The sequence below is a fragment of the Gymnoscopelus braueri genome, assembly GCF_963280865.1.
Source record: "Gymnoscopelus braueri genome assembly, chromosome: 2".
NCBI classification, from domain to species: Eukaryota; Metazoa; Chordata; class Actinopteri; order Myctophiformes; family Myctophidae; genus Gymnoscopelus; species Gymnoscopelus braueri.
Window position 1 is genome coordinate 62,941,195 of NC_137604.1, and position 63,844 is coordinate 63,005,038.

The window sequence follows — 63,844 nt, forward strand, 5'->3', positions numbered from 1 at the left end:
GAAATCTGCAGGCTTGGTCCACTGGCTTTGATGCGGTTCACCTGGGACCCAGGAGGCTTTCCACCGTGACCACCTCCAGGGGCTGGACTATGGGACCTAGAACAGTCTCTCTGGAAATGTCCTTCCTCTCCACACCGGAAACACGGGCCTGTCGTGCCGCGTGTGGGACTCGGGGACTGAGACCGCATGCGGCCTTGCTGCCCTGAGCGGGGACCTTGGTTTGACTGTCTGTCACGTCGATACTCAATCGTGTTGGCCTGAGAATCTCTGTGCTGCAGCTGGAGGTTCTCCAATGCCTGCATTATAGTCTTGAATTGGTCGGTACGAGTCTTGAATTGGTCAGTTAATGCCGTAACTTGACCTGTAATTACAGCAAACTGGTCTGTGGTAACGTACTGTGGGGTTTGCACTCTGCGTGACACCGCTGGCCGGTCCTCTGCGATGTCCTCTTCGTCAGCCCAGGATATTCGTCGCATTCTGCTCCTCCCTTCAGTCTCTTGCCCCATAGTGGCTCTGTAGTTGTGGTCCTGAGCCTCTGCAAGTTTCTGCGCCTCAACCAGGGAGCGTGGGTCACGGTTCATGACTTCATATGCCACTTTTTGGTTTCCGAGTCCTTTGAGGAAGGTATCTGTTGCTAGCTGGTCTTGTAGCTCCAGATCCACGCCTGGGTAAGCGAGGGTAACGAGACGGCGCACCTCCTCCGCGAACTCAGCCGTGGACTCCTTGCCTTGTCGAAGCTCACCCAGCTTTCTCCTGACTGTAGTAGGGGGGTCCCGCTGACCAAAACGTTGGCTAAGCTGGCCTCTCAAGAGGATATAGTCTTCTCTGATGTGTTCAGGCAGTGAGCAAACGTACCGTATGGCCACTCCTCTTAAGCATTCATGCAGTCGATCCACACTTTCCACCGAGCCCCACCCATACTTCCTGGCTTGACGCTCGAACGGTAGTAAGAAGGACTCCCAATCATCTGTACCATCAAATAGGGCTACGTTTGCGTTTGTAACGTGACGGCCGTCGGAACGTGCATACAGTTGGTTTGCAAAACAAACTTTTCTCTCTGGACTTTTTAACTTGTATTTCCGGATTCTACACACCTTGATGTCTTTGTCCCACTTCTGGCACCATTTGTCGTGCTGCTGGGTGTAGAGGAGTGGGTAAGGAGGTGCACGACAATGTTTATCCAGGTTAGTAGACTTTACTGGGAAAATACAGGTTACTTTAACTTCTTTACAATATGCTGGTCAGGTCAGGATGATGATAACATGAACACACACTGCTCGCTGGTTATAGGTGAGTATTAGATCACTTGGGCCCTCTAGTTCTAGCACAGAACGGGAGACGCTCCGTCCGTGCTGTTGAACCTTGAGAAACCCTGTTAACACTGAACATGGAAACGCTGACGTCTCTTATCAAACTAGCACAGAACAAACGACAGCCAATGACAGTGTGACAATAACATCCACGTCCAATCAGTATCAGTATCCCAAATCTATACTGTAGGTAACTGGTTCCCATGTTACACACCTTCACAGATACTGGTGCCACAGGACTGTACTGCTCATGTGCCCATCACAACAGTATTAAAATAGTCTACTGTAAACAGTCTACTAGCATTTCATCTGTATCATTATTACACACATAAATATATTAAGCTACAAAAACATAACCAGATGGTGATTATTTAATGGAGAGAGATAGCACACACCTTGTCCACTGTCTGTCACCAGAAAAGACTTGGATCAAGACACAACTTATTTAGGGTGGTTTATAGCTAGCGGGTACTTTTTGACAACACAAGGCTTAAACACAATACTCACTAGGGTATTGCCATGGCTGTTGTCAGGATCATTGTCAGGATGTATGTTTAACAAGAAGTCCTTCAAACCTGGTATCTCTCCACGACGGATGGCAAAACCCAGGGTGCCTCTCAGGTATGGCATGAAGTGAGGAGACTGGAGAATAGGATCTGTTATCCAATCCGCACTGGCTATCCATTGCATACCTGTGACCTTCTGCTTTACCACCTGGACAAAACATAGTGGCCCTCATTTATCAATGGAGTGTACAAACCAGCTTATTAAGTCCAAGTGACATTTATCAAGCAATCCTATACAGCCAATCCTAGCGTACATTTGGTCTGTCCCTTGATAAATGTGACGGCTGATACCGACCGTCATTTAAATAACACGCCCTTAAATGTTCTCGAAACGGCCTTAAATGTTCTCGAAGCGCCCCGATTGTACGACATTAAGAACCAGAATACGACCAAACAAAGTATGTACTACGAAGAAGGGCATTCATTTATGAAAAAACACAAAAAGTTAAATATGAAGATAAGAGGTTTCTGCCTGACAGCAACGATATATGATAGGGTGTTTTCATTTTGATATAACACAAGTCAGATTCCTTATAATTATGAATCGCAAGTATAATAACCTCCTCCATGAGTTTAACCGCACGACTCCCATACACGAATGCGATGACCACACGAGCTGTGGATCTCTTCATCAGGGTGACAACTCTCTGAAGTTCAGCCGGGTCGTTGTCCCAGGGCAGGACCTCTACGAACGCCAGACAAACCGTATCGGACTCGTCCAGCTCAGACTGGAAGATTTGAGCGGCGTTGTGACCGTAGGCATCATCATCTATCAGCAGTCCTGCCCAGGTCCACTCAAACCGCCTCATCATATGGAGCATAGCTCGCACCTTGATTGCATAAGTAATGGAGGGATAAGTGTGCTTAGATTAGTTAATTAGTTAATCTCCTACACAGAATTCAACTAATTATTCTCTTTTGATGCTGCCAACAAACACCTTCAGCTCCAGCAGTAACGCTCACAAGCAAATGAGGTGTCTCTGCCACCTTATGTCCAAAACGGTTACTTTTCAGGATTAAAATTCCAAAGTAGCAAAAGTAGCTGATCGACAAGCTCAAAACACGTTGCTTCGCACCGCGTTTCGAGCTTGCAGATCTGCTACTTTTGATGCTTTTGTGTAACACTACTGTAGTATGATTAAGTAGGGCATTCATTTACCAAACCAGAAAAAGTTTGAATATGGAGATGAGAGGCTTCTGCCTGAGAGGTGATATGCAGAAGATGTTTTCATTAAGTGTATACGGAAAAAGTACTAGATCTATTTTGTTTGTAGAAATGTACCTGGAAGGTATTACTTGGGATTGTCCTAAAAAAAGGCTGGAAACTGCCTCCGGTCACTCAGACAAGAGCAAACAGCATAGTAACTTATCTGAAAAGGGCAAAAAACATAAATTCTGCAACATTATACTAGTTTTCTTTTCTTTTCTTTTCTTTTCTTTTCTTTTCTTTTCTTTTCTTTTCTTTTCTTTTACAGTCATTAGCCGCTTTGCATATAAACTCTCACCTCAACTCCTTTATCAGACTAGATACCTACAGTTGCCTACAGTAGGACTATTTGTTGTAAAAAAATACATGTGTAAAAAAAATTACACATGTATAAAATTGGTGATGGTAAAATGGGGGGTTCAAGTAAAGAACTTACCAGGGGCACTCTGTACAAACCTAATATTCTAGAGATGGCAATAGAATGTCTTGAGGAAGAATCGCCCACAATTCCGAGCACTGGAGGAGAGCCAACACAGCTCTCCTCCAATTGAAAGTGCTCCTCTCTCCCACTGACCAATGACAAAGCTGCACGGAATCCAACTCCAAGCGAGTAACAGGTATCATAGAGACTGTATCCCAGAGTCACACTGGGCAGTAGGCTGGGGTTTCTGTTGATCTCAGTAATGGCAAAAGCCATGGTCTGGGCCCATCTGAACGCTTCAATGTTAAAACTAAAACTAAAAAATGCCACTGTTAACCTTGAATATTTATCTTTGTAGAAATATACTACGTAAACTAATCCAGGGATCTTCAACAGGGGGTCCCGGACCTCACAACGCTCACAACGCCTTGTGCTGCGAGGCGTTGTGAGCTTGTAGATCGGCTATTTTCGGGCAAAGAGGTTTGGCGTAGAGGAGGAAAGAAGCATAGAGTACAGTGAAAGGTAAAGGTTACTATAAGTATTGACAGTTTAAGTGGTTAAATGTCTGAAAATACATACAGGTATGACCATGAATCCAACAAAACACTAACTGATGATTGTGCTGTCAAACAAGTCTATGAAGCTATCTATGAAATCGATGAAAAAGTGTAATCCGCAACATAATTTTATACAATATGTGGGGGCCCCTGCTTCATCTCTTTCTCAGCTAAGGGGTCCTTGGGCTGAAAAACACTGAAGACCCCTGAACTAATCCTATGATATATATCTCTGTAGTGATTGATTGATTGAATATTTTATTAGACAGAAATGTAAAAACAGCACGAGTACAGTCAAACACTTTGTGTAAAAGGATAACACCAAAAAAGTCCTTGCGGTCTTGTTTCCATTGGGGTCCTATGGAAATATACTCACCCATAGCAAGTGAGCTCCAGTCGCTTGGAGATGAAAGACAGCTCAGGGAAGACAGAGGAGAGGTGGATCTCAAACACGCCACCGAGCACAAAGTCCCCAGCCTTGTGCATTCTGTTGAGATTAAACTGTGCCTGTAACTCACAAGGAGAGGAAGGTGAGGAAGACAAAGCAGAGAACGAGGAGAACAACACCAAGGTCAAGTACAGGTATGGAAGCAAGTGTGTAACTAGAGAAGCCCTCATGACTGTCCTCCCCTGTCTAACACCCCTCCCCTCTCCCAAATCCTTTCTCCACATTTTATACACAGTGCTATATGCCATCCCCTGTGCCACCTTATGCCACTACGTAATCTTTCTCAACACCCATCAATACTATGCCATCCCCTGTGCCAAATTATGCAACTATCCGTAATCTTTCACAACACCCATCTGGGCAGAGACAGGTGGTAGAGACAGGGCTTAACATTAGCAATCCTGTCTTATCAAAATAATGTTGTGTGTTTCCTGCAATGTGTCAATATCACTATCTCACCTTGCAACTATTAACCCACGGTATATCATGAAATACATGCTTACAATAAATGCACAAAATCTCTGTCCGTCCTGTCCGTCCGTATCCCGAGAACCGACTTAGCTCGGCGTCAGGTCAGTCAGATAGGCGCTGTCCAGAACCGCCAATCTGACTCTTTCATTTGTATGGAGTTGCTCGCCCAGCGAATAGGTACTCCATTTTTCCCCTTTCTTCCGTCTTTGGGCCCATCCACGTTGTTTCGCGTCATAGAGTTATGTCTCGCATTCGCAGTAGTGTCACCTCCGTGCGCAACCCTGTGCGCAAGCTTGGTGCAAGCTTGTGTGTCCAGTCGTTCGGATAGGCGGTTTGTTGTCCATGCAACCGATATATTGGCATGCCCATATATCGTACATGGGACTGGTGGTGAATATCTGTTCGTCAGTCTGCTCAGGCTTGCCACATTTGCATGCTGCGTTGTCTGCCAAGCCCCACTTCTTCATTCAGTTGATTTGAAGCAGCCGACCCCGGCACATACATAGTTCAGGGTCCGTTGCCAATGTGGTAGATCTTCTCCTTCGACGCTATCTCCCTGGCCCCGGATGTAGCGGTGGATACGCAAGGGACTCCCACTCCTTCTTCCAGGATGCCGCCAGCCATCCGCTTGTAGACAAGTCCTCCGGAATGGAACGGCGCATCTCTTGTGCTGCCTCATTGTAAGGGTGGCGGTAATTGAGTCTGTTTGGAGACGCTGTTGTCATTGTATTGTCAGGCAGGATATATGCCTGTCATATATCTGGGCTTACCTTGCTAGGTTGAGGGTAGCAGCTTCTCGTCGGAGGCCGGTTGGGGCATTTCATGCAAGGAAATTCGTGTCTTGAAAAAAAATAGTGTCTTGGCGGAGGCTCCCCAACTTGAACCAGCGAAACAGGTGAGACCCTCACGTCTTTTAGGTGTTGTTTACAGATTAGTATCCTATCCAGGCGTACGCCGAGGTACTTTGGGGCTTGTTGGAACTCCAGGCGCTTGTTGTCAACGTATACGAGCAGTTCCTTTTTGCTTTCCCGGTGGTATGCCGCCGAGTCGCCGACATATCTTACCAGTACTGATCTGCAAGTGGCACCTGCGGAGGTAGGTAGCCAAGTTGATACTCTTCCATCGCCTTACATGTTCGTTGTCGCAGCACAATGGCCAGGTCATCACCAGGTCAAAACCATATTTTTTGGGGTGTTGTATCCTGTAGGTTATAGATGTCGAATAGCATCAGTGAGAGTACAGACCCCTGCCTGCGTGACCCTGTTTCTCAGTCTTCAAAGGCTACTTCGCTGGCCATCGCAGGTCTGTAGGATGAAGCTGCGGTTTGACAGTATCTCCATGCCAATCTTGAATTGTCCTCAGCAACTTCTTAAATGGCACACAGAGCAGCAAGATTGGTCTATAGGCCTTAGGGTCTTTTGCAGGTTTGTTTGACTTCTGCAGGGCTATGAGAGCAGCATATGGCACCAGGTCTTGGGGAGCTTTGACCTCCGGAAGCAAGACAAGAGTGAAGTGTCAGCTCGCCATGACCAACGTGAGTGAGGAGGGCACTGAAGGTGTGCGCTGAGCAGCTAGATGTCCCGCCCCAGGACCTCTTCAACCGTTTCCCTGAGGCTGGGGAGGGTGCCTCAACTCTGTACGGGTGCATCCCGGGGCGCAGTGCTGCAACCCACTGTTTCCCAAACAGGGGGTCAGGACCCATGTTTGGGTCACGGACTGAAATTAAAATATATTATTTCACAAGATTTAAAAAAGTGAAACAAAAAAATCACAACTTTTCATCAATTAAATGAATTCCATTTCATAAAAAAAAAAAAAAAAGTAGTGATAGTAGTAAGAAGAGAGTAGTAAGAAGTAGTGAAAATAGCAGATCTACAAGCTCAATGCTTGTAGATTCGTTATTTTTACTAGTTTAGGTACCGGCAAATGTTATTTCTCGTTTGGGTCTTGAGCTAAAAAGGTTTGGGAACCACTGACGTAAGCCTTCCTATTCCCTACACCTCCGTCTTTTCCTTCAACTCGAAGACTTGTCACCTCCAGAAGTTACCCGATAACATTGTCAGCTGGACCACGGGTGACAACACGAACAAGCATGATGCCCTCGTGGAGAGCTTGTAGAGGATAGGCCTGTCAGCTGATTCAGTCAGTGAACAACCTGCCACCACTGACCGCATCATCGGTTGAGATGCATTCAGCCTGTTAGGAAATACATCATGATGTTTGAGAAGAATTCAGATAGTCTTTAACAGCTCTATAGTCCCTATATCATATAATTATTTGCAAAAGTTGTCTCTGGTTGGAGGGGTGCAGTACTACTTTAGTCCTAATAAACCATATTAATAGGAAATCTATTTGTTAAAGTGAATAGTACAGTATCTGCCTATTTGCTGTCTAGACTTGCCTTTTGTGTGATACCTGCCTTGTATTGTACCTCTTTTTATCAAAAAGGTTATGCTTTTACACCAGATTTTGAAATATTTCTTCATGTTAATCTAATTTACATTTTGTTTGTGTTAGCACATATATTTTTTAAATAAACTGTCAATGTTGATCCCTTGTGTCCCTAGAGCTGTGGTTCTCAAACTTTTCAGGTCACGACTCCCCAAAATAATCATATTTGAACCGGGGACCCCCCACCCTGACAAGCACTTGAAATTGTGTTGAGGTATTAGATTTAGTTTGATTCGGTTCCAGATAAATATTGCGAAAATAGCCCATCTACATGCTCACAACGCCTCGAGTATAGTTTGTTGAATACTTTTCACACAGTAGAATAATGGTCATATTATTAGTAGCCTCGGAAACCCAGGCTTTTTTTTTTGTTACAAAAGAAAAAAAGCCTGGGGGAGCGATGCATGAACGATGGTCTTGGACCTTGTTATCTCCTAACCAATCAGAGTGCAGAGGGGCGTCGCTCTAAATTTGGTGACGTCAGCGTGCTCCGTGCACAGGTCGAGGGGGGGAGGGGAGGGGAGGCGGGGACATAGATTGGTGAAGCAATCGGAAGCCACGCACAAATCCATGCGGCTGTGTTTGGGTCCGCCCTTCAAGACCATGGATTGAGCTCGTAGCCTCAGGCTATATTATTAGTATTTACATTTTTCCTTTTAGAGGTATTAAAAAGGTCTTAAAAGTCGTTAAATTGTCACATTAGAAATGTGCAGATACCCTATATAACTGTTACCACAGACTGTAACATGTACTGTTTGTTGGTTTGTTTACTGTTGAGTGAGAAAACAACAATGTTGCACATTAAGAAAATCATCTGGTGGTTCTCAAACTTACAGTTTAATCCAGCCTGATTGCTACGTTCTGCGTTTTTTTTCTCACTTCGCTTGAGTGAGAAAAAGATGAACGTAGCGAACCAGGCTGGATTCCAGGCAACCACCCCCCTAGGGGAACAGGTTGTTTGTGAGTGCCAGCACCTGGACAATTACCAGTCAGTCTCTAAACACTACGCTCAACTAGAGAATGATGCAATGATGCTTTTGTTGCTAAAACTGGGTGGAACCAATTAGAAGAAAAAAAGAAAAAGACAGCTGTATTGCAGAACCAATCCAAAGGTTTTAGGGAGGTCCTTCATACTGGGCTGGTGATATGATTGGTTTGTAAAGCAGTGGGCGTAGCTTTGTGTTCTCGCCTGTGTTCTTGCAACTACCTTGCATTCAGAAGTGTCCAGACTTATCGGTAGGCAGACATCTCTGGTCGTCTGGCAACACCAGACTATATACCCAGGTGGGTACAAATTAAACACCACCCGACCTGGGCAAGGCAGGTGTGTGTTTCCCACTGATGATGACATCTGGCCCAGGGGTGATGAAATAGTGGCTCAACAGGTGCAATTAATTTGCAGGTACAATGAGACGAGTCACTGGAGATTGTTTCAAAACACACTAACATTAATTAACAAGAACAGCGGTGCTACTGTAGCTGGTTTATTGTACAGTGTCATAATACAGAGAGGGATGAGCAACAAATAATACATCAAAATGGTTATCGATAAAAAAAAAAAACCTATAAACGTAATCCCTTGCACATATAAATTATAAAGAAAATAAACATAACAGACTGGAAGTCCTGTTCAGCCACTAACGGCCCGAGACGCATTCAACACAAAGTACACCTGAGATGTCCTACTGTCCCCAGTAATCCACTCATCCAAACACAAAGTCCACCTGAGATGTCCTACTGTCCCCAGTAATCCACTCATCCAACACAAAGTCCACCAGAGATGTTCTACTATCCCCAGTAACCCACTCATCCAACACAAAGTCCAGCTGAAATGTTACCCAAATAGCATGGATGGCTGGCTGGTGTGGTGTATCAGATATCGTCCCCCTCTTTAGGTGTGATCGCCACCTATGATACAGCAGGCCATCGATAACACAGAGGGCTATCCAACTGAGAATAATACACGTTACTCTATTTTGGTAAAGGTATTGTAGCTCTCCACTGCACCAACGTCGGCGGTGGCAAGTGTTGGAAAGCGTCTGTTGCTGAAAATCTGCTGTTGAATGGGCGGTGGGTACACTGTCGTGTCGGGTCGCAAGTTGTAGGGAAGTGTCGGATAGCAGTGGGCTTGTTGTTGACAAATACACCATAGTAGCCGTCTGTCAGTGTCAGCTCTCAGGTGCATTGAGCTACTTTTTTTCACACCTAACCGACTGATCTCCCGACTTCATTCGGCTGTCAGTCTGTGGTAGTAGTAGTCTTTATATATGCTGAAATGAACCATGCTGTGCCATGTAACGTATTGGGTTCTGGATATGTTTCCATAATATAACTTGAAATATATCAAACACGATACCGGCACTAATTCAATTGTTTACGGCACACATTGAGGCTCTGTTATTAAACCATTCAAACATGAAATGTGAATTGAATATCCATGACAATTCACTCAAAGGCTCAGGCTTAAGGGGCCCCCCTGAGCTCTGGGATAAAGGACTTTTAAAATAAGGTTTTTAAACTCTTCAGGGGAGAGAAGGACATACTCTACAAGTCCTGGTCCAGATCATATTGGTGGTTGACTTCTTAAAGGAGTAGTTGACCCAAATAATTACTTATTTCCTATCAATTACACACCCCATGAAGCATTGAATTCATAATAATAAGAAGAAGAACCCTTATGTATCTGGTAGGAGACACAAAAAGTCTTTGTGTCACCTACCGGATACAGGGTCTTTATTATTATCATCAAATTATTGGCTTAGGAATGCGCCAAAAACAAACAAAAAATCCATGAACTCAATGCTTCATGGGGTGTGTAATTGATAGGAAATAAGTAATTGTTTTGGGTGAACTACTCCTTTAAAGCAGAGAAAAAGTCTGGTAAAAAAAGATTTCTAGTTTTGAGGACACTTGTCCTTGTACAGTGGTGGAGATCACAGTATTTGGTGGTCTATGACTGCCCTCTGCTGGTGTGAAACTGACATCACATTTGGTCACACTAAAACAAGAACTCTTTCTGGAATGATAAACTTAATAATAATAATAAATATACGATAACACGGGGCCAGTGAATGGAGAGAGAGAGAGAGAGAGAGAGAGAGAGAGAGAGAGAGAGAGAGAGAGAGAGAGAGAGACGGAATAGATTAGAGAGAGAGAATCAAGGGCTGATAACGCCACTCCACAAAAGTGGAGACAAATATGACCCAAATAACTACCGCGGGATCTGTGTAAACAGCAACCTCGGAAAGATCCTCTGCATGATCCTCAACCACAGAATTCTAAACTTCCTCACGGAAAGCAATGTCCTGAGCAAATCACAAATTGGCTTTCTACCAAAATATCGCACAACAGACCACATTTACACTCTAAACACCCTAATTGACAACCAATTAAACAAAAACAAAAGCAAATTATTCTCCTGCTTTGTCGACTTCAAAAAAGCATTCGATTCAATTTGGCATGAGGGTCTGATGTACAAACTGTTGGAGAGTGGCATTGGGGGGAAAACCTATGACATCATAAAATCAATGTACACTAACAACAAATGTGCAGTTAAAATAGGCGAAAAGCACACAGACTTTTTCCCAAAAAGCCGAGGAGTTAGACAGGGCAAAACACAGAAATCAAATGCTTACTTTTTGCAGATGACCTGCTGCTGCTGTCTCCAACCAAGGAAGGACTACAGCAGCAACTTGATCTCCTACACAAATTCTCCCAGACATGGGCCCTGACAGTGAACCTAACTAAGACTAAAATCATGATATTTCAAAAAAGATCCAGCCGCCAAAACCATCAATTTTTCCTAAATACAATCCCACTAGAACAAACAAAAAACTATACCTACCTTGGCCTAAACATCAGCAGCACAGGGAACTACAACCAAGCTGTAAAGGACCTGAGAGACAAGGCAAGAAGGGCATTCTATGCTATCAAAAGAAACATCAAAATAGACATCCCAATTAAAACCTGGCTTAAAATACTGGACTCTGTGATAGAACCAATTTCCCTCTATGGTTGTGAGATCTGGGGACCACTAGCAAACCATGACCTTGAAAAATGGGATAAACACCAAACCGAGACCCTACACACAGAATTCTGCAAATCCATTCTCCGTACCCAGCGAAAAACACCAAATAATGCATGCAGGGCAGAATTAGGACGATACCCACTAATTATCAAAATAAAAAAGAGAGCACTTAAGTTCTACAACCACCTAAAAGAAAGTGACCTAGATGCACTCCATAACAAGGCACTCACACACAGCGAAACCCTAGAGAGATGCCCCCTCAGCCAGCTGGCCCTGGAACTCCGGGCACAAACACAAACAGAGCCACGAGATAGAAAACCCATTGGACTAAACCAAATTATAAAACAGCAAAAGGAAAACTACCTGACACACTGGAAAGAAGCAACACAAAAGCAGAGTAAACTAGAATGCTATCTGGCCCTAAACAGAGAATACGCAGTGGCAGAATACCTGAGCACCGTGACTGACCCAAAACAAAGAAAAATCTTAACTAGGTACAGACTCAGTGAGCACAGTCTTGCGATCGAGAAAGGTCGTCACAGGCAGACCTGTATCCCGAGAGAAGACAGACTAGAGAGAGAGAGAGAGAGACGGAATAGATTAGAGAGAGAGAGAGACGGAATAGATTAGAGAGAGAGAGAGAGAGGGACATGGAAATGGAATAGATTGAAGAGAAAGAGAGAGAGAGACATGGAAACGGAATAGATTGAAGAGAAAGAGAGAGAGAGAGAGACATGGAAACGGAATAGATTGAAGAGAAAGAGAGAGAGACATGGAAACGGAATAGATTGAAGAGAAAGAGAGAGAGACATGGAAACGGAATAGATTTAAGAGAAAGAGAGAGAGAGACATGGAAACGGAATAGATTGAAGAGAGAGAGAGAGAGAGAGCGAGAGAGCCATGGAAACGGAATAGATTGAAGAGAGAGAGAGAGAGAGAGAGAGAGAGAGAGAGAGAGAGAGAGACAGACATGCAAACGGAATAGATTGAAGAGAGAGAGACATGGAAACATAATAGATTCAAGAGAGAGAGAGATGGAAGCAGAATGGATTGATTGGACATCTCAACCTATTGCCATTAACAGGAAACGAACCCTACACATTCGGATTGACAGGCTGCAACACTACCTATAGTCCTATAGCTTTGTCTAGGCTGAGGTTGTCTGTTGAAGATAAAAGTGAACCAGTGAAAGCAGCCGATCTACAAACTCAGAAACACGTTGCTATCTGAAAAGTTGTGAGATTGTAGATCGGTTATTTTCACAATTAAGTTTGTCATACATTGCAAAAACATACTCTCTCCAAGAAGCATTTAATGTTACCTTTAACAGTTGCACATGCATTAATTGATACAGTCATGTTTTGTGCGATACAATTGAAAAGTAACCAGCAAGAGGTGAGGCTTGAACCGGCGTCCCTGCGATCCAGAGGCTGATGCTGAAGCGGGACGCCATTGGACCAACAGACCAGAACCAGTGAAAAAAGAATTCACACTAACACTAACACTAAAGATCACTCGTTAACAAACCATTTACCAATAGAGAAATGGACCCTTCGCTAAACCCCACCCCAAAAGCGATTGTCCAATGCCAGCTTAGCAACCGTTGTTAGCCTGGCATAGGTCTGGCAAGCTTTCGTCACCTGCCATAGCTGTCAATGTTATTTCGCCCGCACAGTCGCACACACACAATGATTTGCAACATAATAGCAAGAATAGGAATACCACGATAACGCAATGGTGACTATGAACCACCTACCCAAACCCGTTGGAGGCTGCTTTTCCCAAGCTGAAATCTGCACTTAGACCAGGTCTGGGACCGGGTGTGTTGAACACATACACAGCTTAACGTCAGGAAAGTTACACGACACGACTCACTCGCCCAGGTGGTGTCAATAATAGGCTACTAATCACCGCAATCGTAACAAAATTCAGAATCACAGCGCTGCCTGTTTCGGATTCCGCATGTTAAAGTAAAGGGTCCAGAGCTGAGCTCTGGCCCCGTAATAATGAATTGCATTTTTATAGCGCTTTTCCAAGTGCTCAAAGCGCTTTACAATGGTTCATTCATTCATACAGGTTACAACTTACTAACTCTTTATTTCCTTCCATCCTCTCATATATTGTACTTGAAGCAAGAGTTGAGAGGTTGAAGGAGGAGCTGGAGACTAAGAACATGCAGCTGCACCAGAGAGAGAAGAAACTCATGGAGACGAACAAAGTGTTTAGTTCTAAAGTGAATACCCATAGCCTCTCTGGTGACATGGCTATGGGTTGTAGCTGTACCAGTAGGTTTGTAACAAAGGAGGAAGCTCACACAGACGTTACAATAATTGCATTTACACAAGGTGAAACTTAAGAGCGACCAATGTTATTGCAGAGATAGTTGTACAGTTCTACATGCAATATTAGAAATACTGGGACTTAAAGACGACGAGTGAGGTGGTCGCAGCTGAGTCTAGCTTGTATGAATATAGCCCTTCACAAAATGAGAGACATGGGAGGATTTTGAATCCCCAGAGTAAAAAAAAACACATTCAGGATTTACTGGATTCAGAGGTACAGTAAGTACACAAGTTAAAAACACACCAAATGGATGACACAAAAGCCAAAGGCTTGCAAAGACAGTGGAAAATATAACACTTCTAGTGTGGCCCTCATGGTTCAATAGCTAAATATTCTACCATTAAATAAATCCTGCCGAACTACTAGGCCAGAAATGTGGCTCCAACCCTTTAGATTGACTGATCATGAAATAAAATCAATACGTCAGACACATATTCACAATATACACATAGTCACAATAAACCATCTACAATATAGAAAACCAAAATACAAAATATCTACAAAAAAACAACTTTATTTTCACACAAAAAAATTTATCACATCTCAGTACTAAACAGCACACAGGTAGACGAATCTTGGCTTGGTTTCAAAACCAAATTCATTCAAATTTTGGACAGTGTGGCTCCCATGAAAACCATCAGGGTCAAAACCCGCTCGATACCATGGATGAATTCGGACATCCTTACTAGGACCTTTACTGTTCCTGATATATGTGAATGATATGTCATCAGCCTGCGACTGCAAACTGTTCCTGTTCGCAGATGACTCGGCCCTGCTAGTCTCGGACAGGGACAGGCTGCAGGTTGAGAAAACTCTCAGCTCTGAACTCAACAAGATCTGCATCTGGCTCTCTGACAACAAACTTTCATTACACCTGGGTAAAACTGAATCCATCCTCTTTGGGTCCAGTCCTAACCTTAGCAAGGCAGAGAGTTTCACGATCAAAGTGGGTGATGATGTCATCAAAAGAAAGGATGAAATTACCTACCTGGGCTCCATCTTGGAGGCAAACCTCTCTGGTAACAAAAACGCAGAAAAAGTGATCAAAAATGTCAACCAAACAACACGCTATTTGTGGAGGATTGATCGTCTAGTCAGTAAGAATACTCTGAAGATTCTTGCAGGGGCCCTCATTCAAGGTCATTATGATTATGCATGCACTTCATGGTATCACAACACCTCCAAGGCCTTAAAAACAAGGCTCCAAACATCCCAAAACAAACTTGTAAGGCTACTTCTTGGCCTCAATCACAAAACCCATCTAACACCTGCTCATTTTGCTAGGATTGGATGGCTTAGGGTTGAGGACAGAGTACAGCAACTTGCTATGGGCCTGGTCTTCAAGATACACCACAACATTGGGATCCCCCTGTATTTGTCAAAATACTTCCAAAATGTTAATGAAGTCCATGATCATAACACCAGAGGCAGCTCCACAAATCATGTTCAACCCAGATTTGGCTCAACTAAGGGAATGAACTCGTTCTCATGCTATTCATCAAAAATGTGGAATGCCCTACCAAAAGGAGTAAAGGAGTGTAAAGGGCTGCAATTCAAAAATGGCCCCTGTCTCAGTCTTAACCTACCCCCCCCTACCCCCCCCCCCCCCCCCCGCTTTCATTTTCCTCTTTTGTATATATATTTTTTTTCTCTCTTCATACCAGTAACCTGAAAGCTGATTGTATGACATTCTGTATAGTAGTGTGTATATCTGTCTGATTCTTATATGTCATCATGATTTGTGTGCATGGGGTTCTCATCTTAAACAAGCTGCGTGCTTAACTGAGTCTTCCAGTTTAGTAGACCTTGTATTGTGAATTTTGTACTTCCATGTACAGTGATTCTCATGTCTTACTAAATAAAAGTACATCAATCAATCAATCAGGCACCACAACTTAGTTCCCCATTTAGAAGCAGCACCTAGTGCACAGCTGAACCAGCTCTTTGAGTCCTTAAGGGACAAATGAGCCAATAGACTGTCCAGAAAAAAGATTAGATCACTCAAACTTCTGATTTGCCACTTTGCAAACCAACACCCCACAGGATGTGGAATCCATTGGTGGGGATGAGAGAGCGTGTCAACAGTGCCACGGTGAGATCGTGCCTCTCATCCTCTGCATATAAGCTGTGAAGAAAAAAACAAAACCTTTGTTACTTGCATAGAAACCCTTGAACATACTATAAATGTAGCACAATCAGTGGTGGAAATGGACTGGATTCGCTTTGGGAACTCTACTTGTCACACATGCACGTGTGACCGTGCGCGCGCGCGGATTCTGGGCGGATTGGGTTCGTTTTTTCCGCGGTTCTGGGCGGATTGGGTTCGTTTTTTTCCAGTTTTTGGTTTCTTTATTTTGGTTTTAGGGTTAGGAGTTAGGTTAGGGTTATGTTATTTAATTCATATTTTTGCCTGATTTTACCAATTTATTATCACAAAAAACTATTTCTGCCTAATAAAATATTCAAACAAAATGGGTTTATACTAATGTATTTTGTGGATTATATTAGACAATAACTAGACGGTTAATTTCGCGGATTTGGGTACTTTATATTGTTTTTTTTGTTACTTTATTTCGGGGTTAGGGTTAGGGTTAGGTTAGGTTTATGTTATTTAATTCTTTTTTTTTGCGGTTAATTTCGTGGATTTGGGTACTTTATTTCGTTTTTTTGTTACTTTAATTCGGGTTTAGGGTTAGGGTTAGGGTTAGGTTGTTTAATTCTTATTTTTTCGATTGGGTGCCCCTGATTACTCAATAAAAATACCTTAAAATTATACTCGAGTACAGTACTTGAGTACATGTACAGTACTTAATTAGTTACTTTTCACCACTCTCACTGTCAGCGTTAGATTAAAATTACTTACTCACCTTCTGCAAAGATTGTCTTGGTTTCAGAGAGCAGAGCATGGTTGTAAATATGAACTTTTGCCCCAAACTTTAAGTCTTTATATTCCATATGTCCACGTCCGTGTGTAGCAGCCTTGTTTACCTTGTGTGTGCAGCCGCTTGCTTGACGACGTAAAGCCTACGTTAGTGCACAGTGTGCACTAACGTAGGCTTTACGTCGTCAAGCAAGCGGCCACAGAAGTCTGTTTCCTTTCAAAGCGATGTGCATTTCAAAATAAGTTTTTTTTTCAGCCCTGGCACTTTGGTCCGGACCAAACGTAACTATTAATTTGGCCACGCGACCCGGAAATGACCGTAATAATCCTAAAACGGGAGCGAAAATATTTTTCCACATATATATATATATTTTTTTTGGACAATCTGAAGAGCGTTCCCACACGTGTTCACAGCGTTCCCCCGCAACGGTTGCTATGGGAACGCCGTTCCCATGCGTGCAACGCCATTTCCACCAATAAATATTGGATTTACTTGCCTTGCTGAATTTCGACATGTTCCACCTGCTTTGGTGAAGCTCGAGTGGGTCCACAAACACACAGCGGCATACATTACCTTTAGCAGATAGGATATTTTAAAACTTCACAAGCCTAGCTGTAAATATAGTTGCATAATTTGCATCGATTAAAGTTCACTTACTACTAGTGCATAATGTCCTTGCATGCAGACTGCACCCATTATGACGTCCCAGTCCAGGACATCAATCTGCAAGTGATCATTGTGGGATCGCTAAAGCGATCACACTACTGTTATCTTCACCGCTTTTGGGACCGTTTTTTGGACCGTAACTAGTCCTTCATACTTTTAGCTAAAAACTCCGTTCCAACTCTTCAACGTTCGGCCTACTCAGGACATGTCGGCTATCATTTGAATTTTTGAAATAATTTGTACTTTTAGAGATATTTCACTTTTTACTGCTAAAAAAATCCCATTCATTTCAATGGGGAAATTCATACTTTTAGCTAGAAACTCCGTTCCAACTCTATAACGTTCAGCCTACTTAGGACATATTGGCTACCATTTGAATTTTTGAAATAATTTGTACTTTTAGAGATATTTCACTTTTTGACAAACCTTTAGAACCGTAGACCTTTACCCTAGCAACCACCTATTAGAACCTAGCAACCGGCTACCAGACCCTAGCAACCACAGTTTTACCCTAGAAAACTACATTTTACACTATTCAACATCGACAAACCTTTAGAACCGTAGACCTTTAGAACCTTTCAAACCTTTCAAACCTTTCAAACCTTTAGAACCTTTCAAACCTTTCAGACCTTTCAAACCTTTCAGACCTTTCAAACCTTTCAAACCTTTCAAACCTTTCAAACCTTTAGAACCTTTCAAACCTTTGGAACCTCTTAAACCTTTAGAACATTTAGAACCTTTCAAACCTTTCAAACCTATAGAACCTTTCAAACCTTTCAAACTTTTAGAACTTTAAACCTTTCAAACCTTTAACACTACTAACAATATCAATACTAAATACCATCAACATTCTTAGCGATCCCACACTGTTTCTTCAGGAACAGTACTTTGTTAACATGGTGTGACCGTAACCAACACTTTTAAAAGCAACCATTATACTGTACCTAGTAAACAGAAAGTGTATTTTCAGTACTCTCTCCTGATTGGCTTAAAATGTGTCACCTACCTGAAAATGTACTTATATTCTGTTTACTAAAGAGCTGGAGAGACCCCTGTGACCAAACAAACGCTTCTGTAGCAATGATTACTATCAGACTATAGTACTTTAACAAACAAAATCAAATTACCCAAAAATATCACTTACCCTACCTTTAATTTGTTGGCGTTTTTCCCAGCCAAGTACACCACTTTCCCCTTTATGTCAGTTATGTTGTATGGGCCCAGCATTTTCTGGTGTCATCCCATCCCTGCTCCAGCTTTCCTCTTCCTGACCTTGTCCTGTTTTTTAGGACAGTGTCCTTGTGTAGCAGGGTGGACATAGTCTCTCTCTCTCTCTCTCTCTCCTATGCCACCTCTACTCAGTCTCCACCCACTCTATTAGGGCGACAACTGACACCTGTCTGTAATTGAGACAGCTGTATAAAGACAGCAGGGAAATCAGTCTGAGCATGGATTCCTTCAAAGCTCGCCTGTTGGGCTGGAGCTTTGGCTTTCACCAGTTACCACCAGGTAAGGTGCAATTCGTTTGGTGGCGTAGTTGGCTATTTATATTCTTACCGCCCTGTTACATTTGGCGTGGGTCGGCAGGATGTACAAATTGAAGGCAGAGACGTGGTTAATACATTTATTTTTTTACACCAGTTTGTATGGTGATTACAGTGCTGTGGATGGAAGTTTTTTTTTGTGCTAATTGTTTTGTTTTATTCTTCAGAGGCAAAGCAGCAGCGTATGTCAGTGGATAGGACCCCCCCCCCCCCATGTAGACTGAGTGAGTGTTTGTTTACCTCTGAAGGAGCTGAACAGCCATGGTTTAAAAAAAAGGTTTGCCTGTTCACTTAGTAAGAAGCTGGACAGAGGATTTTTGCCCAACTCTTCAGGAGCTGGGCAACCATAGTTTTAGATAAGTTTTAATTGTATCCACATGATGCTGAGATTTCCATGCAGGCAATTCGTCAAGGATGTCTTAAATAGCACTTTATAGCGATCCCAGGTTCTTCCGTCAAGGGACCGGGTGGTAGAAGGAGGTTTGATCGGGGTGGTTGTAGTCCTAAGGGAAGTTTGGAGGTGGCAGCCTTAAATGGGCCACTTCCCTACAACCTCTCCTTTCTGCTAGGCCTCTATATCTGGGCTGTGAGGGGGATTGAGGTTAGGGTGCACATGCGATGGCCACGTTTGTGTCGGTACCTGGAGGACCTATCCCTGCCCAAGCACCCGGAAACCACCCCTCACGGAGGGACGCTCGCAGTAGTGTAAATGGCATGGAGGTATCTGGTGGATGCTTGTATGTTGTGTGACTGAGGGGTTGTGCGGGGCGATTTTAACATTGTGGGGTGTAGTCGTAAAGAGCCCCCACATCAGTCTATACAGCCTCATGCCCCTGTGTGCTATGGAATGAATGCTTTTACTTGATTTTTTTTTGTGCTTGATATGCTTCACTGATGTATTTTATTGATTGTATTGTGGGGGGCCATGGAAGCACTGTAGCGAGCCTTATATAGACTGGAGCCGGTTTTCATAGCGTGATGTAGGTGAGTCATCATCGGGCCGACGATTGTAGCAGGGTGGACATAGTCTCTCTCTCTCTCTCTCCAATGCCACCTCTACTCAGTCTCCACCAACTCTATTAGGGGGACAACTGACACCTGTCTGTAATTGAGACAGCTGTATAAAGACAGCAGGGAAATCAGTCTGAGCATGGATTCCTTCAAAGCTCGCCTGTTGGGCTGGAGCTGTGGCTCTCACCAGTTACCTGTCAAAGCTCGCCTGTTGGGCTGGAGCTCGTGCAGGTATGTTTGTTTTTGGTTTAAGCGATCATGAGCTGTAGAAGAGTATACTGTGAACTTACTGGTTTTGTTTAAGCCTTCAGGTGCTACAACCTGGGTGCACTGATCATAAATGGCCTACTTGGACTGACCTGGGGGTATTGATGTGGGTTAGCTAGCCATGTATGGCAGGTAGGTTCACTATTCCTCCCCATTCATAGTGTCGCTTTAATCACAGCCTTGTGGCACCCAGAGTAATTTAAACTGTCTTTGTTCTGGCAGTGACCTACCGCATGGGGGTGTGTATAAGTGACTGACGGCGCTGCTGCTTTGCCTGGGTTGAAACTGCTGGTCTTCCAATGAGTACTGTTTGGCTGAAAGTTAACTGGATTCAGTGTTGGCTGGAGGGACCTATTACTCCAGCAACCATCTCTAAGACCTGTTATGATACTTTTATAATACAGCTAATATTAAGTGCCCTATGTTGACGGTTATCTGTAATTCTGTGTATAAACATTTGTTTGTTTCTTTTGTTAGGACCAGAGTTGGGGACTGAGGCTGGGCATGGTGCCCTCCGGTGGTGGTGGAGACCCCCGTCGCCGTGTGCCAGGACAAACCACCCTTTGCTTTTGGTGTGTGTGGTTGCCCTGGCTCGTGGGGGTTCCCCCTGCCCCGGGTCGGGTGGCCCTGTCCTTGTTGGTGAGCCCCAAAACCCTGGTCTGTTTATGTCTGCCCCCTTATATTTGTGTATGCTACTGTTCATGTCAATATTTAGCCATACTTTTCGTGGTGAAATTCCATTGTTTTAATTGTTTGTACAAAATAAAATGCCATTAATGCTTTTGTACTTGGTCACGCCTCTGCCTCTATCATTAAATGTACAACGAACCTTGTGGGGAGTTATACTGTGTAATCAGGACAGGTGTATTTCCAGATTCAGATTAGAGTCATGATTTCCTAAGGTGCAATTCCTTCCCACATGCATCACGAGGCCCTCCACTTCTTCTGTTGTCACCTTAAAGGGGTAGTTCACCCCCCAAATAATTTTTTTTCTTTTGATTACTCACCCCATGGAGCCTTGAATTCATGGATATTTTTTTGTTTTTGTCGCATTCCTTCCTTTATTATTTGATTATAATAAATTTAGCCCCATTGATTCCGGTAGGAGACACATTTGTGTCTCCTACCGGAATCAATGGGGACACATTTATTATAATCAAATTATTGGCTTAGGAATGTGACAAAAACAAAAAAATATCTATGAATTCAAGGCTCCAGATGGTCAGTAATCAATAGAAAAAAAGTTATTTTGGGGGTGAACTACCCCTTTAAGTACAAAAACGGTAGGTGGGGTTATTGACAGTAGTGGTTCTCATGTCAAGGACCCCCAAATCAATATGCATTTGGCAGCAAACCCCCCCCCCCCCCCCACCCATCAGAAAATATGTTTTCAGGGTTTTTGGAAAACAATAGCGATGTCGTAATGCGTTGCAAGCCTGTAGATCGGCCATTTTCAAATAGCCAATCTATATAGGGTGTTAAACTGATTTTAATGCTAGGCTACTAACCACCCCCTCCCCAAGGACCTTCAAAGAAATGAGTGCCACAACCCCATGACTCCAAACAAATGGAGCCACTTACCTCATAGTCCACAAGGACATCTGAGGGATACCTTGCCTCCCTACCAAACATCAGGTGGTATGGCGTATACTATACTGCATTGTCAAATGTTGTCCTCAACACATTTTGCATTAAACAACTCATCATTCTCATCATTTACAGTATGTTTTAACATGAAATCTGTAATGAGTGTTGTTCCTGAATTCGGTCCCCTGATCTCTGTAAGCAGCCTTTGTGGGTAGAAAACATCCTGCCTCCTATCACTCTGGAACACAAGACACCATTAGTTAGTACACAAAATACAACCTCAGGGTTGTCACACAAGCAAGCACACACGCACGCATGCACATGCACATGCACACAAACAATCATCAGGAATTTCAGGAATATTCTCTGTGTCCTGGGTTGGTCAGCCTGTGGGTCAACTCTATTTTTTTTTTTCCCCCAGGCCTGCGGCGCACTGTTCTGTTCCTCAGTAGAATTTCTAAAATAAGAATAGAGGTACATTTATGACTAAATATGTCTCTTCATTCTGCTGAGAGTTAACATGTAAGGACTGTAATACGTTGTTCAAAGTTTTCTTATAGCCAACAGCTGGCATTCATTGAAATCTTAAAACCAAGATTTTCATTGCAACTAGAAAGATCTACTTATAGATAGTGACTCTCGTTCACACACTCCTTACAATCATGTGATAATTTTGGATCTCGAACGTTCCCAAAGTAGAGAAAAGCTTTCAGTTGATTGTGTGAAGCGACATTATATTACCAGACATCAGTCAGTGGAGTCAGGAGGCCAGTAGGAGGCGCCAGAGGACAATAGACCAAGGCTTCATGCTCAAACTGTTTCACTGTGTGTGTGTGTGTGTGTGTGTGCGCGCGTGCACGTGGACACACCCACAGTACATTTCCACAGACATGGTAAAGTAAAGGTGGACATCACTGCTGCTACAGTATCTAGTGTATAGGAGTGGTATTCTGTATGAAAACTATAATATAGTTTTCATACAGAATAACTAATATAGTTTTCATACAGAATACCACTCCTATACATTCTAAAATTCATACATTCTAATTTTGTATATTATACAAAATTATAATTTAGGCATTTAGCAGCGATTTACAGTATATACTATTGCTTAATGGATGTTTATCTCTCTGTTTCACTGTGGACTAGTTGAACTTCTAGATAGACAGACAGACAGACTACAATTTAGGCATTTAGCAGGCGCTCTTATCCTGAGTGACTTACAAGTGTGAGATCAGAATAAACATAGAAAGCATAAACTCTAGTCAATAAACAGCAAGGTAAATAGTCACATAAATAACATTGCAGAGAGAACAACCAACAACGTTAGTGCCTCAAAGAAACTAGGATACCAGGTAAACAATGAACAGTGGTGGAAAAAGTACTCAAATGTTTTACTTAAGTAAAAGTATCAATAGTGCAATGTAGAAATGCTGGAATTCAAAATGTACTTGAGTAAAAGTACAAAAGTATTGTTATCAAAATATACTTAAAGTACAAAAGTAAAAGTATTCATTATGCAGAATGCTCCATTTCAGAAGTTTTCAAATGTATAAAATGTATCAATCTTTTGAAAATAGCCGATCTACAAGCTCACAATGCGTCGCAACGCATTGTGAGCTTGTAGATCGGCTATTTTCAAATGGCCGAAATGGGCTGAAGTGGGTAATGTGTGTTTTGTAATAATAATTTATATCTACAAAGTAACTAATAACTAAAGTTTTCAAATAATTGTTGTGGAGTAAAAGTACAATATTTGCCTCCGAGACATAGTGGAGTAGAAGTAAAAGTACAGAAAATTGGAAATACTCCAGTAAAGTAAAAAAATACCTAAAAAATGTACTTAAGTACAGTACTTGAGTAAATGTACTTGTTTACACCACTGACAATGAACCTGGCACCTCGCATAATGATAACCCAGCCAGTGCTTGTAGGTGACACAGCAACATGTGATTTTATTGATTTCTTATTTTATATCATCATCAGAAATACATCAACTGCAGTAGAGTACAGTAACAATACACAGCCCTGTGGTATGACATCATATTAAGATGATGATGATACTCTGTCTCCATGGAAACCAAACATCATCATCATCACACACATCACGTTGTAAAGCTTAATTTATACCAGTGTTTTTCAAACTGGGGTCCGACGTGGACCAACAGGGGGTCCTTGGGTGGGTTGTGGAGGGTGGTCCCCAGCAAAAAGGGGGAAATAATATTTTAACTTTTCATAATTTTTTGGGAAGTCAGAAAAACAAAGGAAGAAATAGGTTGGCCATTTAATTTAATTTATAATGTTTCTAGTGTAGTCATTGACTATGAAGACTTTAATGGTCTGTCTATACTAATAATAAATAATAAATCTGTGGTCTGATGTGCATCTGGGGGTCCTTGACATGAAAAAGTATGGAAACAACTGATTTATACTTGCCAACAAGCACCTAAGAACAAGTCTGTATTGGTTCTCGGTTCTTGTGGACAAGCGTATAAAAGTAAGCTTTACAGGGCTCAAGCAGTACCAGAGGAGCCGAGAAGAGCTACAGTATTTAGCCTCCTCAGAAGGTGTGAGATCTACAGCAGAAACATGCTCAGAAACATCTTCATCACAAAGAAACACATTTTAGAACAAGCAGAGAAACACCTTGGACTTTTCCCTCTGTGTGTGCACAAAAAGACATCTCTCAACCTCTTAAAGCCTGACGCTTCCTCGTACGAAACATTAGCCTATCTACAATGCGACACATTGTGAGCTTGTAGATCTGCCATAAAAGATCAAATAAAAACAACACGTTTTTGGCGTGCCCAAAAGAGGGACGCCAGGTTGAGAGTGGCTGAGAAACCCATGCTGATGTGTGAGATAACATGTAGCTCGTGTGGTGGACAGATAAAACGTTTCACATACTTAAACATCAAAGTCACAGTTATTATCATTGTGCAGGTGACTGTTAGACAGAGTGTGGGCCAAAAGAAGCTGATGACATTCAGGGTCAATGACGTCACGTCAGCCCCTATAGTGTGTGGGTGAGTTGGGGCGCCAGGGGTCGTAACTCTGACATGATTTGGAGGAGGCCTGCATTGACTGCAGCTTTAGAGGGCCATTAGTTTAGACTTTTAGTGTTTCTTTCTTTTTCTTTCTTTTTTTTTTTGTCTCCCGTCCATCAGTCTCCTCTATGGACTGTGTGTTGCGGTCTCCCCCGCTTGGCCCACGTTACTGTGGCAACCAGCCCATAACTAGGAAAACGGGGACGGTAGGAAGGGTGACTGCATAGGGTACTTTTTGGCTGCAACTTTTGAGGCTTCCTTCCATAAAATGTACATGATATCTTATTCTTTTTTTCAATGAAAATGTTCAATTAATTTATTATAGCTTTAACCCAATTTAAATCATAGATTTGCCATGAGTTCTACCAAATATCAACCATTATTATAATCATCATTAGTATTAGTTTAAACCCAGAGTAAAAAAATTAAAAGTAAACATACAGTACTATGCCGTACTATGTTACTGTTTTATTATTCAAACTCGTTTCACTGTGAATCATTATTTGTATGAATAAAAACAACATTTTGGTCCAGCGTAATCAAGAATTGTGGTGATGAACATGATCCTACCTCTTTTCGTCTACAAAGGTCAAAAAGTACCCTATGCTGGTCAAGTAGGTATTCAAATTCCACAGAGCCTAATGGCCTCAGCCACCCCCCCCACCCCTCCCACTGTCGTTGGTCGGCAACATTTAATGTAAAGGCCACCTATTGCAGCAGTCCTGGGCTCCTAGAAAGGACCCACAGCAGGGGGCATTGTGAGATAGTCTTGGGAGGTCTTCTCTTGAGAGGGAAGCCTGAATAGAAAGCAGAGGATTGGGGGGATTATAAATTGTGTGTGAGTCTGAGGGGGAGTATAGCCTGTACAGCCCAGCTGTGAGATGGACTGTATAGTAAGGCTACAGGGTTTCAAACCCTATAACGTCATGTCTGGGCCGGACTTGGACAACAACACACAGTATTACAGGCGACAGTGGCTCAGGAGGTAGAGAACGGCCCTCTGGGAATTGGTTAAGTGTCCATAAGCGATAGGGATGCACGATTATTAATCATTCATCATATCGGCTGATATTTACTTAAAAATGTAATATTGGTAGGCTATTTCCAAAATAATCCCAATATATTTTGCCAATATATATTCTTTAATATTTAGGTTTGAATGTGAAGCTGAAACAAAGCCTGTTTTTCAAGTGTTGATTGAAGGTAGCAAGATTCAATCAGTGTTTTCTGAGGGAGCTTTCTTCAAAAGGGTCATTCTGTAGAACAAATAAATGCAAACAACTTGAAAACAAATTCCTTACGGAAAAGGACACTTAACCACCAACTGCGCCACTCACTCTGAGCAAACCACCACTGGTTCAACACAGAGATGTCATGTTCATAATGTTGTTATCATCACACCGAGTGAGGTTGTGATAGAAATATAAATATTATGTATCGTCACTGTCGGACAGAAACCTCTTATCTCCATATTTTAACTTCTTATGTTTTTTTTCTTCTCATAAATTGATTCCCTACTTGATCATACTAAAGTGGCACTCAAAAGTATCAACAATAGCAGATCTACAAGCTCAAAGTGCATCGCAATGCATTTTGATCTTGTAGATCTGCTATTTGCTGCCATTTTTTAATTGAATTCGTAAAAGTAACAGTTTTGGACATATTTTGGGAGGTATCCACCCAAGAGCGACGATATGTTAAGACAAAAGACACATGGTTATTTATTGCACTAATGTATGTGAAGGGACATGTGAAGTCACCCCCCCCCCCCACATACTGTATATAGTGTTTGTAAAAAAATAAAGGAAGAAAAAAGAGTGGCCTGCATTTTGAATTTATGAAACATAATTTGACTTTACACAAACTCTTTACTGTGGGCAATAATATGTTGGACAACAACGCTGTCAACAACTAGTATCTGCATGCTGTTCACAAATAGTGACATACAACACGACTATTGATCATTAGTGTACGGAACTGTATAGTCTGGCTGCCAAAGTCTCGCGTAGCCAGACAACTATTCCACAATCTCCGAATGCTACATAGTCTGGAACTACAGTACACATCCCGAAGGCCGAGAAAGGAAGCCGTCATCTGTTCGCCACTTCCGTTCATAAAATATCTTTAAATATATTCTTTCTTTTTCAGCAGCAAGCTTTATATGCTTCAACTAATTTGATTTACAGTAGGACAAATTTAGGCGACTGCAAAGACAAAACGGAAGAGGAAGGGGGGAGGAAGGCGGGATATCCGCTGTACTCCCCGGGTCGTTTTCGGCGCTTCCTTTGCACAGAAGCATTTGGAAAAATTGTGAGTCAACAGTCTGACTCGAGAGACTAAAGTCTGCCATAGATGGCATCTTACACTGTAAAATCCAGAGTGTTCATTTAACTCTGACAGTGTACAAATGTAACCGAATTGGACCACGTAATTTGTGCACTCTCAGAGTTGCAAGTGGATCAATTAAACACTGAGGATATTGGTGTCCACCATGATGCTGTTTTTATAAATGTGATTTATGAATAAACATTGACAATCTGTGATGAAAGATGTGCAGTGCCTTCTTTCCAACTGCAGAGCTGGAGCAGTGATAAAGATATGTTATATATATATATTTATATATTGTATGACTCCTGATCACTGTGTTTTTTTCACCCTTCATGTATTGTATGCTATGTAAACATATTGATCTAGCTCTAGTTATATAGTCCAAAAATACTATGTCTTTACATTATTTACAACGTGACTTACTAAGCAGGGTGGATCACAACATCCACTTGTGTTTTAGGCGTGATGGAATGTAAAGGGTCGAGTTCTACTAACTCTTATTTACAATCAAGTGTCTGTCTACTGGTGATGTGTTTTTTTGTTGTTGTTTTTTTTCTGCTGGAGTGGCTACATTAAGCTTTATGGTAATGCCCCGTTGTTTTGTTGTTGCGGTTGTCGAGGCAACGGCGCTGTGTGAGGAAGGCAAGCGTGTGAGGTGCAAAAACAGGGCTGGAGTATTCTATACCGAAAATAAATGTTATGTCGTGGGGGTTTCAAAATGTATATTCTTGGCCAGTTTTTGTATATTTGTAATATATACTATATACACAGTACACTATATTGTTTTGGTATGGGATGAGCAGCTGTGTTGATCATTTTCTATTCTTGAGAGGCCAGGGTGAGCTTGCACAAAGTAAGAGAACATATTATATACAAAATATGACAACACCATAAGAAAAAAAGAAATCAAACATTTCAGCGAGAATACAGCATCCAAAATAATTACATTGAGAATATCATGTTTGTCAATAATCACCTCTGGGGTTATTTCAATTCAAAGAGCTACGCACAGTATGTGTTCAATGCTTTTGTTTCATAGCATTAGCGTTGATCTACAGGATTAGCCTATAATACAGGAAAAGGTATGTACTTTTTTTCCTACGTGCATGTCTACTCCATATCCAATGGAGGGGTTCTAAAACATCTACACATTTCTGACCACTGACATACAAACATACTGTACATACATACATACATACTGTACATACATACAATTAGTGGAAGATGCACCACAGCTGGTTTGCACTGGTATAATCCCAGTAACCCCACGTAATGCAACAACACAACGTTGCACTGCAGATGAAATCACATTGCCGACTTGAACAAGAACCAATTCTAGGCTCTGTTAGGGTCCCGATCAGACACGATGCCTTTTAGCAGCTTGGGGTGTTTTTTGTTTTTTTGTGAGTGAAGCTTTTTTGCTCGCTACTTTTGGGTGAAGCTTTTTTGCACGCTACTTTTGGGTTGCAGGGCACTGTTTGGGAGAGTGCCCTGGACACAGCAAGGTGAAAAAAATGTCAACTCAAAGCAGTAAAACGCCCTACGTCTCACACTGTCCAATGAGATGTCTGTGGTGAATACTGTAGTTACACAACTTTTAAACTAGCCGTTGTACATGTGAAATGAATCAACACTGAGCAACTGCATGGCTTATTTGACGCCTTCAACGTTATCAGAAACAGATTTTGTTGGACGGAGTAAAATTGAGATCGTTGTTGTAGACATGCCGCCATTGTTCTTTTAGCACAGTGACCAGGCGACAGCTATAGCGACAAAAGAGAGTAACAGGTGATTATCTGGTTGCCTCTCAACATCAAGAGAAAAAAAACACCGCAAGCTGCTCTGCTTTGTAGACTAGACTGCACAAAAAAGGCAGTGCAGCCCACTCTATGTTTTACGGGCCGCAAAACACGTCCTGTCTGCTCGGGGCCTTAGTCGTTCTGGTACAAGGCCACTGCAGTCTGACTGAGGTATGAAGCAGGGAGATACGTAGAAAAACAGAAACAGCATTCAGGACAAACGAAAAGGCAAAGAAAGACAGCAGCCAGGTAAAGTGTCACGACCCTGAAATGAAAGACAATGAAACTCAAGTCTCAAATTGTCAAAGCTAATTACAGTAGCAGCATTATATTTTCAGTAGTGTTTAGCTACTTGGACCATCATAACAGATGGCAGTATTACAGTAGACCGCTAAGCAGGCCAAGAACGCTCCTTTGTTGAATGTGGGATTTGCCTTTCATCAGTTTTGTTCATCGTCTAGCATCTTGCTCTTTTGCAATTCATAAAACAAACAATGAAAGCAGCCAAAGTGGAGCATCCTCACACAGATGAGGTGAGGTCACTTACATTGATCTGTGATAAGATCCCTACCTTTTTGCATCAAATATTCGGTTCACAAGTTAAACGTTCAACGTGTGTTAAGTCAGGAAGGAAACTAAAACGTTGATGTACATCTTTTGGAGGGATTCAGTCCCCCCTCCATTCAAGTTCCAGTGGGTCTAGTTCTATTTCCAGCTTGGTTTGGGCGATTTGCTGGATGGTACCGAGTCTTTGGTCTGGACAGACTTCTCAGTAAAGCTATTACTCTTGCGAATGTCTTCTTGCGTCGAAGGTAGTGGTGGTGGTGGTGGTGGTGGTGGTGGGGTGTCGCTACAGCAGGAACTCTGTCTGGGGGACTTTGCGCTCTGCACCTTACGCAGACTGCCCCCGTGGGGCCTGTCCTCATTGTGTGGAGCAGTAGCGTGGGTTGTAGGCGATATTTTGTTCTGTTTGACGGAGGCTGTCCGAGCCAGGAGCGAGGGGCTCCTGGAAGGAGTGGAGGGTACAGACGGGGTGCCAAGCTCCTTCTTGGTCCTGGAAGAGGAGGCTACGGTATTCCGGGCAAAACTGGGCACCTCCGAGGTGATCTTGGGGACAAGTGTCTGTGAGCCGCTGACCTCAGAGGAGGCCCCGGTCTGGTTCAGGTTCTGGTTCAGGTTCTGGGCCTGAGCCAGGGCCCTCATGGTGGAGCGGCACATCTTCTCCTCTGGCGCCAGCTTGGGGATGTTCCTCAGAGGCTTGGCGCTGGGCTTGCGGAAGGAGGACTTTTTCGGGGTGGAGTCACGCGCCCATCTGGAGATGCTGCTCGTGAGGCTTACTGACCTGATTTTGGACTCGTCGGGAGGCAGGCTGGAGTGTCGGGGGGTCCGGCAGGTCTTCTCAGTTCTTCCTCTGGCCGGGGTGCTCTGGTCACGAAGGGGCCGATGCGGCTCATTGCCGTCCTGGCACGCACCTCGCTCTGTCCGTTTCACGTGGCTGCCGACTCTGGTGGTTCTGGTTATAGGCACGACCTTACGCATGCCCTGGTTCTCACTGGTGGTCAACATTCTGATGCCGTGAGTTCCACTGGCCTTGGATGCTTTGGAAACCAACTTGCTCTTGAAGTTGGTCTGGACGGCTTTCTCCCCCACCTGTCTGCCTTCGGCAGTGTCACAGCTGTCGGTGTCCCACTCTTCAGCTGCAGCACACAGGGTAATGTACGCCACGTCTGGAGATCGCGCTGCAGAGAGCTCATTGGTTGAAGTGGAGATGGTCTGGTCGTTGGTAGACATGGACTCCAGGTTGGAGGACAGGGAACTGGGATCCTGCTGGTTCTCCTGGCTGTCCTTGTTAAAGTCTAAGGTTCTCAAGTCGGACGTCAATCCTTCCCTCGTCAGCGGTGAGCTGTCGATGTCGGAGCAGTCGAAGGCAACGGAGCAGTCCGTTTCTGTGCAGTCTAGGATGTAAAGCGCTGGCTTCTTATTGGATACCAAGGGATCCAGAGGGAGGGTCGTATCGCAGGTCGTGGATGAAACCGTGCTGTTGTTGTCTTCATCTTCTTCTTTCCCTTCTTTCCCTTTCTGGGCAGGAGGAACCATGTTTCCAGCTCTTCCTGAGGTCTTATGACATGGAAGGTTGTCCAGAACAGGTGACGGTGGAGGGGTGTCCATCTCCAAATCAGTCAGAACGACGTCCCCTTGGTGGACAAAGTGCGTGTGGCGATTGTTATTGTTCGGACTACACAGGTCAAAAGCTTGCGGAACGCGGACCAGCAAGTGCTTCTCAACGCTGACGCTCATATGCCCCATGATCGCCAGGTTGTGCGCTTGAGTTGTCTTCTGAAAGACATAAGAGTTGCGAGGCAGGACGCTGCCCTCGGACACGGACGAGTAGCTTATCGTGTTGTTGTTGTTGTTCAATGGGTCTTCGTTGGCGCTGAACCCCGAGGTGGAATACCTGACCAGCGGGCTGATGGGCTCCGTCTCGGCTCGCGGGGACGTCGCCGCGAGCGGCCTGTCCCGGCCCGTCAGCTCACGGTTGTCGTCCTGAGACAAGAGCCAAGGGGTGGTCCTCCGCTGAGGGGCTCGCCCGGAGCGAGGCAGGCTGTTGAACTTAGAGTAGTCGGAGCCGCCGCCGCCGAACAGCTCCAGGTAACCTTGGAGCTCGCGTTCGGCGGCCGCGGCGGAAACGGTGTGGCGGTGGCGCCGTGCGCTGGCGGAGCGTCCCAGAGGGCTGTGGGGGCTCTGGGACCTCTGCTGGAAGAAGTCCAGGAGACCCTCCTTGGTGAGCTGCTCCATGTCGCTCTCGCTGCTGCTCCGGCCGAAGCCTCCGCTCTGGTCGGCGGCGGACCAGGCGAAGCGCTTCTCCTCCAGCTCTCGGAGACGACGCTGCCTGGCCACCTCCTTCAGCTCCCGGTCCAGGTTGTCCTGACAGAGGAAAGGACAAGAGGTCAAAGTTCAAGACTTTGTGGGTGTTCTAACTTAACATGTTAAAGGAGTAGTTAAATGACTTATTTTCTATCAATTACACACCCCATGAAGCATTGAATTAATGGATTTCTTTTAGTTTTTGTCGCATTCCTGAGCCAATAATTTGATGACCAGCGAAGAGTCAAATTATTGGCTCAAAACTAAAAAAACGCCATGAAGTCAAGGCTTCATGGGGTGTCAATATAATGAGAATAAAATAGAAACGATTATTTCGGGAGATAGCTAACCACCTTAAGTAAGAAAGTAAGGCTCACCTTCACAGCCTTCTTGAACTTGAGACAGAAGTCCTGGAAGATGCGAAAGCCCTCGTCCAGTTTGAAGGTGTCCTTGTCTTCACAGAAGAAATCAATGAGAGCGTTCCCTTCTTTGCGAAGGTCCAACCTGCGCCGCTGCAGGTCCTGCAGGGTCCGAACCGAACTCTGACACACACACACACACACACACACACACACACACACACACACACACACACACACACACACACACACACACACACACACACACACACACACACACACACACACACACACACCATGTCTGTTAGATGAATTGATACAGTATGATTACATAAGGTAACATAAATTAAGATCAGATGAGAGTACACAAGCAGTCTAGTTACAGTGTGTGTGTGTGTGTGTGTGTGTGTGTGTGTGTGTGTGTGTGTGTGTGTGTGTGTGTGTGTGTGTGTGTGTGTGTGTGTGTTCACCTGCAGAAAGGGTTCCAGCTGTAGCAGGAGGTCCTGGTCTCCTTGGACCTTCTCTTCCAGGGACCTAGTCCTCACATAGAGGGAGGAGAACTCCATCTCAATGTTCTCCACTGAGATCCTATAGGAGAGAATAGACACACAGTAGAGACATAACTAATACTGATCATAATGAGATCTTAAAGGAGAACATAGACACACAGTAGAGACATAACTAATACTGATCATAATGAGATCCTGCAGGAGAACATAGACACACAGTAGAGACATACAGTAACTAATACTGATCATACTGCGATCTTATAAGAGAACATACAGTAGACACATAGCTAACACTCACTGAATGTGTGGATTTTTGTAAATCCACCACATACATGAACCAACTAATGGCATATTTTTGGGTTCAATGTCAACCCGGTTTTAGAGAGCCCTAGACCACCAATTACTGACCGATAATTTCTTTTCAAATAAACACAGAAAACCTTTTTTATTGAATCACTTAAAAACAACAGAGATTGTATATCTGCTATTTTGTTTTCCTGTAATGACTTTCCCTAAATAGCAACGCCTGGTTGAAAGTGGTAAAAAATCAGGGCACATTGGCCGCATAATTGATGATACCAATGATGTCATCCAATAAGTCAAATAATGGCTGATATATCAGCCAGACATATATTAAATGGGTCTGGCTCTAGAGAACAGCAAATAAACCCCTGCTGCTACTGTGTGTGTGTGTGTGTGTGTGTGTGTGTGTGTGTGTGTGTGTGTGTGTGTGTGTGTGTGTGTGTGTGTGTGTGTGTGTGTGTGTGTGTGTGTGTGTGTGTGTGTGTGTGTGTGCGTGCGTGCGTGCGTGCGTGGAAGCTCTCATTATTATCATAATGTTGAGCACTGTGCTGCTGTGTCATTATATTCTGCAGCTTTGTAGACTGCAGTCTAACAGCCTGCGGAGGCTGGGAGACACTTAACAAGGAATCCACAATACAATCAGTACAGTATGCTGCATGAACACTGGAACAGCCCCACACACAAACACAAACACATCCTATATATTTGTCATATTAGGTTTCAAAAACATACAGCAATCGAAAACATATTATGTTTGATTTTACCCACAGATATATAGTACTGTATATGATTGCTGTCGGGCAGAAACCTCTTATCTCCATGCTGTGTACATACATCTACTGATGCCTAATCTGGACACATCTTCAGTGATGTTCCTGGAATCATAGGACGTTTCGGGTCTCGCAACATCATACGCCCTCCTCCAGGTAACCCAGCCGGGGCTGATCAGACCCCAGCTTGTGTCCAGATGGCTAGCTAGCTACCATGACTCCATGGCTCCCCTCTTTTGAGCCACAGCCATCTTGAGGCCCTCTCTGCCGCATCGGTGGTACTGCGGATGGCTCTCCTCTTTCTCTCTCCCTCGATGCCTAAACTACTGAAGGCTCTGACCAAGGAACGGGCTGCAAATCCTCTGCACCCAACTTCCACAGGGAAACACCTTGCTCTCCATCCCGCCTGCTGACAGTCGCTGACCAGTCCTGCGTACTTGGAGAGCTTCCTTTCAAAAGCTTCTTCCAAGCGATCTTCCCACGGGACTGTCAGCTCCAGCAGCACAGCTTGCTTGGTGGACTCAGACACAAGGACAATGTCTGGTCGCAGGGTGGTGACTGCAATATGGCTGGGGAACTTCAGCTGATGTTCAAGGTCCACCAACAACTGCCAGTCTCTTGCAGACGTCAGGATGCCTGCAGATGTTTTTCTGGCAGAAGTTGGCTTGTCCCCAGCTCTGACAAAGGCGATGGTGTTCTTGGAGTGTCGGAACTGCTTTGACCACGCCAGTCCTGTGCTGATGTCTTCAGGACTTGGTCATGCCTCCACCTGTACCGTCCATCTCCAAGTGCCTTTGTACAGCAACCAAGGATGTGTTCCAGGGTTCCTCGCTTGGAACACAATGGGCATGCTGGTGTCTCTGCTATGCCCCATGTGTGCAGATTTGATGGGCTTGGAAGCACATCATACACTGCCTGGATTAGGAATTTGATGCGGTGAGGCTCGGCTTTCCAAAGCTCAGCCCAGGTCACTTTCCTCTCAACCGCATTCTCCCATCTCGTCCAAGCTCCCTGTTGCTTCATTCCCACTGCCTTGCAGGTTCTTGTCTCCTCCACTGCTGCTCTCACCTCCTCCTGAACAAGACGGCGCCCTTCCTTTCCACTGGTGTTCATTTGGGGAGTTGGAAAGGATCCTAGCCCAGCTCGACCTTGTGTGACCACTCCCACCAGGCTCTTGTGACGCAGCCTTGCCTCTGCCTCTTGAACTGCTTCCTCTGCCGTCCATTTCCTGCCAGTCCTCACTTGGATCCCTGCTTTAGCCACCTTCGGATCACTTGAGTCCCTGTACTGAACCACTTCTCTGGCTCTAGTTACCTTGAATTCCTCCTCCAAGGATTTGAAAGGCAGTTGCAGTTTGTTGGTGTTCCCGTAGAGTGCAATGCTGCTCAGGCTCCTTGGTAACCTAAGCCATCTCCGGAGGTGGGTGCTGACCCTCCTCTCTAGGGTCTCAACTGTTGAGATAGGGACCGCATAGACAAGGAGGGGCCACAGAATCCTGGGAAGAATGCCATGTTGGTAGACCCAGGCTTTAAACTTCCCAGGTAGGCCTGACTTGTCCACGGATTTCAGCCAGCCATCCAACTCAGTGCAGGTCGACTGGATAGATGTTGTGTCTCTCAGAGAGCAGTCAAAAACTTTTCCTAAGCTCTTGACTGGCTTCTCTGAGATAGTTGGAATGGCTGTGTCTGCGATGTTAAACCGGAACTTGTCCACCACCTTCCCTTTCCTCAGCACCATTGATCTGGATTTGGCGGGTTTGAAACGCATCCGGGACCACTCCACCAGCTCTTCAAGCCCCTTCAGAATCCACCGGCAGCCTGGGACTGATTCTGTCATGACTGTGAGGTCATCCATGAATGCCCTGATGGGTGGTTGCCGTTGTCCGGAATTCGTGCGGGGCCCTCTGCACTCTGGCTTCCCCCCCCCCCCCCTCAGCTAGGGGGTCCTCGGCCTGAAAAACGTTGAAACCCCTGCCACCCCTATCATACTACAGCGTCACACACCTTGACCAACTCACAGGGGCTGCCGGAGGGAATAGACAGAGTACAAACAGTACAGTCTCTCAGTCTAAGTACTGTACTCTACTATACCTGGCTTGCATAATAATGTGTCTGCAGCGTATGCCGAAATAATGGCTTCAATCCAACAAAGAAATAGAGTGAGTTCTATGTTTAGCAGATTCTAATTTGCACCGTCTACCATTCAGACAAACATGCACAGACACATGTATGTAAAAAGGTAGAAATTCATTCATCCCTGCAGAGGCAAATTCAATTTCAGCTTCACCCAGCTGATGGCTGCTCAGATGGTCATGATGAGCGCTCAGGTGGGGAGCTGTTAGGGGGGTAAGTGTCTTCCTAAAGGACACTTTAAAAGTGACCTTCTGATTACCATACGGCCTCTCTAACCACCAACTACGGTGGCTGCTTGCAGACGCCGTGCAAGCGTGTGCATGCGGTACATGTCACATTCGGAGGTTCTGAGAATGTGGGGTCGTGTTGGATCCTGTACGCCGCATGTGTCAATAGGTAATTACTATGTTATAACATGATCATTATGACAATCAATATGTCCCAAAGTTACTGTACTGTACTGTTCTTCTTACAGTCATAGAACTGTAATTTGAATTACATGTTGGCTAGTCAGTGATCTCGGCTTCCTATAAAGAAAAACAATGGACCTGATAAAGAGTTTTGTTGTTTTGTTTTATCTCCAGCAGAACTTTTTTTTCCCGTCTTACCTTGCGGCACTCTGAACATGTTGAAGCTTCTCGGGAAACTTCAGTAGCTTCTCATCTTTCTTCTTTCCCTCCTACATTATGGAGAGAGAGAGAGAGAGAGAGAGAGAGAGAGAGAGAGAGAGAGAGAGAGTACATAGTTTACATCGTCGTTATAATGTTGTTAAGTTTATTTTTTACTGAGAAAGTGACTGCTGTCTGTATAGTTATGTAAGTGTTTGTTGCCATCTGCTATCTCTCCGGCCCTCCTGCAATATTAATCCACGTCTCACGCAGTTTACCCATCATCACCCCCTGCTGTGAACGACACACAACTGTTTCACCTTCCCAGCCTCTCTTCTCACTTTGTTATTATTATTTATTTAAAAAAACATTAAATATAGAATCATCCCAGCCAAGAAGTCATCGATCCATTTCAAGTTTCAAATCAGTTCAAATCAGAGCGATTGCTTTTACAATATGAAAAATGAATGTAGAAAAACAGAGAGAGGAGGAAGATGAGTAAAATCTAACAAGGTGCTCGTTCGTACGAGGGTGATAAAGTTGATTCATGATGCATCGTATTGTATGTTGTGTTTATATGTGGGTTTTCACCCCCATTTCTAGTCACCTGCTAAATATATTTTGAAATGAGTCTTGTCTGTTCTTCAGTAATGTTTATTCACCCGATAAAGGCTGGTGTGCTGCAACGCGTTGTTGTTTATTTGTTATCCATGCTACTATATGTATTATGCCAGCTCAGTGGCCTTGTGGTTAGAGTGCCCACTCAGAGATTGGGAGGTCGGGGTTCAATTCCCCAGCCGGGTCATAGAACACCGAGGTCTGACGTAATTTAGGCATCCTACCTTGGTTGTATTTTATTTCCCCCTTTCTGAATTCCCATAGACGTGTTTAATATTGTGTCAAATAAGTGTGTCCAAAAATAAACAAATGAGGTTTGAGTCATATGGATATGAAGCATCAACTGACGGTGAGAAAGCGCTAATGTTACTTCCGCCGAATTAGTTACATTTTTGCCAGAAACAGACTGTATCAAATATGAGTGACTGACTATCATAAACGATACAGAGCCAGCTCCCTGACAATATCGCAGAGACAGTTTGTTTATTTTTGGACCACAATTCTTGGTAAGTCCTTGCGACATACTAGCATCATGTCCAGGGGGTGCACTTGTAATGTAGTTGTTTACAACGTAGGTTCAGGAGTGGAGACCACCCTCTGCTTATGTTATCACAGCCACTCCCCGTCCTCAATCGCTTCCCTGTCTACCACACTACCTTCACTCATTAGCCACTCCCCATTCATAATCACCCCTATCCACTACACCTGCCTCCACTCACCTCAGCCAATCCTTGTTGCAATCACCACAGTATAAATACACCTGCGATCTCTCAACTCTTGTTTGTTCTGCTCCACTACAGACCAAACATGGGTCGCGAGTACTGCGCTCGTAGATCGGCTCTTTCTGCCTTTCATCGGTTTCAAGTTCGTCCTCCTCCACCCCAACCTCCTCCTTCCCCCTCGATTCTCGCTCTTCTCCCTTCTGTCTCTACTTCTCTAGGAATCCGGGGGGGGACAGTGACGGAGCCTAGACGACCGACCGCTCCCCGAGTAGAGCAACGATGGCCGTCCGCTCCCGAGACATACTCCCCACAACCCAGAGTCTCACCCCGCCCGGGTTCCACATCCACACACGTCCACCCATTTTGGTTCAATAAAACCCGTTAACTTAAGCAGAAGGTGTGGTCTCTTACTAGTGAATGTCATGGCTGGGGGACGCACTTGTACATCAAGCTGCCTCGCTATAGGAACAGGAGATAGGCTCCTGCCCTATGGGCCACATGGCTTGGGAACCAACAAGGCTACTTACTTACTTACTGTATGCATTAGCCATACAAATACAAAGGCTCCGTAGAGTGTAAGAGTGCCTTGGTCACTCATCTTTCTTTGCATGAAATATTAATGGTTTGAAATGGTCAATCTGACACATATACTGGTGAGTTCCCTGCTAATGAGCATAAGAAACCCTGTAGACAAAGATACCTGTCTATCAACTAAAACGCAAGTTCATGTATAATTCACATACAATGGACTCTGAAAACATAATACATCATGATATTATCATTTATTCATTTATTATACAGTACTATTACATTTATACGTACACATTATATAAAGAAGAGGCTGAGCTGCTGGAGATGGGTCTCTCACGGAGATCCCATCTCCACGAGGCACATATGGTTTCTAAAGACAGTGATTGGTGGAGGAACATTATGGATGCCTTCTGCCCCACAGGGGGCTGAAGAGCATAAATATGTAAGTAATTCTATAAAGAAGTTGCACTCACCAGAGCCACAAAGTGCAGGAGGTTCATGCCTGGTTTGTTGGCCTTGGTGTCAGCCAACGAGAGGAGAGAGGACAGCTTGAATCCCACAGCGTTGCCCGCATAACCTCCCTGAAACGCACAACACAACAATAAGACACAATACAACAACAATAAGCCACGACACAAGAACAATAAGATTCAACAATACCTCGCGGAGAAGGCAACTCAACAAAACAAAACAGCACTACCTCCTCTGAGAACACAACAACAACACTAAATGTACACAAAAGACACACCTTCATTTTAGTTTTTATCAATTTCATTTTGTATCGCTTAATGTAAATATTTACCATTTCTGTTTGGAGTTGAATCAAATTCCGTGCATCTACCAAATTACTCTGATTCTGATTGTGATGTTAGTCATATTGTCATATTGTAACGCAGTACAGTGTACGAGAGAGAGAGAGGTGCAGAGAATGGGAAGTACAGCTTCATTGATGCCCCGTAGTATGTCAACACAAACCGAGGCTTAACAATGTTTTGTGTCACAACCAGATATCTTCTAAATCAGTTACTGAAGCTTGTAAATCAGTGATTTGTCAGCAAACAACACCATAGTGAGCGTTAGAGAGGTCCTGTGTAAATGATATTTTTTATATATTGTTTTAATGGTGTATTTTGTAATACATTTGTTTGTTTGTTTTAAGACTACTCTAAACACTATTTTAGTCACGAGTGTCTAACGCAGGCACCTGAAATGTACTGGAAATGTATTTATTTATGTATTTTAAATCTAATAAATACAGTTTCTGACAACTTGTGTTCCAAAATATACTGAGGTGCTAGGACCCAGCAGCATTCATTTTTGAGCAGTACTTCCATACAGAGAAAAGCTATAATGACATCAGAGCTATAAGAGTAGTCTCCAAAAAGACTACTGAAACGAATGTTACACAGTGATGAAATGTCCTCCTTCCCTTAGCGTGGGTTCTCTCCCTAATAGCCTACTTGGTGCACTGAATTTAGGAGGTGCAGCTCATTCTTACAGTCACACACATCCTAACTGTGTTACTTGTCACTTGTTATGTGGATAACACAAAGCTATAACATTTAAACCTGTACAGGTAGCACAGTAGTGAATGAAAATGAATGTAATGTGTGTACAGTATTCACATTATTCCTGGCCACGCCCACCGTTTCCGCTCTAACATAGGGGGGTAAGGGGGGTGGGGGTTTCAAGGGGTTTCCTGTTTACCAGTATTGCCATGTCTGCTTATCATAAGCAACTTGTTTTTATGTATAGTCACTTGTAAATATTGGTGGTTTCTAAAGTGTAGTTGCTTATTTGGGCTTGCTGTCTAATCTTGTTTTTTCATGTCAAGGACCCCCAGATAAATATGTATTAGTCCGCGGAACCTCATATGTGCCAGGGACCCCCATACAAGATTTAAAAATGTTTAAAAAATACAAAAAACATTTGAAATAGCAACAAGCTCACAACGTGCCACAATGCGACGCGTTGTGAGCTTGTAGATCTGCTATTTTAAAGTAGCTGATTTAAAGAGGTAAAACTTAGCCTAGTCGCTTCTTTTGGGCTTGTTTTCATAGACCTGGCCGCTTGTTTCTCTTGTAAAATCTGGCAACACTGCTGATTACCTGCATTACACCTGCAGTAGCATACTGGGGCAGAAGTGACCAGATATGGGGGCGGTTCGGATATAACGCACCGAGCACACTGGCTAATACAAACTAATACGTGAGTGCGCTCCCAGTGCACATTTCCGAACGCACCCATTGAATGAAGCAGCAGACAGAGAAAAAGAAGGGCCACGAATAAGGTGAATAGATGCAGTAGTTGTGTACTCACAGCGTTCATGATGTTCCCAGCCTGCAGCACCAGGTGCAGGATGGCATGAAGCTCCTCACAGTTCATCAGCTCTACACAAACAACAGACATCCATTACAACAACACACCACCCAATATGTATTGTATTGTATTGTATTGCATTAAAAGGATAATTCGTTTTAACAGGTCATTCATGAAAGTCCTTGCGGTCTTGTTTCCAATGAGAAGCTGTGAGCAATTAGGGGTTAAGAGTCTTGCTCAGGGACAAATTTCATTTCATCGACACATATGCTGGCCTGGCCTGGAATCGAACCTGGGGCAACCAGGGCCTCTGGCTCCCTAGGCGGGCTCACTAACCACTCAGCTGCCCTGGGGCTTTTTGTGTTATATTCTTTTAGCATAAACTTTGACTGTACTACCTACAAATGTACTTAGTGTAAAGTAACTAAGTACATTTACTCAAGTACTGTACTTAAGTAATGTTTTTTTTTTATTTATTTTTACTTAACTGGAGTATTTACTTCTTACTTACTCTACTCCACTACATCTCAGAGACAAATATTGTACTTTTTACTCCACTACAATTATTTGAAAACTTTAGTTGCTAGTTACTTTGATTTTGATTCTTATTACAAAACATACAATAACCACTGCAACCCTATATATACTTTGGCTATTTGAAAATAGCCGATCTACAAGCTCACAACGATCTGCTATTTTCAAAAGATTTGTATATATTTAATGCATTTGAAGAAACTTGTGAAATGGAACATTCTGCATAATGAGTACATTCTACTTTTGGTACTTTAAGTACATTTTGATGCCAATACTTTTGTACTTTTACTCAAGTAAATGTTTAATTCCGGACTTTTACTTGTAACAGAGTATTTCTATATTGCAGTATTGATACTTTTACTTAAATAAAACATTTGAGTACTTTTTCCCACCACCGACTACCTGTACTGCTAACAATCTTGTTAATGAAGTATTCATTCAATCAAAACCCATACTGGAAAGGTACAATGTGCGCTCTTCCAGGTGAACCACTGGGGCACCCCAGATATTTATTACATATGTTTAACAATAAAGTTCATCGTCCAGGATGATATTAGTGCGCTATAAATTACTCCAAGCATCTTTTACTGCATTTTTTTCAATAGAATAAATTGTTGTGTCTCAAATCAATAGATATGCTCACATGGATCAATCCATTCCAGTCAGAGCACAGCATCACATTACACACTTATTTCTCCTTCTTTGAGCGCCACTCAAAGAAGATCAGCAATGAGCTGAATGAAACCTGTTTTATTGTGTTCATGCATATATAAATGTGCACATTATATAACCAGATGAGGAAATGCTGAGAAACAGCTTATATTGCATCCCGGACCTACTAGGCAAAAAATCTGCACACCAGTAAAATGATCCCATATGCAATTCTTTAAAGGGCAACTTTGCCGATTTTGCATCCAAACCCTATTTTAATGAAGCTGAGGACATAATTAACATGATGCTGGAGTGTGTTTTGACATTTTTAACACGATTTCGGCGACTGTGACATCGTACAGAATGTCAGTTCTTCCGGACTGGTAGTTCCAGTCCGACCTTCTCCCCCAGCTGATGGTTAAAACAAACGCATAAAGAACTAAATAAATTCAAAAGTCACACTCCTCTCTCTTCCCTGACCACTTATATAGTACAGTCTGACTACGTGTTTGTTAGTCTAAACAAGGTGATTGACATCAGCTGGAGGGGAAGGTCTGAATGGAACTACAGGAAACATGGGCTGTAGTCCATTGTAGTCCAGGAAGAACTGACATTCTGTACGATGATGTCACAGTCACCGAAATCATGTTCAAAATATCAAAACGCAGAAAAAAACACAAAAACACAAAACACACTCCAACATCACGTTTATTATGTCCTCAACTTCATTAAAATAGGGTTTGGGTGCAAAATCGGCAATGTTACTCTTTAATGGTGTGGAAATAATTGCATACGGTAGCATTATACTGGTGTGTTAGATTTATACTATTTTCAACTACTTTATATAACCAGTCTATTGTAGAGCAACATGTTCCCATTGTAGTGAATGGAGTGTTCTCTGTCCCAGTGCCATTATTATGAGTCATAATGAACCTCTGTCGACAACACATGTTGAGTGTTGTGTTGATGAAGGATGTGTGTGATACACGAACCTCATGACCTGGAGCGTTTCTGACCCCCTCCTTTCCTTGACACAACTCTCTGACACTGTCATGCGGTGAAGTATATATTAGGCTCAGAGCTCTGTTTCAGAATTTGCTGATCAGTGTGAACTAATCCCCCCTGATTCACAGTGGATTATTAAGTGGATTATTAAGGGATGTGTGTGTGTGCGTGTGTGCATGTGAAATCCTCAAAATAAGGGCCATTCTGCCCGGATGGCTAGGGTAGCAGTCCGGGCACCTATAGGCTGCTGATGCCCGATCCCGACGACCTTTGCTGCGTGTCACTCTCTATCTCTCTCTCCCCAGTTTCTATGCCTATCAATAAAGGCAGAAAAAGCCTACATACATAAATAAATAAATAAAACAAGGGCCATTCACACCAAGAACTATAACTTTATCGTCCACCGTGTTTTTGTTATAGTTGTGGCTTGGTCTTTGCCGTCCACTTGGTTTTTAAAACCATATCTTTATAGTTATAGTGCTTGGTATGGACGGCCCTTTAGCCTTATACGATGAGGAAAAGATTCAGGCTGGGTTTAGGATTAGGATTAGACATTTAGAGGTTAGGTTTGATTGATTGATTGATTGAATACTTTATTATTATTATTATACAATAATGCTAAAAGAATAATACAAAAAGCCCTGAGAGCTTGTTTCCAGTGTGGCCCCATGTATTCAATTCATCAAGACATATAAAGACATACAATGTCAGGTAATTTCTTTTGGCAAGCTAGAATACTTGTCTAGTTCCAGTTAAAAATTGCAGACAGGTGCTCTTTTATGGCGGTTTTGAATGAAGGTAGGGAGTCGCACTTTGTAATGGCTGGTGGTAGGGCATTCCACATTTTGGTGGCATAATAATGAAATGAATTCATCCCCATATTTGTGTCGAATCTGGGGGGAATGAGATCAGTGGAGATCCCTCTGGTGTTGTGCCCGTGGGCGTTTATCACTCTTTTGAAGTAGTTTGACACATTGGTTCTCAAACTGGGGTCTTTGGCTATTAAAAAATAGCAGTTAATAGCAGATATACAAGCACCAAGTGCCGTGCTGTATGAGGTTGTAGATCTGCTGGAAAAATCCCTGACAGAAAATATTTCTGAGATGGGGGGGGGGGGGTCCGCAGCCAAATACATATCATTTTGGGGGTCCTTGACATGAAAAAGTTTGAGAACCACTGGTTTGACAGGTACATGGACACTGGTTCCTTGAGTATCCCTTGAGGTCCCTTGAAAACCAGGCCCATTGCAAGTTGCTGTACTCTGTCCTCTACCCTGAGCCATCCGGGTCCTAGGTGTGAGATCTAGTAGTAGTCTGACTAGTTTGTTTCGGTTTCGGTTTAGAGCGAGGTCAGGGATAGAGTTATGCTTGCTGCTTCAACTACAAGGACAACGCCTACTTAAACATACAATATAACGTTGTCAAATATTGGTGACATTTCAAATGCAACATCATCACTTGTTTGTTGCCCTTGGCGTGTGTAACTGTACCTGTGTGTATCTGCACTGTGTCATCTCGGGTGACACATTCCAACCACTTCACATAGACATAGTTCACTGCTGGCTCAGATAACTGGGTCACCTGTCCGAGTGTGTGTGTCTGAGAGAGTGTGTGTGTGTGTGTGTGTGTGTGTGTGTGTGTGTGTGGGGGTGTGTGTGTGTGTGTGTGTGTGAGGACAGTACTGTACGTGCATGCACATTTAAATGTGTGTGTGTGTTTATATACCTATGCATCACTTTTTAGTATGCGTAGGTTTACACAGATTGCGTGTGAGTTTGAGGTGTCTGTGTGTCTGAGTGTGAGTGTGAGTGTGAGTGTGTGTGTGTGTGTGTGTGTGTGTGTGTGTGTGTGTGTGTGTGTGTGTGTGTGTGCGCGTGCCGGTCATTACCTTTAGTGGCGACATGGATGACATCGATATCGCGGCTCATCACCGCACAAGACGGAAAGAACTCTTCACGCAGCACCATGGCCTCGATGCGCACCTCAAAACTATACGGGAAACACCAGTACACGGGTGTCACATTCATATACTATCATATACCCTGCCTTTATTTGACCTGGGGTAAGAGGATCGATACAAGGACTGAGAGGGTGATACGGACGGTGAGCTTGTCCTGATCGGTCAATTGCCGTATAACCTCTGGGGTCAGATACGGCAGATGGCCAAAAGGCTCTATGCACAGCAGCCATATTGGAATGAAATTGGGGCTCTTCCTTACTTCCTTCACAGGTTTTACCAATGATACTAATTAAGGCTGTTCCATTTAGTGTAGCACAGTTTACCCCCATAACTCTGTGAGTGTACAAATGTTTACATTTGTACAATCTCAGAGTTACACACCCGTAAAGAGCCATTTGGAACCCCCTCAAGGAACCATGAGGGTCCCTGGACCACACTTTGAGACAAACTGGTGTAGCAGAGTGTTTCCAGTGAGCCAACATGCACTATATCAGCACCCTGACTCTGTTTGACCAGAATGGAACAGAGCCTTCATTAGTATCATTGGTAACACCTCTGAAGGTGTTATCAATGATACTAATGAAGGCATAGAGCCTATCAACGCAGCTAAAAGTGGCAACGCGGGCTGAACTGGCACAGCGAGCGACCTCTCATATCAGCACTCTTAGGTCTAGAGGTTTACCCACATAGCTCAGCAAAATCACATTAACCACATGAACCCCGGCGTCCTGATTCTGGGGGCAAACACTCTGTAACAATAGCAGATCTACAAGCTCAGACTCAAGTCTATTTATTTGTATTTTATTTATCTTATTCTTATCTCTACTCTATCTGCACCTATCCTGTGTGTTTCATTCTTACTGCCGTTGCTGCCACGATGACACAGGGATCAATAAAAGTTTTAAGGTGACACATTCTTTGAACCCAAACACAATACCGTGAAAGTCATTCAGATTTCAAAATGTCCTCTGATCCGGTTTCTCATTTCAACGGTGTACGCGGAATCTTGGATGCTGTTCAAGTTCTTAAGCCACAGCTGATTTTGACCGAACGCCATCTTGGCTGAACTGCCTGTCCCTTCCTTCCCTACGACACCCTGGCCAACGCTCCAAGCATCCTAGACTCTTCTCCCTTCCTGGCACCTCCTGGCTCCCAAGCTGTACAATGACCCGTCCCCCCGCCCCCTACCCGACCCCCAGTGATGGAAAAAGTCATCACTTAAGTAAAAGTATCAATACTGCAATGTAGAAATACTCTGTACAAGTATACAAGTCCGGAATTCAAAATGTACTTGAGTAAAAGTACATAAGTACTGGCATCAAAATGTACTTAAAGTACTAAAAGTAAAAGTACTCATTATACTGAATGTCCCATTTCAAGTTTTCAAATGTATAAAAATCTTTTGAAAATAGCAGATCTACAAGCTCACAATGTGTCGCATCGCGACGCATTGTGAGCTTGTAGTTCTGCTATTTTCAAATGGCCGAAATGAATAGGGCTGAAGTGGGTAATGTATGTTTTGTAATTAAAAATGTCAAATAATTGTAGTGGAATAAAAGTACAATATTTGCCTCTGAGATGTAGTGGAGTAGAAGTAAAAGTATTGAAAATGGGAAATACTCCAGTAAAGTAAAAAATACCTCAAAATTGTACTTAAGTACAGTACTTGAGTACATGCAGGGCCGCAGGAAGGGTGGTGCGAGCGGTGCGGCCGCACCGGGCCCCGCACTTGGGGGGGCCCCGCAAAAAAATAAATAATAATAATAATTAATGAACAGAATCACATTTCTCCCAGACGGCTCTGAGTACATGTACTTGTTAGCTTGTTAGTAAATGTTAGCTTGACCACAGAATGTTAGCAGACAGCATGCTGTGTAGACAGATGCTAGGTTTGATGTCTATCTGGTATCCAAGTAGTTTGTAGCACTTAATAGTTTTCTATGCCGTCTATTTATCTGATCATTTACCCTGTCGTTTGTTGGCTAGGGTTCATGACATTAACTCTGATCTCACTAAGATAAGATCAAATTACCTCTGAGGATTTACTGATCCTCAGAGATTCAGGTGTCATAGCAGCTAGAATGAAACAGAGCAGAGGTACAGGTAAGAGTAAAGAGACAAGAACCAAATCAAAGATAAATAAATATTACGTAAATGCTGGCCCTACACATCTACACTGGGTCTCTGAATGGCAACCATAAAACAGAGACATTTCCATTTCTCTCTCTCTCTTTCTCTCTCTCTCTCTCTCTCTCTGTGTCTGTCTGTCTCTCTTGCCTCTCTCTCTCTCTCACCCACCCTCCTCTCTCTCTCATGCATGCAAATCACCACCCAATGGGAACATATTTATTTCTGCTCTTACTGTAACCACTTGCTTCGTCATAAAACAAATAGCTTAAATGTGATGCGCTGTGACGTTGTAGACCGGCTGTTTTCATTACTTCATAAACCAGTTTGGGGGGAAAAAACGCCATTTTTGCCTGTAATGGAATGCCCCAAAATAGGGACGCCAGGATGAAAAAGGTTAACCCCCCTTTAAAGTAAATACCTGAATGAACATGGATGTTAGCAGAACCCATCACAGCTCACCTTACTACAATACCAACCAATCCAAACAGAGATTAAGACTTGTACAACAAACAATGGTAGCTGGGTAACTCGACACGCATCAACAAAGGGGATGATGCACTAAAAAGCTTTTTACTGCTGACTATTTAACTATGGACCAATACAAACACAATGCTTACCTGTTAGCATGGCTAATGTCACCAGTTTACTGTTTGCTTAACCACAAATGTTAAGAATGGTATATAGACAGATGCTAGGTTTGATTACTCTGGTATCCTAGTTACTTAATTGTTTTCTTTGCAGTCTATTTACGTGATCATCTACCTTGCCGTTTGTTGAATAGGGTTCATGGCATTTTACTCCCAATTTTAACACTTTGTAAATCACTCTGGAAAAGAGCATCTGATAAATGCCGAAATTGTAAATTGTAATTTGACATGATTTCATCACGATATCACATTTAACTTGATGCTTGCACACCATTGCATTTCCCAGGCTAAATAGACACCAGTTACACAACAAGTTAGGCATTTAGCAAACGTTCTTATCCAGATTGACTAAGAAAGTGTAAGGTTAAGAGTATACGGCTTGAGTAAGGCACTGAAAATAGCAGATCTACAAGATCTACAACCTTGTAGATCTGCTGTATTTGGTGCGTGACACCACCACACAACCAAGTGTAAATCATGCATGAGAGACACAAGCTTTGTCAAGTGGTCGAGGTAGAAAATCCAAATAAGCATCTATCGACGAGTAAATAAAGACATGTCTTCAAATATGTCTACTTTACTTGTGCATAAATAAAACAGATTAAGAATAGAATGACAGTTGTACAGTAGAGATGAATGTCAGTATGTTACCGTGGGATTTGGATGAGCTGGTACATGAAGTTATCCACCAGAGTCAGCTTGCTGGGGTCTCCTTTAAAAGACTGCAGCTTCTTGACCTGAGGAGATAACAGAGACACAAACTCACAGGTTATACAGGGACACAAAAACACGCATAACAAACTCACAGGTTATACAGGGAAACAAAAACACAAATAACATACTCAAAAACACACCTCAACACCTCAAATGGTTCTACAGTATGGAGGCTTTTTATATGGTTCTTCATAAAGAACCAATCTGGGTTTCTTTGTTTATAAAAACTGAAATGGTTCCATATGCAGACATTTATCAACAGAGCTTTTCTGTTCCACACTGAATATTTTTCGATGAGAATATTCGTTAACGGTTGTTTTACAGTAGGCTTATTTATGACTTGCATCATTTTGTCAGCCATCACTGTCGACAATAAGTCTTAACACCTTAGCCTTAAAAGATCAACACTTTACTAGAAATTACACACTTTTCTTTTTAAAACTACAGTAGTGTAATTCATTGTTGGTACTACAGTATAATTTTTAATTTTCTTTTGTATTATATTGCTGTTTCTCTGCATGCACACACACACACACACACACACACACACACACACACACACACACACACACACACACACACACACACACACACACACACACACACACACACACACACACACACACACCTCCTCGATGTCGGGCAGGAGTTTGAGCAGGTCTTTGAGCAGCTCGGCTCCGTAAATCTTTCCGTCTCCTTGTCTGATGTCCTCAACGATGGAGATGTTGGACCTGCCAGGAGAAAGTAACCATGGCAACCTGGTTAAACAGGTACAGACACTCTTCCTCTCTCTGTACTCTCTCTATCGTTCTCTCTGTTCAGTGGAACTAAAATGTTAAATACAGTACAGTTTGTGTACAGCAGAATGGCATTGTCTTTGTCTTATCTATCTCTCTATCTCTCTCTCCCTCCCGTCATGCGTGCGTGCGCGCGCGCGCGCGCGCGCGTGCGCGCGTGCGTGTGTGCGTGTGTGTGTGTGTGTGTGTGTGTGTGTGTGTGTGTGTGTGTGTGTGTGTGTGTGTGTGTGTGTGTGTGTGTGTGTGTGTGTGTGAGTGTGTCCAGGGCAGTAAATCACAGTCTTTCATCACACAGGCACATCGATGTGTGAGACAGAAGCGCAGGACTGGCATGGTTTCATTAACAAGCAAACAGAGACAAACACAATACAAAGGGATTTAGCATGGATTTTTTAGCTGTGGGGGCGCTACGCCACGGGCACGTGCACGTGCACACTCGTGCGTCACCAATTGAAATAAATATGTAGGCCTATTAATTATTAACCCACAATATATCTGATTTTATTCTCTTTACTTGCATAATGGGGATACTTTATAGTGTTGCAGAGCGCTCTGTACATTTTGTTCATTCATAAATCCATCAGCCTCGGTTATCCAAACGTTAATATCTGTGTACTGCTTCAGAAAATCTGACAGCTATGCCTCTTTTAAAAGAGCCAGGGTCATTCCTAATTTCCTACGTTAATTTGCGCTTTTGTAAGACGGTGTGAATGGTTGTTTTGGTTGTTTGATGTGCTATTGTTCTAGGTAAGTTGAACGCACTCTCGCGGGCACGCACGTGGGGCTCGTGCGTGCAGCTCAAACAACTAGCGGAGCGCCGCTCTCAACTCCGCCCCTGGCTCCACTATATCCCTGACAACAAACTCATCATGTAATGCTACTGTACTTTTACTGTGCTGGGAGAAGCCCAAGGAACGTTCTCTGGCCAAGACAATAAAGTTCTATCCTTTTCACTTCAGAATGCCTGGCCAGGCATTAGTCGCTGCCCAAAGGTTGCCGGGGCGATCATTTGTTTATCAGATATACCCATAAGCCTAATTACAGTATGGCTCCGTATAGGAGCCGAGCTGTTTGGGATAGGGTCTGTCTGTGAGTCTGAATGCCAAGTTTCTTGTGCGCTCTGCCAATAGGCCACAGCAGTACCTATTATTAGATCCTGTCTTGTATATTCACAAAGTGAAATAGTATTTGGTCAACGCAGAAACCATGGTGGCCCCGTTTGCTCATGGCTACGTGCCAGTTATGGCTACGCATACTGGCACGTTAGCTTGAGATAATCGGTCAGTTACTGCCATATCAGCCTAGTAGGCAGTGGTGGAAAGTAAGTAAGTACATTTACTCAAGTACTGTACTTAAGTACAATTTTGAGGTACTTTACTGGAGTATTTCCAATTTCCAATTTCAATACTTTTACTTCACTACATCTCAGAGACAAATATTATACTTTTACTCCACTACAATTATTTGATAACTTTAGTTAGTAGTCACCAGTCACTTTGCAGATATAAATTATTATATTATAAAACATACATTAACCACTTTAGCCATATTTTATACATAGGCTATTTGAAAATAGCCGATCTACAAGCTCACAAGCTTGTAGATCTGCTATTTTCAAACATTTTAGTACTTTTACTTTTGGTACTTTAAGTACATTTTGATACCAATACTTTTGTACTCTTACTCAGGTAAATTTTTTATTCCAGACTTTTATAGTTTTTTATGTTTAACATTTTTATCCCACGATTTTTGTAACCCATTTTTTTCACCCGGTGCCAATTTCGTAAGTGATCCTGGGCGCTACACCAGCACTACACCAGTCCCCCACAGTAGGGAGGCCAGGGCCGAGCTCATGCTTCCTTCAATGCATGAGAGCCAACTGACCTTCTTGTCACCTGACAAGGGGGAGTTTCCCTGGTTGGACGTAGCGCGTGGAAGGAACACGTTATTCAAACCAGTTCCCTTCCCCTCCATCAGGCGCCCCGGCTGTCATGGGGGAGGCGGTATAGTGACCAGGATTACTACATGTTTTTGTGAGGGTATTAACTACCCTAGGAGACACGGGGAGAACATGCAAACTCCACACAGAGAGGCCCTTTCGCCAACCCCACCTAGGGTATGGGCGCTGATGACGCGGAGGAGAAGACACGCCCCCAGCGCCCACAGCGTCCCCGGCGGGAATCGAACCCAGGACCTTCTAGCTGTGAGGCGACAGCGCTACCGACTGCGCCACCGTGCCTCCCTCAGACTTTTATTGTAACAGAGTATTTCTACATTGCAGTATTGATACTTTTACTTAAGTAGGAAATGTGAGTACTTTTTTCCACCACTGGCCCCTTGGGCTTATACGTAACTGTTACATTGTAAAAGAGAGTGTACAAATGGCCCTATTAACATTTTGCTGCTTGTACCTGTATGAGTGAGTGACAAATAAACCCCTCTTGATTCTTGATATGCACACTCTCAGGAGTAAAATGAACACTCAGGATTTCACCCCCCTCATCCAGGGCAAATAATCAGTGATTCAGTGTGGTAACCAAGTAACGAGAGACCATGTTTACACGCAGAGTGTGATGACATCACTGATCATGCTCAGATTAGTGGTGTCGACATGACAGTCAAATGCGATGGAAATAAGCCATATGCAAATGAGCTGCCACGCAAATAAGAGCCTCACCTGCCTTCGTCAATGCAGTGCAACACTACATGGTACAATACATCGACATTACGTAATACAGTTGCTGAGTTTAGCTGAACACACAAAGGCCAGATTAATAGCTAGTAATTTAAGCGTTGATGCTACTGAATCAGCTAAATGTGTCTGTGATGTTGAGGAGAGCCGATTGAATTGGCTGAGACTCACTGACACTGGCCTGTGTCCAGTGTCAGTGAGGGTTTTTATTCATAAAAATAGGGACGCCAGGTTGAAACAGGTTAATTCTATCTGTGGGGCTTATCAATATTTCACCAATGAAAAGTATTATAAGAGCTTGTGACTAAATAATAACGTCCTTGGATCTATTGAAACGCAGGTTATCATAACAACCTAAAAGTGACAATATGCAGTATCAACTATTGAGCTGTTACTACTCTTTAATTGACTTCCAAACTGACACAAAATGACACACCACCATACCAAGTAGTGTGTCTCTGTTTTTGATCTGTCCGTCACAGACACAGACAAGCCCCGCCCATCCTGCTGAGATTGCATCAAGGAAGCAGCATCTCTGCATTAGACTTGAGAGCAGGGATGGATAGTGATTCAATGTAAAGGCCTTCCATGATCAAACTAAATCCATTCAGTCTGAGCAGCAAGTCACCTTGGGGCCAATTAACATTTGGCCTCCTCCGATTGGCCAACGCAGGAGGACATGATAAAGAACAGAGCGCTGGGATATTTCCTGACACTGAACTAGCCTCCTCTATCTCTCTCTCTCTCTCTCTCTCTCTCTCTCTCTCTCTCTCTCTCTCTCTCTCTCTCTCTCTTTCTCTCTGTCTCCCACTCTCTGTACATCTCTCTCTGTATCTCCCCCTCTCTCTGTGTCTCTCTGTATATCTCTCTCTACTGTATCTCCTTCACGCAGTACTGTTTTCCTTTCTTTCTCTCTTTTATTGTTCTCCCTATTTTTCTAAATCATGCTCTCTCTCTTCCTCTCTCTGTCTTCCTCCCTCCCTCCCCTCCCTCTTTCTCTCTCCCTCTACCTCCCTCTCTCTCCCTCTCCCTACCCACCTCCCTCTCTCTTTCACTCCCTCCCTATCATTCAAGCCACTGTTCTTCTCACGCTATAGAACATAAAGAACTATAATATGACAAGGCACTTCGTAACACACTCTCCCGCCCCTATACCCTCCGTACACTCGAGAGTGAGAGAAGTCACTCCTCATTCCGTCTCTTGTCCCTCGCTGTTCCCTCCCGTGTGTGTGTGTGTGTTCTTCTTTCTGAGACCCTCGTCATCGCGCTGACACTTGAACCCGTTACACAACCGTGTTGTGATGAGGAGTCCAGGGGGACCCTCCCCTCCCCTCCTCTCCTCTCCTGCGGCGATCAATGGAGTTATAACGATATGCACACGCTCCACTGGGCTCTACGGATGACGACCTGACCCTGAACCCCCACTATCACCTCCATTCGGGGGGCGTCAGCAGTTGTGCTCAATCCCAGTACTTGAGTCAAAGGATAGATACTACTGGACACAAATATTCCTCAATACCTAACTATTCAAAAGTACAAATGACATTTTCGTTTAAAAAAATTTCGGATTTCCACTATTTTTTTAAAACAGTGCTAAAGTGGTTAATTCATAATGAAGCCTATTTTTTGTTTAGGTCTGGGAGGGGTGATTGGGCGTAAGTCATAACCTTACAAAAAAAGAGGAAATACTCAAGTAAAGTACAGATGCTCAAAAAAAAATATTTAACCACTTGAACCCTAACATCACGTTTTCATTCTAAAACTGAGCCGGGTAATCCGGTTTAGGACAAAAAAAAAAAAGGTTTCCGGTTGGCGTCGCAATGATTTTGTTCCCCACATAATGCGAATCAATTAGTTTAGCATTGCTAGTCACGCTACGAGTTACAATAATAGATGGATATACCAAACGATTATTATACCAAACGAAACGAAACTAAGCACATTTTAAACTAAGGGAACCATTTTGGAGGTGCACGGCGCTCTTGGGTTACGCAGTGGGTTGTATCCGCTCTAGACCGGATCAGAAAACCGAGAAAGGAGTTGATCCCAGGCTCCTTGAACCCCAGCGTCCATATTCTGGGGGGAACATTAGCCAAAAATAGCCGATCTACAAACTCACAATGCGACACATTGTGAGCTTGTAGATCGTCTATTTTTGGCGAAGAGATTTGGCGTCGACCGACAAAGTGGTCAAAGTACAGTTGTAAGCACCATGGCATGCAGCGCAGTACTTACTTCTTGAACTGCTTGAGGAAGATGCCCACGTTCATGCCTCTCTTGGAGTCCAGGATGCTGATCTGAAAGCAAAGCAGCAAACAGACAAGAACGATTGAGTTTCCAGTGACTGACAGGCAGCCAGGTGGACCGGCGGTCAGGTCGGTCTGCGTGACTCAGTTTCACGTCACACGTCTTTCCTTTCCTTTCCATCCTAGTTCTCTGTTTAGCCAGGTTAACCCCCGATCAATGTCCCTATGTTGGGCATGGGCATTATGGGCCACAAAAATGAATCAACATAATACAACACAACACAACATACCAAATATCTGAAAATTCAAAACAAATTCTACACAATTGCAAAAGATCTGGACAAATTTCTAAAATAAAACAATAGCAGATCTGCAAGTTCACACAACGTGTCGCATCGTGACATGAGCTTGAAGATCCTACAGGGCTTAGTTGGAATTTAGTGTAAAAGTTATAATATAAATCAGTATTATCTTAAGATGTGATGATGATGATAATTGTTATTATTATTATTACAAGTATTATTTTATTATCATTACCATTATCATTATCATTATCATTATCACGATCAATATAATTATTTTCATTTTCATTTTCATTTTCATTATTATTTCCGTACCGTGCTGATGTAACCAGCATGTCACCCTATAGGACAGCTGATATTCCACCTGGCCACGCACACGCACGCGTGCAACACGCCACCCGCCACCCACCATGGGAATTGCCGTCTTGTGTTGCTGTCGTGTGAATGGCGAGGCGTTACTGTAAGTTCTGGCTAAAGGAACCCTCTCTGAGAACTAATTATAGACTTTAGACACAGCTGTGGGTTGATAGAAAATGGAATGCACGAGAGAGAGAGAGAGAGAGAGAGAGAGAGAGAGAGAGAGAGAGAGAGAGAGAGAGAGAGAGAGAGAGAGAGAGAGAAAGAAAACCGAGCACATCAAGGCTATGCTAACTATCTAACTAACTAGCCACTAGCATGAATACACAGTTTAAACAATCAAAGTATTTGGGGGATTTACTTCCTTAGCCTATTGCCAGTGATGTGCACATTAAATCTGGCAATGATTGGAGGTTCTGTCAGGACAACTCATAAATAGAAAAAGACAAATCATGAAGGATAATAAGATATATTTATTGAATATAAAATTAGCAATATATTTATTATGGTTTGGCGATGAATTGGATCTGCTTTTAGGTACTCTGATAAAGCGCATTTCCCAACCATAGGGACTCAGAATCCCCAGTACATAAACAGCAGATCCAAAAACAACAGGTGGTAGCATGGGGTGGTGGAGGGTGAGCAGCAATTTAGCAACAGCAATGAACAGCAGCGCAGCAGCAACAGTGTGTGTGCGGCAAAACAACAGAATGAGAAGTGCAACCTTCCAGCTTAAATAGAGCGGTCTGAGAATGAAATGAGTATGAGTGGATGAGTGGATGTGTAGGTGGAGCTGATGCGGTCCAATAGTAGGCCATCCTCACTGCACTGAGTTCCCTGACAGAACTTGCTCTGTGCATGTCTGTGACAGGCGCGACGCTCATTCAATTAGGTATCCCAGCTGGTGATGGAATCCCAACAGAGCTTTTCCACCTGTTGCCAGGCTTTTCTGTCAACACAAGCTTCCACATGGGGTTATTGTTCTGTGTATATCGTTGCTGTCGGGCAGAAACCTCTTATCTCCATATTTTAACTTGTTGACCACACTACAGCGTCACACAAAAGTTTCCAACTGTCTATTTCGCTAAAGAAGACAAAGGGGGAGACCGCCGTGTCACAACATACTGTACATCACGATAACAAAGCGCTCCATATTACTGTAAGATGGCCAGAGCTGATGGCCCGTTTGCGTCAGACACGCTGGTGCGTCTGTGAGCACAGCACAGGAGGAGGCTATATTTGAAACCCCCAGTGGACCTAGTGGGCACAGTAAAATCCTCAGTGTTAATTCGGTCTATTTGTAACTCAGAGAGCGTACAAATGGAACCAAATGGACCTGTAAGGGTCCATTTGGTTCCATTTGTACGCTCTCTGAGTTGAGTTTAGGCAGTGGATTTGACTGTGTAGTAATATGCAGAGGTTTCCAAGAGACTTTTGTGTGTTTTACAGCAAAACCTGAGTTCCACTCTATTGTGGGAACACAGAAAAGGGTGTTGTGACATAAGTGTCCCTAAGCCTCACGCGGATTACTTTACCTCTCACACATTACTCTCCACGAGCGCACATTGGTGTGTGAACGCTATTGTGTTAAGCTAAGTACAGGCAGACTGAATGAATTTCCTCTACACTTCTCTGAAGGACGAGGGTGTGAATTAGCCCCTTAAGGGGTTATTTGCCTCGTCACTATTATAGGAAAGTGGTTTCCCAAAACGGTGTGACATGGCTCTCTGGTGTTGCTGTGAGACAGGTTCAGGTGCCTTGGGATTTTGTGGCAACCACACATTATTGTTGTTAACTTATGAATATTTTTTTTGTATTTATGTACTCATTTCCCAGTACAGAGGCAAATTCTATACCCTAAGAAAATATAGTTGAACCACTTTTAACCTGACCTCTATTTTAGGCATGTCATTATATGTTAAAATGTTGTATTTATTTATTACATAATAATAAATATATTTTAAAAATAGCAGATCTACTAGCTTGTAGATTGGCTATTTTAGTTTTTTTTCTTTTTCTTTTTTTTGTTAAAGTATGAAATAGGGCTTGAGTGGTTAGACTCTTTTATTTGGCACTAGTAAATAAATACATACATGTTTACAGTGTGATACGAGTGATAACACATGCTATAGAGTGGCTATTCTGCGTTCATATGAATACAGGTGTACGTCGAGATTTTAAATTGACCGTTGATGTGCCTGGAGCACAAAAAGTTTGAAAAGCACTGCATTGAGGTGTTACTGGGCTAATGTCACAATAGGAAACTCTACCCCTGTGATCTGCTATAGTATACTGTACAGAGGACATTGGTAGGACATATTTTTTTATGTCTTATCATGTTGGGTGTGACAGATGAGCCAACTACCAACCCTTCCAACGTGCCCTTGAGCACGTGAGGAAGAATTCTGGTAGAATTATACATCTTATTTTGTTATCATGCTGTTAACTAGACCTTCATCCCACAGGGGTGAAATTCGCTTTTCAAGTGCTTCTCAATCCCCTATCCGGGGTAGAGATAGGGGTTAAGTCTCTTGCTTTGGGACATCTCGACACATTGCCAGGGCCGGGTATTGAACCTGGGACCTTCTGCCTCTCTATCCATTCAGTCACCCTTTGATATGTTCTCCATTTGCCTTTTCAATTACGGATTTATCTAGAATTTCCTGCTCTTTGCTCCAGGACTCTGATTGGCGCTCTGACTCTCTACCTTACTTGGCCCAGGATTTGAGACATAGACATTGTGAGGACCATTTTCTTGAGTTAGGCTTACAATTAGGTTAGAGTTAGAATTAGGCATTCTAAGGGTTAGGTTAAAAGGGTAGGGTTATATATGATTTATAAATGCACCGGGTGGTTAAATTAGCAGTTACACTGAGGATTTTACAGTGGAGGCAGTCCACTGAAGATTTGAGCATTAATACATTTAGATCATTTAAACAGAAAGGCGTAACGATTGGCAGCATGGAGACCCAGCAGAGGAGTGTTTGGCAGGAGTGCGTTCTTGTCCATCTGGGCTAGACGTGGGTGGCTAGACTTTTTATGGCTTCATTTTGGGCGGAAAAAGAGTAAACAACTGATTTTGTTCTGGGAAATATTTATTTTTGGCATTCTTGGCAGAGAGGACAGGCATGTGAGACCAGACGGGCGTTGGATTTGAACCTGTGTCCTCATGCTCGCAGGGAGCATAATGTTCTGTGCTAAAACTGGCTGAGCTACCCGGCACCCTAAGGAAGAAATATTCTGACCTCAGCTAAAAATCACTTGTGGAACCTTTGTTTCTTAGAGTGTGTGCATTCACACCCATACAATTGACACTTCTATGGAGTAAACAATCCTAGTCCCTGGGGTGCAATAAATGCATTGTTCACTCCTGTACACTGCTTGTATAAGCGTTTTTTTCTTTCCCACAAATACCTGTGTTGTTTGTTTTACTACTAGAGCAGTGGCTCTCAAACTTTCATTATATTCTTCAATATTCACCACGTTTTTGGTGTTTCTATCTTAACTTCTTTTTATTAATTGTTTTACACTTCTTTTGGTCATGTGTTTTTATATTTCTTTTTTCTGGTCAACATACTGAATAGTTGTTGTTGTTTTTTTAAGCACAATGCCATTGGTAGTGGGTTTGATTGTGTCACACAAAAGCATCAAAAGTAGCAGATCCGCAAGCTCGAAACACGGCGTGAAGCGACGCGTTTCGAGCTTGTAGATCTGCTACTTTTGCCATTTTTTTATTTGAATCCTGAAAAGTAACAGTTTTGGACATATGAGGTATGAGGTTTCCACCCCGACGGAGACGATATGCAAAGGACATACAGACAGGCATATAAAGTACATTATAAGCCTGGCATGGCCAAGCTAATATCACTGAGGGCATTTTTATTTTGTTGCAATGGCAGATTTGTCTGGTTCCAGGCTAGTACATTATGTCCTCGTCTCCTACTCACCTCATCTTTGCTGCTCTCCCTGAAGGAGCGTGAGCGGGCGATGAGGGCGGGGCGTCCGGCGGCGGGCGGGGACTCTCCCCGCCCCGCCCCCGTGGTCGCCGCCGGCCCCTCCTCCTGCTGACCGAACAGCTCCTCCACGGAGCGCACGTCGATCTGGTACTGCTGCTGCTGTCGCACCGACATCGTCCAGATGTTAGGCCTACCCCGCACCTGAACGATTTACAATTACAGATGTTAGGACTCCCACACACCTGAACAATAGGCTCTATGCACACAGCCGCCGTATTGGAAAGAAATCCTTACTTCCTTCACAGGTGTTACCAATGATACTAACGAAGGCTCTGTTCCATTTAGTGTAGCACAGTGGTTCTCAAACCTTTTTAATTTCAAGGACCACCATAACTCTGAGAGTGTACAAATGGGGGTCCATTTGGAACCTCCTCAAGGAACCATGAGGGTCCCTGGACCCCAATTTGAGACCCACCGGTGTAGCAGAGTGTTTCCAGTGAGCCAACATGCACAATATCAGCATCCTGACTCTGTTTGACCAGAATGGAACAGAGCCTTCATTATTATCATTGGTAACACCTGCGAAGGAAGTAAGGAAGAGGCCCAATTTCATTCCAATATGGCTGCTGTGCATAGAGCCTATTTACAATTCAGGCATATAGCAGATATAGCATATAGCTCTTATCCAGGGTGACTTGCAAGTGTGAGAACAGAATAAGCAGAGTAAACGTGAACTCGTAATGAACATGAACTAAATAGTCACATAAATAGAGTGCAGAGAGAATACAGTACTGTAGTGCCTCAAAGAAACTAGGATACCAGGTAAGAAATGAACCTAGCATCTGTCAAATCTTTGCTTCTGTGCATTCTACAAATGCCTTCTAAATCCTAAATTTTTTTTTTTAATGTTGCAATAATATCAAACTGTCAAGGACCCCCAAAATGATATGTTGTTGTCCGCGTACGCCCCCATCTCAAAATATTTTGAGATAAGAAGCAAAGATTTTAGTCAAAAGGATTTGCACACATTTTCATGTTTTTTTTTTTCTCCAAAAATAGCAGATCTACAAGCTCATAGCGTGGCTCTCTGTGCCACGCTATGATGAGCTTGTTTATCTGCTATTTTTGAATAGCCAAAGAAATCGAAAGTGACACAGATGCGTCCGCGGATTGAATGGGTCAGCAACATGTTATCCAAATATTCTGTACATTTGAAACAGGACACAGGTAAACAACGAACCTAGCATCTCTCTAAACAACATGCTAAATCTAAATTACATTCTTAACATCTGTGGTTGAGAAAAACAAATATAACGTATCTGTCGGGTGGAAACCTCATTATGTCCAAAACTGGATTCAAATAAAAAAATAGCAAAAGTAGCAGATGTACAATCGAGCTTGTAGATCTGCTACTTTTGATGCTTTTGTGTGACGCTGTAGTATGATCAAGTAGGGCATTCAATTACGAAAAAAACACAAAAAGTTAAAATATGGAGATAAGAGGTTTCTGCCCGACAGCAACGATAAGACACAAAAAAAAATCAACCTTCTCCTCCGGGATCGGCTTCCAGAAGAAACTCCGCACGCGCCGCTTCTTCCGCACGCAGTGATTGGCCGGCGGCGGGGTGGAGGGGGGTAGAGGGGGCGGGGGAGGGGGCAGAGGAGGCGGGGGAGGGGGGAGGAGCTGGTCGGCGGAGGAGGCGGACTCATGCTGGGAGGAGCCCTGGGCGTCCAAGGCGTGCATGGACATCGGGGACGGGTCGGAGGTGCTGGTCGGCGTGGAGGTGGGGCTATAAAACCATCATGGAATGTTAGTTGGTTACTTCAGTGGTTCTCAAACTGTGGGTCGGGACCCACAGGGGGGTCCCCAAATGATTTAGGGGGGGGGGGGGGGGTCCCCAGATGATTAGCTTAAGGTGCAACATTGTTTTCTCACTCAATAGTAAAACAAACCAACATACAGTGTAAGTGTATACACTTCTAAAGTGACAATCACAGTATCACACATTGGCCAAATTGTCAAATATTAGCTACGAAGGAGGCAAAAACCACTGTAGATCGGCTATTTTCACAATATTTATCTGTGGAACTGAGTGAAACTAAATAATAATAACTAAGTAATCCCTCAACTCCGTGCTTGTCAGGGTGGGTCCCCAGTTCAAATATGATTATTTTGGGCGGTCACGGACTGAAAAGGTTGCGATTCATTCATTAACTGTGTTTTTGGCTTTGAACATTGGAACATATAAATACAAATTACATTAGTGTTTGTTTGCCTTTTTAGGCTTTGTAAACAAAAGTTGTACAGGGCAGATATATGACAATTAACTTAAAAATGCAAAGAAATGACTGACAATGGTTCCAATAATCAAAATGAATAATATACTATAGCCAAAACAGGCCAAATATATCTACAAGCTCATTGCATGTGAGCTTGTATATCGGCTATTTTCGCAATTGTTTTCAACAGATGAGTTTATAGAGATAAATGGAAACTTGATCTCATGATCAAGCGCAATAATTGCGATTATCTGAAATAAATTGTGATCAAGGCAATAAGGCAATCCTACGTGGAGATGCTGGAGAAGCTGCTTCCCTCGCTGCCGCAGGCCTCTTTGTCATTGGGCGGAGACGGACGACTCATCACACGCATCACAGTGGGGGCGTGGCCGGGGCGGGACCGGGGCGGGGCGCCTCCTCAGTCCCGAGGGTGAGAGGTCAACATACGAGCCAAGTCACGTCACAACCCACCGCACCGCTGCAAAGTTCTCAAAAAATGTTTTAAAAAATGTTAAAATGAACTAGCTAGCTTTCTTTTGGTCGTATCGAGTCGACTCCGAAGTCTTCTTCACGATGAGGAAACATCACTCTAATTGCTGCAAGACGTCAAAATGGCCGTCGTAGTGTTAAAGGTCGACTCCAAAGATTTCACGATGATAGAACATCACTGTATCGCCGCCAAAATGGCCGCCGGTCGCAGGGTTAAGGTGGAAGGCGTACAACCAGGGGAAGCGGCGTGTTCTTTGATGGTGTCCGTCTACATCACTCGGCCGCTCCTCCGCCGCTGCACCGCGTCGCGCCGCCGGGCCTTTGAAGAAGGGCGCCTCCCAGGACACGGAGAAGAAGAGGGGGGTTGTGGGTAGCGGCGGTAAGGGCCATGGAGCTGTACAGGAGATACCAAAACAGAGAGCGGGACGGGATTATGAGGAGGTAGTCATGCACGATGTCGTGACCCGTGAGGTGAAACCCGGGTCAAAGCAACGCTTGCAACACATCAGGCCAGTCACAACAGCTCACAATCAGGGAAAATGGCTAAATAATCCTATTGTGATTTATTTTTCTCGCTTTGTTTTTGTTGGTCTTTGAAGTCAATCTGTGGGGTGTAAAATGACCGGTGGCACACTGGAGCACTGTAATATCCTCTCGTTTCTGAGTGCTCAAATGGAACCAAATGATGGTTGCTGTAAGTGATATTTTTTTGGTTAAAACAAAAAGCTTATTGTTAAAAGGTTAAAGCTCTATATTCTGATGGTAATCATTACTATAGTGCTCCCTATCTCTAGAAAATACATGCATATGGTGGGTTACACATTTTATCCAATCAGGAGAGAAATCCCACAAAGATCATTTATCAGATTGTGTTCCACTTCCGATTTTTGTCTGCTCATGTATTTGTTTCGATCACTTCCCATTTCAATTGTTTATCATTGTGGCCTGTATGAGTTCTCCCTCCTAATTGGATGAAATGTGTATCCCAATCAGAAAAAATGGGGAGACCCCCGTTACTGAGCAAACACACTAGAGCAGTGGTTCTCAAAGTGGATTCCAGTGGACTCTGGGTTCTTTTAGGGGGGGTCTAAATGGACCCTTAGAGGTCTGTGATTCTGACAGTATACAAATGGAACGAACTGGACCCGTTATACTGTCAGAGGAGAGACCTTGAAAGGTAAAAGTTTGAGAACCATTGCACTAGAGCAATGACTGCTATGGGAATATAGAGCTGTTTAACACTTATCGTAACAACATAATATCACTTACATCCCCTTTAAAGTAATGATTTCACTGTGTAGATGAAGTTACATGATATGGTGCTCGTTTGGTGAAAAGACCTCTTAAGCTAAACCGGACTTTCCCCAAGGCTTGTCTCCCCCAAAAATCCTTGTTCTGTGGTCAAATCAAACCGGCTCCATTTCCAGACAAACACCCCTCCAACCACCCCCCCCCCCCCCCACAACGGTAATGATCCTCCACTCCGTCTCAACAAGCAAACAAAACAAACAGACAGTCCGTGGATATGATGAGACGTGTGAGCGCCGACGGGCTCCAACGTCTTCCTTTCAGCAACCTGAGAGCAGTGGTGGAAAGTAAACTAAGTACAAGTACTCAAGTACTGCACTTAAGTACGATTGTTGAGGTACTTTTACTTTATTGGAGTATTTCCAGTTCTCTATACTTTTACTTCTACTCCACTACTATCTCAGAGACAAATATTGTACTTTTACTCCACCACTTTTATTTGAAAACTTTAGTTACTAGTTACTTTATATTTTCTATTATTACAAAACATACATTACCCACTTCAGCCCTATTTTTGGCTATTTGAAAATAGCCACAATGTGTCGCGGTGCAATGCGTCGCGATGCGGTGCAATGCGGTGCAATGCGTCACAATGCGTGGCGATACGATGCATTGTGAGCTTGTAGATCTGCTATTTTCAAAAGATTTGTATACATTTTATACATTTGAAAAGTTGACAATTCTGCATCATGAGTACTTTTAACTTTTGGTACTTTAAGTACATTTTGATACCAATACTTTTGTACTTTTACTCAAGTAGATTTTGAATTCCGGACTTTTACTTGTAACAGAGTATGTCTACATTGCAGCATTGATACTTTTACTTAAGTAAAACATTTGAATACTTTTTCCACCACTGCCCGGGAGTCAGATTTTGTGGCTTAAGGGCAAACAGTGTGATTGAAGAGGAGACACTGAGGCTGACGTGGATGACAAGAGGAGAGCAGAGACCATTATGCTCTCAGGTAGCAGCTGATCAAAGCTCTGCTCCAAAGCTACTTGTAAAAGAGGAAGCTGTCTGTCTGTCTTTCTTTCTTTGTCAAGGACACCGTGACCCCCCCATACAAAGGTATCTATGTATATTTTGTGTTTCAAAATACAAAGCCCTT

The 63,844-nt window shown here is 43.4% G+C and overlaps 1 protein-coding gene across 1 annotated transcript; it reads right to left on the reverse strand.

Annotated features, from left to right (window-relative positions):
• Positions 1 to 28,967: 28,967 nt before the first annotated feature.
• fhdc1 (FH2 domain containing 1) lies at positions 28,968 to 60,368 on the reverse strand (the record flags this gene model as incomplete). The annotated part of the gene is given in 13 exon segments (XM_080444129.1): positions 28,968 to 31,857; positions 32,175 to 32,339; positions 32,627 to 32,744; positions 36,479 to 36,549; positions 38,823 to 38,930; positions 40,669 to 40,739; positions 44,746 to 44,846; positions 48,246 to 48,331; positions 48,937 to 49,039; positions 54,033 to 54,094; positions 58,650 to 58,859; positions 60,205 to 60,338; positions 60,341 to 60,368. Coding segments are annotated over 13 exon segments (3,477 nt in total). The 3' UTR covers positions 28,968 to 29,637.
• Positions 60,369 to 63,844: the final 3,476 nt, after the last annotated feature.